Here is a 72,089-nt window from a genome sequence, read left to right as displayed (position 1 = left end):
CTTTCTTGCAAACCCATTACAAAGCCGGATTTTGCAGGCTGGTTTGTCTGTTAAAAGGTCATGAAATGTATAAAATTGTTTCCATTAGGGTCTATTAAAATTTTAAATTATCTAATACAATAATTGTAAAACTAGTTATTAGATTTAAAATTTTATTTTTTTATATGATTAATTCAATTTTGAAAAACGATCCAATTTAAGTGAGATTTTTTATTATAAAAAAAAATTAATTTAAAATTCTTGTCGGTATTGTGATGATAAGGTGTTGCCTAGACCCCTGGCTAACCCCACCCCTTCCTTTCTTTCTTGCAAACCCATTACAAAGCTGGATTTTGCAGGCTGGTTTGTTTGTTAAAAGGTCATGAAATGCATGGAATTGTTTACATTACACTATTGTTGTTATGCGACTCTTAAACCAATGAAAATATTCCATGTACAGATTGGAAAAGTGGTCACACGGAGACATTAACTTATCGACTCAAAATCATATTTTTCTCAATTTCTGGGGCTACAACGATAATGTTTCCACCTGCAAGGGATAGGAGTTTACCTCCAAGCCAAAACCTCTGTGCTGGATTTGTTCCTATCACCTGAAAATGACTCATTTTCAAATTCAACGGCCCTGATCTCTTTAGCTCAGATCAACTATTTCTCCAACCCATCACAGTGCCTACACGTGCACTTTCGTAGTTTTGTTGCATGAGATTGTTTTTGGGAACAGAGGCATTAATAACAGAATGCCGTTGAAGCAACCTCATTTTCCATAAAATTATATATATATGTATTTTTTGTGCATTGTTTATTTTTGTCTTTATATATGCAATTAATTATAGTTATTTCACTTTTCTTGAAGAAGAAAAAAATCCCACAAATATAAAAATTTCCGTGACCCATTGGTTTGTTTCCCTTAATTTTGCAACAAGTTGTCTACCATGTATATAATTTTTTATATAATATATAAAATATTTATTAATCATATAAATAACATGTGAAATCTTGAATTCAATAAATGATCTTATAAACACTAGATTAGATAACTTAAAAGTTTTATTTTAAAATATCGTTCGAATAGATTTAAATTTTTTCATACGTAAAACCCTTATTTTATGTCATTTAAACTATCTTTTAAAAACAAATGTAGCTAACTTGGTTGTTTGTGATTGAACGTTTGTTTGAAGATAGGCCTTTTAAGATAAATAAAACTATATATAAAAAAAAATTATATAATCTTTTGTGTATAACCCAAGTGACAAAGTGTGACTGAATAATGTAATTATTTATTTTTTCTTTTATTTCAAAATTATTTGAACATATATCACCATTTTTGGTTGTACAAAAAATGTTGTACAATTTATTTGTATGTGCAATATTACTATTGAGGAAAATAATCCCAACATTTTTTTACATGTGTTATGCGTGTAACCCCTCCACACGTGGGAGAGTGTACTTGAGAAATAATTCATAATTGAAAGTAAAAATAACCATCATTCCTCAAAAACATAGACAAAATTAAAGAGTGAATAAATACAAAGTAATTAATATTAAAATTGATTAAGATGATCAAGAAGCATCATCTTTTTGTTTAATCTCATCCTCCGCTTTTAATAATGAAGATAAACAAGGATTAGTAGGAGAATTATAACTATGAATCTCCTCCTCTTCCTCATCGGCTTCTAATAAAGAAACGGTACATGGAGTTGAAGAAGATTCTTCTGAAGAAAAGTTAAATGACAAGGGAGAAGAAGGAGAACGAGAACAAGAACAAGCTGAAGCTAATGAGAAGGAAGAACAAATACTTGTAGCTGTATTGATTTTACTTGAGGATGAAGTTGTTGTTGTTGAAGACGAAGAAGAAGAAGAAGAAGCAAAAGCGAGAGCAAGAAGCAAATCGACAAAAGCTCTTACTATATATCCATGGTTGCTCTTTCCATTGACTCTTAAATACCAGCTCAAAAGCTCTTCAAAATCTTCCCACTCTTTCAACCCATGAGCTTCCACCATTTCCTCCATGGTTTTTCTGAAGTCAATGTAAGGATCTCGAGACTCCATTGACAAAATTACACTCTTTTTAAAAGGAAACCCACCTGTCTTCGCTTCTTCCAGGATAGAACTCGTCTCACCCGGCTCAAAAAACAGTCTCTCCCTCTCTGATTTCAGCTTTTGGATGACACTCTCCACGTAGGAATCGAAGTCAGAAGTGGTGGTTAACAATGAAGAATCACCTTCAAGCAACTCAAACTTGCAGGCTGAATTGATGGTCTTCAACATTTCGGTAGTATTAGTGTTATTTTCTACAATATTACTGGTTCTAAAAGAGAGAGTTCTTGTTTGATGACAAGAAGGCCAAGGCCAAGACGATGATCGTGCCAATGTTGTGCTGCCATTATTTTTGGAGAGAAAATTAGGAAGCTTCATTTTCTTGCCCATGTGCGGTTTGATTGTATTGTATTTGAAAGAAGACTGGAAATGAAATGTTTTGAAATAAGGTTTTGGAGGGCAAATGCTTTTATTTATGAAGCATTAATTTGGGAGATGAAAGAGGAGCTGAGAGAGAAAGCAGGGAAGTTGGGAAATAATAACAACGAGAAGAAGAAGAGAAGAAGGAGGGCTTGCTAGGTTAGTTGGTGGGGTCTTCCAATTTATTCTTATAAGAGTAATAAATTTTGGGATTGGAAATTTAATGTAGTTTAGCGGTGCTCATTCAATACTGTGGATGCTACTTCTGTTTCTTCTTTCAGAGTTTTTCTAGCATAGCTTTGTTTGAAATATTATTTTAACCTGCATTTTATAATGACTGACATCATAATTATTTTATTATATAAATAAATTTTATAATAATTGATATTATAACCATTTTCTTTTTTCATCGTCTAAATTATCCCTTTTGAGAGTAAGAGTATACAAGAATTTTAATGGAAGATTGCAATATTACTCTTTTTAAATTTTATTTTAGGCAATAGCAATTTTTCCTTTTTCTTTAATTTATCATGTTGAATTGAGAAAAATGATGATATCTCTGTGGTATTCTAGAAAATTTCTCCACTAAACTGTTTAATCTGGTGGACAGATGTTTCTTTATGAAGATTCAAGTAGAAGGTTCCATATACACATACTATATCTTATACTTGTACCATTCGTTTTGGAAATTTACATTCTAAAATACCCTCAAATATTGGTTATATTTAGAATCATATTTTATATTTTCTTTTAAAAAGAAAAGTATAATATTCTTGATTCAATAATTTGTCTTATTATCAAAATATTATCTATTTTAAATATACAGACAGTCTATTATAATTTTACTTATGAGTTTTATAATTCAAAATACGTTTTGATAATTTAAAAAATTTACAGACTATTTAACTAATTTAATCTTTTTATTCTCAAATGATGTGAAATATACAAATAAATTTAATATCTTTTATATATTTTATCGATATAAGATTTGTTTAAAAGTGTCGCAAAAAATAATCAAAATGTGTATGATATTAGTAGGAGAAGAAAAAAGTTTTTCTTTTTTCAATTTATATGTTTAAAACACAATGAAACTTGTACTTTTCTTACAAAACTTGTGTTCTATAAACATAACATCAAAAGCACATTTCAGCTTTTTGTAATTAGAAAGGAAAAAAAAATTAGCCCACGTATCCAGCAGACTCATAAAGCATTTAGTGATAAAAAAAAATAATTAAAAAATTCATTGATAAAAAAAATAAAATTGAAATAATTTGAAAACACAATTTTTAAACAATATAAAACAAACATATGGAAGATGAAAGCTCACGTGCAATGCAACTCCTAAACAAATAAAATAAAATAATATCCAGAGAAGAGAAGAGCAGATAGATTGAGACTTTCATTAATAAATAAAAATTTTAAAAATTGTTGATGGAATTTGAGTTTCAGAAATCTGACTTCGATAATTTGTTCTGTTTCTCCCAAAATTCCAAGAAGATGAGACATCTCTGAATTCAAAATCTATCTTTAAATGTAAGACTAGTGGCCATGGCATGGCTGTCTGCCTGACTCCTCCAAGCTATAAGGAATCTTACTTGCAAACAATTTGGTGTTGTTTGTCTGATGTTAAAGACTGATTACCACTAACACTATTTTGTTTTGTTTGATTAATAAATAATAAAAAATTAAGATGATATTTTATTAATAATAATAATATGATTTAATTGATAAATAATAAAAAATTATGTAATTTTTTATTATTAATGATGATAGGATAATTATCATAATCCAAACTTTATCTATTAAGTGCATGAGACCTTAAACGAAATTAATCATAATATGCCCATAAATTTTAATTAACTGGATTATAAATTTACTTAGGTTTTGTTACATTAAAATAATATCAATGTTTTCCCCAGTGTGGGAAATTTTCTAACAAAAATTTCACTAACTCATATAAAAGAATCAAGTCTTGCGGGTAAGACTAAATTTAGAGTATAAGCTTGTAATATTATTAGATTAATTAAAATTATATGCAAAGGGGACCATATAATATTATTTGATGTAATGGGGCTGGTCCATTGTCTGTCAGGCAAATTTAGTCGGTATGACTGAGCAGAAGATTTAATTAGGAGTGACATGTAATGCCCAACATATCATCCAAGAGAGCTTTGTAAAATTCACTGCACAGTAAAAAAAAAAAGAAAAAGAAAAAAACTTGAACATTTTATTTTCTAATCTTGAAGGTAGTTCAAATGCATTTGATATGCAAATGTAAATACTACATTTAATTTCAACCCTTCAAATATTCAATCAAAAGTTGATAATAAGTTAAGCCAAACAATAAAATTATACGTATATATTTTTTATACATAATTTGAATATACATATAATGTATCATCATATGATTAAATAATTTCAAATTTGAGATAAAGTAATATCCAATCATATAATGACATATCATCTATATATTTAAATTATATACCAAAAAATAGATACAAATAATATTACTTTAAACCGAATTCTAAACTTGAAAGATCCATAATCCTCGTATGAATTTGGTGGTTTGTTATGGGTACAACAAACATTAAAACTTATTCACTTAATGTGACAAAGAGTCAAAACTTTCTTCTTCTTCACTTTCTGCTGGCATGGTTTCAGCAGGTCAACCCTACAAACCCACCAAACCTGTCCACAATTTTGCTACAACTTCTTGATTGAAAATTTTTATTTTCCAGGACTTGAATAAAAATCATCTAGTTTGGGGAAACTAACACTGAAATATAGGAGGCTTGATTGCTTTAATTCTTGAGAGTGGCAATGTAAATGGGTGGTTGGTTATTAGTCCAATAATGTTACTAGCACCATATTTTTTAATTACGAGTCAACGATTGCATATGGTTCAATCCAGAATCTCAACAAAATCTGAAGTTTCTTGTATGGCTTCAAAAAGGTTTTCTTTTTTTTTAAATGTCGAGGCACCCTACTTGAATTGAATAAGTAGATAAAATCAGGGTCTAATCTTGATATGATACTGTCGACACTTAATCTTAATCGTTCTATTTGAAATTCTAAACTATAACCATTCAAATTATCTTTCAGGGTTTCAAAAAAAGTTATAGATTAACGAAATTTATTTGTTCTATGATATTAAGATTAAATAGTATTATGTGTATAAATAATGATATGTTATAGTATGATTGAATGTTACTTTAATTTTAATTTAAAATTATTTAATTATATGATGATATATTATTATTTATATATATAAAGAGAATCAAACATAAAAAAAAATTAATTCAGACTGAGACTACTGTCTGAGAGGACCCATAGGTCTAAATTCTTGCATTAATTTTCTTGATAGGCCTTTCCCTCAACTCTTGCCTCGTGTTGAGTACAGAAAAATTAATAGAACTCATTAAATCAAAATCAGATCCAAAATAAGTGAAATGGGCCAGATGCCCAGAAACTTGACACCAAATCTTAAGAGTGAACTACTTTTTTTTTTTTTTTGTAGTAAATGTGTATATTAAAAGAAAAAGGAAAAATCTAACACAGAGAATTTAAAACAATCGAAGCTTGTCCTACCCTAAGTAAGGAAGAACAACCAAACAAGTAAAAACTTAGAAGGTCTACACCAAAAAACAACAAAGATAAAAACCTATTCTCTTCTTAAAGACTTATCTAAATACCTATAAAGATAGGGTTTAAGAAAAAAAAATAAAAGAAATTATCTATCTTTATTATTTATTATATTTACAAAATTTATCTTAACCATATTTTGCATTTAAATTAGTGCAATGACTTAAATAAAAGTTGATCAAAGTTAAAATTTTAAGATGGAATATAAATGTGATTCTCTTCAACAATAACATCAACGTCAACCCATGTTCCCTCTTCCGCCATTTGTTTTGCAGTGGTGAGCCACAATCCAACAATCTTCTCTTCCCCACCATTGCAATTTATACGTGGCAGTGGAGCCATAGTCAATCCCCACTCACCGAAAGCCCATAAAGCCTCCCTCCTTTCTTCCCAACCGCATCAACTTCACAATCCCTCTATATCTCAAATTCATTTACCAACACACACTTTTGCACATCTCTATTTTTTCATCACAACAAATACAATGACAATTACGGATTAAAAATTTTTTGTTAAAAACCCAGATACATTGTGATTTTATGTCTTCCTAGTTATGACACTTCTAGTATATTGAATAATACAATAACCGTGTTGTATATTATAACATCGTATATGAAGTGAATTGACCAATGCTCTTGTCATTCCTTTAACTTATAACAAACATGAAAAAATTTTGTTTGAGGTGAATAATTTAGTGGTTGATTGGTTGAATTGAGCTTGGTTTAATTGCTCGTCAAAAAGCACCTATTTTATAAGGTTTCCACAAAAGCATTGTTTTTCCCTAAAATGTCATTTTTTTTTGCAAGTGTTGATGAAAAAATGTTGGGCCTTTGAGTGTAATATAATTTGCCCCAAAACTCTTTTTGAACCCACTAAATAAATGCTTTCTAAAAAGCAAAAGGGCATCCAAGAATAGTGCGAGGTTCAATCTTTCTGTAGAGTAAATATATAAATTGTTCAAATCGATTAGCTTATAGCAGTGCTCCTACTACTAATGATCATGACTATATAGAGATTACTCTTGCCATTTGCAACGATTTGGTTGAAGTGCATATCGTGAACCATGTTGTAGGCGGAGGAACTTTGCATGAGAATCCAAAGCTCTTTTTTTTATTTTTTGTGACCGAGTTAATCCTGTTCAACTTTGCTAGATAGATAAACCCTCCAAAGTATAGTAATTGAATCCAAAACCATTACGTTAGATAAGTCAGAGTTTGACTTTGTTGTAGTCTATCACTATTTGGGTTCAAACTAGTCGATCCAAGATTTTTCATATAAGAGAGAGAACTCATATTATTCAAACTCTAGTCTTTCATAAGGGACCCTTTTAGTTCACCCAAAGCTTTTTTTGTTGGCGATGATTGAGATGACACAAACTAAGATCATCAAAAAATGTTTACAACATTTAGAACCCTGATTGAGACGGCAAAAGTGTTTATGGTGGACACTGCAAAACATTTAAAATAAGCCAAAAGGATTATGAGTCTTAAGGGAATTAAGATTAGAGTTAACTAATCAGTGAAAGAGGAGAAATGTGATAGGGAAAATAAGTGAAAAAAAAAAAGATAAGATGAAGGAATCATTTTGCCCTTTTATTATAAAATTTCTCCTAACGTAATTCACATTTGTTGCACCACAATGAAAGAGACCATCTCATTCTCAGTTGTGGTTCAACTTATTTACGGAATCGAATATAAATCCTACATTTTTTAATCAAAGTTTCGTAGTATTTTACAAATTAGAATTCATCTGACAAGAACTTAAAGTAAAATCAGGAAGGCGGTTAACATACCTTGAGTAGAAATTGCAGAAACTCCATTATCAGATAAAAACAGTGACAGTTGTGTTATCCACATGGGATGAGGGGTGACCACCTGCACCACAATTAACACAGACATGTGGAGGAAATGAACAAATGGCCATGGGACAATACCCAGCAGCTTTCTGCAAATTTAGTTGCAGGTAGTGGTCTATGTCTTGTGTAGTTTCTGAGAACTCCAATAGCAGTGGAAGCTGAGAGATGAATTATACCTATAAAATGGTTCCCTCCGGCCATCTTCTGAAACATGCTTTAATACGGTCCAATTTAGGAGACGCTTAGCCATTATTCGGAAAGTAGCAATGAAAATACAGTATTGTAAGATTTTCTGTTTGATTTAGATGAATCCAGACAGTAAATGCAACTGGAAAAATAAACCTTCTTCGAGTGAATATTCATTACCACATAATGACGCATTATCTGTATACTTATACTCGGAATCTTCTCTTTACCATTTAAGCTATCCTTGGGGCCAAACCTAACTTAACATATTTACAAGAAATGTAAAGCTCTAACTAAAATAGTAAAAAAGCCTGTTTTTTTACCATTATCAAACCAATAAAATGCTCTGGTTTCAAATTTAGAGAACAATACTATTTTGACAAAAGGGACCACCCCAACTGTTTTGATGAAGTTAATGGTCCAACCAACCCCACAAACCCATGTGTGCTACTCAAAATCAGACTGGTGAACCACACTTGAACCTGATACAAGGTGATTTCAGGACCACCTGCTCTTTTTTCTTTCAATGAGAATTTATATTTGTCAATATATATTTAGATGAAAATGACATTTGCAAAAGATCAAATCTAAATGACTTCAATTTTAGGACCTAGAGACATGCTACCTATGAAGGTGAAGCTTTTGACTGTTGATCTTTCCTTTTTTTTATCGTAACTTCTCTTCCTGAATCTATTTAATCAGGGAATAGTCAAGTTATGAAAGCATAAACTTTGGGTAATATGGTGACAAAAGAAAGAAGACAAGGCAAATCATTCACTATTCATGCTAGGATTCAGCAGTTTTTTTCCCCAAATAAACAAGGGGTCAGTTAAGCAAGCTAGAAAAACCCTTTCCAATTTCCACCCCATTTAGACAGAAGCCAGTCTGCTTAGCTCCTCTTTCCACTGGAAGATTGCTAAGGAAAGAATCCAAGTCATACAAGTTTATAAAACATCAAGCTTAGGTGACCCCAACCATAGTTATTAGTATCTTACAATATAATACGATACAAGTAGAAAATGATATATATCCTAAAGTGTATCGTATTAATACAATATAGTAGATATAACTTACGATACAATATATATTACCGATACACGAAAAATTAGAATTTTGATATATAATACAATATGCAATTTGACTATTATAACTTAACAAGTTAGAATAAAGATCAAACTGAGGATATCAACCACCAGACGTCATCAGAAAATAAGACTTTATATTGTTAGTAAAAATTACAATATTCATATCATATGATCATGCCTACCTCTGTAAAGGATGATGTTGGAAACCAGAATTTCAAATTAGCAATGGTATATTTTGTATTTATTTGATTATTTCTTTCCTACTTTATCTCTACATAGCCTAATTTTGGGTTTGTAAACTTTGTATATATATATATATATATATATATATATATATATATATATATATATATGATATATATATATATTGACCTCTTAAGATTTTATCAATTCCTTAGTTTTTGCTTTATGATATTGGAGCCTTAATCCCAACATCAGAACTATTTTCTGTTGCCGAATGATCATATGAGTTACCAGAAAAGACATAAATACCACAAAAAAAAAAAAAAAAAAAAATACAAACATCATTAAAGAAGGCATAAATACCCTATAAGCTTGACAATTTTTCTAGAAATTTATCGAAAAACATATAAATCTCATAAATTGATAATCTACTCTCAAAGAGTGTCGGTTTATAATCTTCAATAAAAAATCTTATCGGAAACCTACTAGTAAACATTTTTGTTCTTAGAAATTGCTAGAAAACCATTTGGTGGGCATTAATTGAGTTGAATAAAATTAGGTGTGGAACAAATTCAAACAAAATTTATATTCAATAAACACGACGGGATTGGGTTTGAAAAACCTTAATTCAAGCCCTAGGCTCGGTTAAGCTTGAAAATCTATTTGAGTTAATTCCATGCATATAAATTTTCATTGATTCATAGACTTGGCCTGACATTTAAAATAATAATAATTTACCTTCTATCACCATCATACATAACAACACTCATAATGAAAAAAAAGAATCTCTGTTTCTATAGAAGATCCATGGCAAAAAATTATGGAGATATACGTATATAAATATCAGGTAGCATGTCTACAAGCTGCAAAAAGTGAGAGCTGCATGTTGTAGGCTTCTTTGACTTGTGCTATTACTTGTGCAATGGTTGGCCTCCGTGGGGCATCTCTCTCTCTACGACTGCACATCTTATAGCTACTAAAGCTGCCTTCTTCATCCTCTCCACATCTAAACTTCCTTTTCAGCTCCCATCCACTATCTCAAATGCACCGGGCTTGGCCTGCATTTTCAATTCATGGCACTTAACAATCTACACTCTCTCATTTACTTGGGAATTCATTGTAGACAAGAGTGTATTTGTCAAGTTTTCAATTTGTAAAGGATTGTGAGGGTTTATTTGTAAAGTTTTTCAAAGTTGATGAGGTTGGCCCAAGTGTGAAAAATATTAACAAACCGGGCTTAAAAAAAGACCCCAGACCCGAATAGGCAAAGCCTGAAGCTTGGGCCTAAAACTTTTTTTCGGTTTGGGCTTGAACAGGTCAAACCTATTTAGTAGGCCCGATTCCTACCCCTAATTCCTCTACTGCCTTGTCACCTAGAGTTTGATACACATTTTCTTCAAATCACTCAACACTCTCTCAATCGAACCAACTTTCCTTAGTTGTTCCAATATATTCTTCTGCTTATTCACCGGAAAGGCAAAAGGGGTTATCTGAATAGTACTACTCTTCAACCCAATCCTACCGTTGGTGGATGCAATCAATGGATGACCGAGAATTTGATTTTTATGTCCTGGCTTATCAAAACAATAGAGCCCAAAATTGGCATGACTTGTTGAAGTCCGTAGAGAAGAACGAGTTAAGTTGAGCATCTGTGTAACGAATTCAGATCCACAAGCTTCTACTCTTACAACACAAAGTGCTTGCAATAAAAAATCAGCTTCCAAACAGTGGTTTGATCACTGTTCCCATGCTAGAAACTTCATGGTAAGCCCCTAGAGTGGAACTCACACAGTCAAAGAGATGGATAGCAGATAGATAAATATAGTGGCATTCGATCTGCCTATACAACAACTTTTGCATCCAAATTGTAATACCCATAAGTATGTTTAAGAGTATTTTGATCAAATGGTATTACATATGTATTGTTTAAGTCACAAAATTATGTTAAAGTGTTGAATGAGGAGGGTGGAACAGTCGTTCAAAGATTTGTTTGTAAATTTCACAGAGATAAAAAGATCTATACTTCTTCCAAGCAAGAGTTTTAATCTTCCAACAAAATCTATGTAAGACATCACGTCAGTCTAAGCTTTGAAGTTCAAAACTCAAATATTATGAAAGAAGCTTCCACCAAAAGAAGTGGTGTGCACATAAGATTTTTTCACTTGATATGCCATAGCCATTAGACACACACTATAGCAGCACTAAAAAACTTGTAATTGCTATCTGCCTCCCTCTACCTTCATTACAAATGATGCTTCAGATGAGTCAGGTCTAAAGAATGTAAATGCAGATTAATTCGGTATCTTAAATCCCCGATTCCATGGAATTCTATATTCAATCACAAAGCTAAGCTTAATCACTTTAAATGATGGGTCTGTAGTTGGACTAACTACAAAAATATAAGGATTCTGAATCAAAATGAAACAATATTATAATTGACAAACAAAAAGATAACACATAAAAGAATCAACAAGCTACTAACCAAAAATAGCAGAGTGAAAAACTTGATTTACATGTTTTTCCAAATGTACAACACCCAATGAATCCAGTCAAAACTTTTACCAATGAATAATACAGCATAAACTTTATTAAGAGCTCTACAATAATAAGGATTATGACAACAACAGCATATGATAATCCAGCCTTTACACAAACCAAGAGAAGGATGTTATAGAGAGCAGAATTATGAATTCTCATAACAAAATTTCCATTGAAGAATGAAAAGTTTCTCTAAATAAATAAATTTGAACAATCAATATCAATAATTTTCTTTCCCAAGCAATGTACTCTTCATAAATATGTGATGCAGAAACAGAAATCAAGCTCATTCTTCCACACGAGTCTTAGATTGTGTTTATGAAAGAATTCACCACTTGGACAAGAAAAAAGATCTCAGAACTGCAAACCTGTACACTGCAATCCAATATGAACTGGAAAGAAATTGCTGTGATGGCTAGAAGTTTTCGTCACAAAACTAGAGGAACTAAGAAAGATCACAATGTCCTTTTACCTATTAACTATTAGTACTATTAATGGCATCCAAGTCCACTTAATTAACATCAGTATAATACATATATCAGAAATATCACAATGAAGAATTCACAGTATTTGTAACTCAGAAAACAATGGTCACTGGCAGGCCCAAGAAAGCACAATGAGAGAGCAGTGGGTATCATAGACTCCCCTATTAAACTGCCATCACAGAATTCCACATCCTACTGCCTCACTTCTAATGCACACAAGTTCTCCACAAAGAATCAGATAGAAGACATCAGAACCATTCAAGAAAAATTAGAAGCCCTAAACAGATTATGCCACAATTTCAATGACAGACAATTAAAATAAAATATTACAGTTAATGTTGGTTACCAATAATATTCATCAATATCTTGATCACACCATTCAATGGTTACCAGTTGGTAACACAATGGCTGTTGAAGTTTGATTATTTTTTAGGTTTGTAACATATTTTTGAAATAAATTCCTTATTTTCAAACCTTACTTTATTTTATAAAATCTAAGCTTGAATTTTTCATCCACTCAAAAATTATTTTCCATTCTTTTATTTCCAAAATTTCACCAAACACTGAAAACCATTAAAAAAAAATCTGAGGAAAATGCAGAACTTTGATTTCATTTCCTATTACCATGTTGCCCAACACTGTCACTACCACTCCACTGCAATTCTCCTTGGCGTTACTGCCACATCCAGCCATTGTCACCACAACCACCATCACTATAGCCTTCACTATTGGCCATATCCTTGTAATAAGAATCACCAACCTACTATGTCACCAAACAGTTAAAAAAAAAAAAATTCTCTTTCAAAATTTTCAGTTGAAACAATCAATTCCCATTTTAATCCCTTCTGGAACTAAAATAAAATAAATTCCAGTCTTCTTGCCAACTACAAATCAACCCTATAGAATTTGTCATTTACAAATGTAAGATGACTGCAACTTAAATAATTCATACGTTTCAACAAATATAGAAAGGAAAATCTTGAATACAATGAAATATAAATTACAATTTTTAAACATCTTTTTTTTTTTCACTTTATCACATAGTATTGAGGTATGAAATTTAAATGACATGCAACCTAAATGATAAATAGATTTCATCAAACTTAGTAAGGAAAATCTTTAATACAATGAAATATGCATTATAGCGGTTTCAAAGTCAGTTTCATCACTTTATTACACAGTATTGAGGTATGCAATTTAAATGACATGTCAGAGGTGCTAAAAAAATAAGTGATATATTGAAGAGGTATCAGCAATTTTATGGAAAGACACTAGTTCACACAGGCTAAGGAATCTGAACTAAAAACCAACTTTCAACCTTGGAAAGGGCTAATTCACTATAATTTATCAGGATTGTGCAACAATTCAGATGTTTCTTCAAAGAAGTAATATCATTGATGAAATGCTTTTTTATATAACTAATATCAAGATCTACTACTGGTGTGCTTTCCACATAGTTCACACAACTGATAATGTTTAAGAATGACAAGTATTGTTTCTTAATATGTGAACTAATGTATTATAATGATGCAAAAGTCAGGTTTTAGAAGAATGTTGCTCTGGAAAACATTTCACATGTTATGAGTTTCATTTTCCCATTTGTAAATATCATGGCAAGATTATGGTAATATCAACTCTTTGTCTGAAGAAACACTTCAGCAATTGGCTTAAAAGGATATTGCTTGCAAATCAGAGAGAGGATAAACATACTGGTTAAAACCAAACTATTGTGTATGGTGTCAACAATGAATCACTTCATCTCATAAAATCTGACAGAAAACTGCTTTGCTCAACAGATTTACCCTTCTGATCCACAGAAATCATGAAATCTATACCAAGATAACTTTGCTGTGCACATTGTACTACATCAATTACTAAATTTTTCAGTCAGATCAAAGTTGTATTAGTTTATCCTATACAAACTGCAGTTTTACCACCTCACCTGATTTGTTTTGTTATATACCAACTTCTAATTCAAGAATAAGAAATACCAAGATTTGGTCCACTCTTCTTTTATCAACAAAATCCATTATAGATTCCTCTAGCCTCTTAAACAATCTAGAAAAGCACTAACTAAGTTTTCACCTCCCAAGTTCTAAAATTAAGAAACACTAACAACATTATCAACAGTAGTGATCAGAAAATTTCTCTTTTGATCGGCCACAAAGCTTGAAGAAGAAAAATTATGCATTCTGATTATGCAATACAACAAACACCCTTCATCCACAACCACAACCTGGCAACCAATTTCTAAGACATGCAAACCAATCCAGATCATGAAATCAAGCAAAAAGGATCCAGTTCACTTCATACCTATAAATTAAGCTTGAGCTCACCTTCTATCTTTCACAAAAAATGCACCAAAAGAGGATATCACATTCTTTCCGTGTGCTTTATAATTCCATATTTATAATTTGATCACACCAAAATACCTAAGGCCTCCAACTCTATGTGCAGAACATAAAAAAAAATAGAACTTTCTTAATCCACTAATCTCCAAATTGCCAAAAACATGATGATCCCATTTCCTCCTTTCCAAATAAAGTAGAATTCCAGTTCAAATCACTACACCCTACAATCTTATTACCACTTATTTGAGATGTATATGAATCTTTAAAAACAATTAATTATGTCAGAATTTTGAGCAGAGAACATACCATATGCAACTAAAAGAATTAAACTGAACTAATTTTTTTTTAATATTGAAATCACCCAATTGTGTACAGGGAACAACTTTGATCATATCATATCATTATTCAATTCATTCATTCATAAACTTCTAAACCATACAAAACATTTGCATACTTTTCAAGTCCATCATCATCTCCTCCAAAATACATCTCTCTAATCTTCGAAAACGCGTGCAGCGTAAACAGGCTATCTGACCCGGCTTGATGGCTCTTCCCAGTTAACCGCTCCAAATTCAATGCCTTCCCAACCCGATCCAACCCGCCGTGCAAATTCGAACAAAATCTCATCAAATGCTTCACATCATATACGCTTCCCCTGAAGAAAACACTCACGACATTCAAGAATTCTTTTAAGTTGTCAGGCAGAACTCGCTGCGTCAAACATTTGACCAAGTACCCAAAATCATACGCGCTGTGGAATGTAACCCACGTAACGGCATCGTTTAACACCAAACCCGATGACATCAACAATTCAGCGAATTGCACCGAGTCGATCCCGAGTTCAAGATTTTTCTCAAAATCAATCCCTTGGCGTTTTAACAGCTCGACCGAGTCGTGCGCATGTGCGTCGCACCTGATATTGAAGTCCTTGAAATTAAATTCCCATATGTAACACTTCGAACCCGACCCGAGATCCGGCAGATTCCCCTTATCGTCAGATAGGGTGAGCCCGATTTGGATCAGCTTCAACATATCGACATTAGCTTTCAAGCTGATATAGTTTTCAGTCGGATCTTGGAACCGGAAATCTTTTTCCGATCGGACAACAACGCCCGGAAACTCCGTATCCATCGAGATAATGGGATAACTATCGACTAACGATCCAATAATCTTGAGTTCAGCCTCCAAATTCTCGGCGAATACCGAACGGATCACGGTCTGACACGGCGGAGGCTTGACACTACACATATTTTTGAAATCGGGTCGGATTCTTGGATTTGAGATTCTGATACTTAGGGTTCGGTGGAATTGGGTATTTTTGATTGTAGAGAAAAGAATTTTAAATAAAGAGTTTCAGAGACGTGGAGGATCAAAGGCTAATAAAGCGGTTAGTTTTTTTTTTTTTGAGGTTTAAACGTAAATAAAAAATAAATAAAATTCCTCGTATATATTGTATTATAACAGATGCCGTAAAAACTCAAATGCCGATGCCATTTATTATTAATTAATATAAAATTTAATTTTCCGGTCACTTCCAAAGGTACAATGAACTTACAGCGTGAGGTACGAGTGAGAGAAGCGTGAAGAAGGTAGGGTGTGGAGTGGACAAATGAAATTACGATAATGCCGGTGGTTGCGTGGGCTGTTCGGCTTTCTTGGTTTTTAGTTTGAATTTAATGGTTTTAACTTTTTAGAATTTTAAAAATTAGAAAATAATAAATAAAATTATTAGTTAGTTGTTATAAAAAAAATTAGAAATAAATATATAGAGGAAGAAGATCATAAAAAAAATTAGATAATGCCGTTTTGTTTGGTACAATCTCTTGGAATCTAAATGATGAAATTAGAATTTATTGAAGTAAATTAAGGACACTTTTGACATTTCAATATTAGAAAAATGAAATTATTTTACAGTTTATTTTTATTTAATATTATTTTAGTTTTTATAGAGATACAAAATCAATAACAATGGTTGGGACTGTTTAAAGAGCACAATAGGCCAATATTGGAGGCATTGAAAGATGTAACATTATTAGAGATGTCAATGGGTTGTGTTTATCCGATAGGATTTGAAGACCGATAGCACGGTTCAATAGTTTTTTGATCATATTGTGTCGGATTTTTAATGGAGTTTTTCGTTGGCTTTTGACATATCAACCATTTAATTATATATATTTTATATTTTTTTGTTAATATCTTCTGGGATTTTTATATTAATATTTCTGTTTTTTTATAATATTAATAATAAATAATTAATAAATTTGGATTTATTATATTAATCTTTTAATTTTTTTTGTAACATTAATAAGAAATAATTAATAAGTTTGGTTTCCGGGTAATAATTTATTTATTTTTTATAGTCCGTAACATTAATAAATATGTTTGGATTTCCTATATTAGTTCCTTGGATTTCTCGTATATTAATAAATAATTAATAACTTTATAAAATATATTAAATAATATTATGTTGACCAATGAAATTGATATGAGCTGTTATAAAAATAACTTGTGTCCTAACAAATTGTATCAAAAAAAGAGAGTGTAAATCGTGTCATAGGTCAAACCGACCCATTGATATGTCTAAACCCAATCATATATAAACATGATAAATTGACTTTAATCATCAATTTGTAATTTTGTTAGTCCTCAAAGTTTGACCTTCATTTAAGTGAACTTCATGTTTAAAATCAACTACATGTTTTAAATAATTTATAAAAAGGTTAATTGTGAATTATAATTAATTTTTTAAATTATAAATTTTAAAATTTTCCCTCAAGAATTATATTTTTTAATATACATTATACATATTTTATAATTTCATCTAAGATGAAGCCCGAAAATTCTAAAAACCTAAAAAGGGTTAGTATTTAATCAACAATATAATTTATATTTTTTTTATATCAATTGTAAAGTCATTTTATATGTAATTTGGCTATTTTATCAATATTTTTGTATATAATTTAATTTTGTCAATAATTATATCTTTATGTAAAATATTTTTTAGAGAGAGATATCATCCTACCATTTTTTAAGGGGTAATATATGTATATATTTTAAGTATATAATTAGATATATAGATGTATGTCATTATATGATTAAGTGTTAAAATCTCTTTTAATAAATTATGCATATATACTTTTGATACACAAATTATATATCATCGTATGATTAGATAATTTTGAATTAAAAATAAAATAAAATTTATGTGATAATACATCATCTATATGTCTAATTATATATTTAAAAATATCTATATATAATTTTATTATTATCAAATATATTAAAAATGTATTAATAGTAAGCTACACTAAACATATTTAATCCATTATTCCTATAATCATAATTTATAATTATAATCAATAATTATAAGTTGTGTAAGAAAAAAAATATAATATTATATATATTTATTTTTAATTATATAATGATATATAAAAGTATATATATTTATATATTTAAAGTGGATAAATATTCTGTTATTGAAAAAAAAAAAACACATATTATATTTAAAAACATTAATATGTCGCATGTTTGCTGCCGAATTTTATGTTCATACGGCAGCCGCTGTTGTTGACTAGTCCAATTTTGAAGTCCTTTGCCGTCGCATCCCAGGGAGGAGAATGGGTTTCACATGCATAAAAAAATACACTTCTTCTTTTATTGGTTCATTGAACACAAGTTCTTTTCTTTCTCAGGAAGACCAAGTCAGCTCTCAGAATAAGACATGAAAGATGCTTAAACAAATGCACGAGAAAAATTTGCCAATTTTGCAGCCTCTTCATGCTTATCTTACTGAAGTTTCTCAAAATCAGTCAGTTAGTTTTAACCGTCCTTTGGTATTTATGGTATCTTGCCTAAAATCTAAGTATGATAATACAGTTAATATCACATACACTACAACCGCTGTTATGCCTCACTTGAAAGGTTACTTGAATTATTGGCTTAAAGAAGGCCAAAGCAATGATGTGCTAAAAGTAGATTTTAAATTTATGTTTTTACGATTTTTAATTGAAAATAATATAAATTAAAAATAAAAATTTATTTAATTTGTTTTTGAGACAAATTATTGTCTGGTTTGACGTCTTTTCTTCAAATATTTTATAAAAAATTATCAGATCTTTTCAACAATTTTTTTTATGTAGTTGAAAAAATAATTTTTTTCGAATCAATTTGGGTAGAAAATGGTCATTTGGGCTTAAAATTGTTATTAAGTCCACTTCGATAATGCAACCGTATCAAGGTTTTTAATGGAAAGAAAAAACAACGAGATTATCAAAACCGATAAAACATTAAAAAAAGTTTGAATTTAAGTCAATATTACTTTTGTAAAATCCTGAAAAAATTATTTACTAAAGAAAAAATCACAAAATAAATCTTCAAATTTGTTTCAGGTTAAGGTATCATATTGATACACTAACAGAGTGACATTAGTTAACAAAAGCATCACAATAGTTCAGTATGTGAAGAGCCAGGTAACTGTATTTACAAGTGTAGCCCGTAAGAGTTGATTTTTTCATACACAATTGTGAGGAATTTTTCATATCCAATGTATACAAGTTGGGCTATTGAAAGGGTAATGTTGCTCTTCATCATCTACATTACAATCTCACACCTGCACCCAATGTTAAACCTTAAAAAAATTGGTACAAATACTTCAAATTTTCAGATATCCATGAAAAGACTTGAATAAATTTGGCATGAACTAATTGGAACCTGTATATTGCATTTAACAGCACAGCAGCAGACAACTCGCATGGTGTTTTACAAAACATAGAAATAAGTCCTTAATGCTGCATTTCTGTGGGTTTATCATGACAATAAGGTTTCTGCTACCTTTCAGTTTCAAACAGCAGAAATTTGAATATGCTCAAACAGCATCCTTTCTTCTGATTGAAACTGAAAAAGGTTCAACGCCTGGCTTGCCACTATTTCTGTATAAATATCAGAAATAATAAAAATCTGAGATCAAGACTCGAAATCCAGGAAACAATTGCCTCATATCATAACAGAAAATTGCAAGGCCATGCTGACATGTTGCTTCTGACAAGGATAAGAGTGCTATGCGTGGAAAGTAATCCTTCCATAGACCAAGGAACTGTCAGACCAAATGTTTAAAATGACAATCACCACAGAGAGACCGTTTTCACAACTCCATTCGTCTTGTGATCCCAGCATGCTAGAAAATAAAGCAAGAATCCAAGGGGAAAAAATCCATCTCCAGACAATAACACAGATATAACTTGAATACTATTAAAATGGTTTTTTGGTATTTGGCACACAGAAAATCCCATTAATCAAACATCATCCTTTCAATACAGTTTGATAAAAGACAAAAAAATAGACAATGAGCCCATGTAGGGGTAGTCAGAGAAGCCATTTCAGGCATTCCCTGATATGTTCTTAACATCAAGAGGATCAACACAGCATTACAAACTATATATTGCACATTCCAATATGCCATAAGACCCTGTAATACCCACCATATAAGCTAGAAGTAGGTACCCTCAGGAGGTTGAACCAACTTCCTGTTGTGTGGAGCTGCCATCTCCTTTTTCAATTGTGTGAGTATATCTTCCATGGTGTACTCTCGCTGCCAATTTGCAAGAACTCCAAACTTCTTAGGTTCCACCTGCAGCAATTAAAAATCATCAAATTATTGCCACACAATCCAATTACCCAGAAATTGGAACCAAAACAAAACAAACACCCATAACAGAGCAATAATAATGTAGAGAAAAAAAAATTTGCAAAAACACCATCTAGAGTTCCATGAACTTGCAACTATACCACTCCAGTTTCATGGTTAACACAAGTCATGTTGATTCGTGAATGGAAACGAACACTTGGTGGCTTCTCTGGATAATCTTTATCACAGAACAGCTTCAATTGATAAATTCGACCCTCATGTACAGTCTGAAACCCAACCAAGAAAAGAAAAGTGATTAAACATGAAAGCCATCAAAACAAGTAACACTCAAAACACATTTATATGAGCAACAAAACTTCCCCTCTACCGTGTAGAATTCAGCTTCCATGAAAATCCACTTAAATAATTACTCTAAAAGTATTCTTCTTCCAATTTGAAAATAGAGAAACTACTTGATACTTTATCACAAGATCCAATCTCCAATAATTCAGCCATGCTGGAAAGGTAACACTATGGGAAAGTCCTAGAATGCAATATACTTCATCCAAAACCTATACAGTCAGACCTACATTATAAAACTTTCTACCTAGTAATCTTTTCACTAAGCATGCTGTGTTATGCCCAGGCTTGATCATATATAATGTCTCCAAGACAATGATGAAATGTCATCACAAACACCCATAACCGTACACATCAAGCAAAACATTTCATCATTCTTTCATTCATGTGTATTTTTTTGTGGGGTATAACTAACAGTCGATGCTGCCAGTTCTACTTCAATCCAAATTTATTGAAGACTTGAAACTTTGCCTCTAGATTTCCCACAAGAAAGATGAACAATGAATATGAGTAAACAAAAAGTGAGTTTTCAATCAAAAGTAAAATGAACTTCATTGATCACAATGCCTCACCCCAGAAAATCCCAAGGCCACAAGAAATGGCAAGCTTAAGGTTGATAATTAAAACATAACTTAGTCAGAAATTATATCCTTTGCCCGGTTGGGTCATAACCAGTAGTTAATGCTTGGTGCAGCAATCAGAGGCTCACTGCTTTTAATTTCTATGTGCATGTGCACACAACTGTAATGTTTCAATTGATGAAACAGTTGTATAACATACATAATTTATCAATCAAATGAAGAGGCAATTACATTGTGAGGACCAATGATAGTGCCAGTCCAAGAACGCATGTAAATGTCATCTCCATCATCCATCCCATAGCTGACGGTGCCATCTCCAATACCCTTTTCTCCACGTTCAAGTTCCTCTAACAATCTGAAGTTCCGAGGAACTGCACCAAACTCTAATAATTAGTAAACCCAATACTCTGCAATGTAATAACATAAGAAGAGCTAATAGCAAACTTAATCCACAAACCAATTCCCGCCATACAAAAATGTAAGATGCTCTCCATCAGTAAATATCTCTCACCATTGCTTCAAATTTCAAGAATATAGGTAACATATGATGAAAATATCGAATATATGTAAATAGATGCATATTAAAAAATATGCACAAATACAAACGAAGTTGAAATTACCAAGCAAGTCAATATAAAATCCCAAGCTTCAAATTTTATTAAGCATCAAAGTCATCATCAATAATCAGTGAGAAAATAATACATCAACTTACATCAATTATACATATCAAAAGTAAATATTTTCAAACTTCACTAAAGCATACCATAGAAAGTAAACATATATGTACATGCAAACACTCACATATGTCCCCACACACAATTGTATATAAAGAGTTCCCTATTCCCCATTGCGTTATATAATAAAACTTGACAAAACCACTGATGATCAGAACGTCGAGATTATATTATAGCTCATGCAAAGCCACTAATGATCAAAACAAGAAGATGCAGTTTTGTTCACAATTCAACTCCAATTCCCAAACTTTATACAATTGAAAAAGCCACAACGAGGTTGTATTCAGAAAACCGCATAACATGACCGCATAACCAGCTAATCTAACTGATTTTCATAAACCAGATATCCAAACTTGAGTTAAAACTGGGTTCCCCTCAAACACTGCCATCATTGAAAAGGGTAAACTCAAGTTCGAAACTTTGTCATAGTATTAATCAGATTAAAATATAAGTTTAATTCAAGTAACCTGCAATAAAAAGTAATGACATACCCTAAACTAAGAATTTAAAATTCCCCTACAAAATTCTGAAATACAACAATTCCTTTAAATTAAATCCAATTTATCACGAAATAAAGAAACCCAGAAAATTAATAGGCGAAAAAACAAGAGACAACAAACCCACATAAACCTCGTTATATAGAAACGAATCAACATTAAAACCACTAAAACAGTCACTTGATTACCAAAAGAAACGAAGCCCAGTATAGGATAATTACAAAACATGAAAATTTATGAAACCCACGAAAAGAAACGGCGAAAAAGAGAAGATCAGAGATGTAATTATAGAAAGTAACGGATTGAAGAAACTGACCCACGACACTAGATCCTCCTGAGCCAAGCGTCATGGGCGTTTACGGATGGATGAATTGCAGAGATCTGAAGGAGAGAAGTGGGTCAAGAGGGAGAGAATCTATGAGAAAAGAGAGAAAGAAAGAGATGCGAAGAGGAAAAATCGAAGGCAATCCGGACGAGAGAGAGAGGCTGAATAGTATAAACTATAAAAATATTTGATTTTGGATTAATTTAACAGAGAAATGTGGTGTGTATAAATAATGTGTATAATTTTAAATATAAATAATAATATATAATTATATTATTAAATAATTTTAAATTAAAAATAAAATATTATCTAACTATATAATAATATATTATTATTTATATATAAAATTATGTATATTATTTTTATACATAGTTTTATTAAATTTAATATATTTTTTAGATTTTATTTTAAATAATAATAAAATTATATGTATATATTTTTTTATAAAAATTAGGTATATAAATAATATATTTTTATATAATTAAATAATTTTAAATTAAATATAAAATAATAATCTATCATATGATAAGATATTATCTTTCTTCACAATTTTACATATATTATTATTCTTTAATTTCAAAAAAGTCCTCCTTTTTTAATTCCCCAATTCTCTCGAATTTGATTGGATTTGGATGTACAAAAATTAAAGTAAAAAAGTAACAAAAGGTGTTGGACATGGCATTGCATTCGTTTCCCCACCGAAAACTCTTCTCATGCTTCTAATCACAATCTTTCTAAAAATTGAAAGTAAAATAAATGTTTGAAAAAGACCAAGAATCATCTCTTGATGAAGATGATGTGTCAGTGCAACCAAAAGATTGAGAAAGATGGTGAAAGCCTTAGTGGTGGTTTTGGGGTAGGATGAGGGAGGGAAAAGGGGATCGAAGATTGTGGGAGTGACAAAACTTAATCGAAGTAAAACCTATTGGTTTGAGGGATATCCTAGTAAAGGTGTGGGCCTTCTAGGATGGGGGAAGACTTCTCTGTTAGGCTTGGGAAGGTGTGGTGGTGCAGAAAGTGGGGTTCCTATGATTGCAGGAAAATATCAAGGAAATTATGGCAATGGCAGTGATTCTGGCATAATTTTAAAGAGTGGGGTGAGCATGAAGTTTACTTAGTAAATATGGAGATAGAAAAAAATGGTATTAAAATTATATAGGTATAATATAGTAAATAGTAAAAAATATGTTTATAAAAAAAATAATTATAAAATTTGAATACGAAAAAAATATGGAATGTATCTTTACGAGTTTAATATAATACATTGTTAAAATATGTTTCTAAAAATACGATAATATCAATGCTAATTTTAGTATTTTTTACGAAACTCCTAATGAAAATCAATATAATAATTTACATGTAAAATATTTAATAAATTATTTTAATTAATATAATTAATATATAATGAAAATTCAAATTTTTGTCTCAAGACACAAACACAAGATACATGTCTGTAATATTAAAATTAATATAGAACTAACATAAATGAATTCCAAATTTATGTCAAACAAGCCTGTATGATAGACAAAATAGTCCAAAGAGTACAGTTTTATACACTTTAAAGAGTTTATTATCAAAACATGTAGATAAAAGCTCTTAACTAAACACATAAACAATCAAGAATAGCATTGAGATTTGTAAATATTCATGCACAAGTTGTTAGTGCATCCATAAAAACATTTAATTGAAGATACTTAAACAAAATAAAATTTGACGTCAGAAGTACTTTCATATATTAGAAATAGAACAAAAAAAATAATTAATAAAAAGTTCACAACTTTTATAAGACATAAAAAAGTTTATTAGTTTTGAGAAATAAATATGACTATACAGTAAAATTAGGGGTGATTTTCATCAATTATACCAAAAGATAATATTATGCTATAATCAAAATCTTCCACATATAAAGCCTTCAAAATGAAACAAAGGAATATATCAACCAAATTAATACTAAATAACAGGAGGCAATACCAACTTCTTTTTTCTAAAATTGTATATGGGCCCAAAGGAAAATAATGAGTAGTATGTAAATGCATAACAAGGTTGGTATATCAGTTTGATTATTAATTGCAGGACCTTCATATAAGGGAGGGAGAATAAGAAATTAGAGATTAAGATGATGGTTTAAGTGTTTGAGTATTTTAGTGGAATGTGAATATTCATACATGGGAGAGAGAATGAGAAATTAGATATTATGAAGAAACAAATTGGGGGTTTTTCTTTTCAAAAGATTGTGACATTATTATAAATAATTGAAAATAGAAGAGACAATTTTGTACTCTAAGTTTAGCAAAAAATTAAAAAAAGGCCAAAAATACGGTCGAATAATTCATGTTTAATACGAAAATGGTGTAAAATACGTGTTTAATACGTTTTGGGTTTAAAAATTCTTTTCAACATGTTTAATATGTGAAATAAATGAGAACGCGAATTAAATGCAAATAATATGTGTTTTTACTAACTAGGGTTTAGAGGAGTAAGAGATTTCAAATATTGAGATTTCATCGAGGTGGACATTAGGGTCAACATATAAAGAGATATACTCATTGAGACCATCAATGACACAATTGAGGAAGTTGAAGTTGAGACCAAGGTTAGCAAATGTAGCTAAGGCAAAAGTCTTGATGAAAAAGGAGAGAGAAACCAAGAATAGAGAAAAAGGAAAAAAAGAGAAAATTAAGTAGGCAAAAAGGAGGGTGGTTTGATAATTTAATAATAAATAAAATATTTAGGGATAATTTAGTAATTTATTTATATGAAGTTATAACAAAACATTTTCTAGTATTGACATAAAATTTCATGTGAAAAAGTATAATTCATGCATTTAAAGATATTAATCACACAACCTTAGAATACTCTAATAAAGGTGACAAATGTGATCGACATTAACAAATGTTTGTCACATTTGTCAACAAATTGAAGAGATTGAGGGAAAAAAGGTAGAGGGCAACAACGAAGAGAGAAGATTGTAAAAGAAAATAGATAGATGAGGATTTAAGGTTTTGCCTTGTTCTATGTCTTCTTTTGTTATTATTTTCATCTTCATATGTAACATCTTTCCCCAGAAGTGCTACATTCTAGAGGAAAAATATTATGAATTAATATCTGGAGTGTTTATTTTAAAATAAATTTTTAAATGAACTCATTGCTAAAAATATTATGAAATTATTCTAAGAAAATTGAAAATCTGAAAACAAACAAAAGATATATATATCTCATATAAAAACTCATATAGAAACATATGAGATCATGAAGTAATCATATACAAGCCTCTAGATACAACTATGCAACTATCTACATAGGACCAAAAATCAACAATATTATTGTATGTAACAAAAACCATAGGAAACCAAACCCAGCTTGAATCTATCTTTGCTAACCTGACCTTATCTCACAACTACCTCGATCATTTGTAACTGCAATCATGAAAGAAAAGAAAGTGAGAGATAAGAACACTCAGTAAAGGAAAAAAATTAATAAATTATCTCTTTTCCTGTTCTAAATCACTCTCGAGATTTAATCTCACATCATAGCCTCTTCAAAGAATTGAGGGAATAATCTAATTCATCATTTACTATTTGGATCACACTTTGCTTATCTGGTGTCTATTTGATATTTTATGGAAACTGACTACATGTATTTGACACTTTTCTAAGCTCGAGCTCTCTTCCTTTCTCTCACTCACCATTTTTGAATCTAAATTGTGCTCTACAATGAGCATGCTCTACTACGAGCAGACCTTACTACCGGTCTGTGTTCTACTACAGATATGTCTTACTATGGATGTGCTCTATTGCAGACGATGTAGCCTAAAGTGCCCCTTTATAGTTGATAACATGCATGCATGCATTATCTTTTTACTAATCTTGCTTTCATCTAAAACTATCCATAACCCACTAGACTATACTTTTGAGACGACCCTTGAATCTTGAGCTATAAATTTCTTTTTTTTTTCTCTCATTTCTTTTCTTTCCTTTATTCCTTTTCTTTTTCTTCTCCTTTTTTTTCTTTCTTTCCAAAAACTGTAAATTACTGTTCATTGAACTGTTCACTTGGTAGGAAAATCTTTTAGTTTATGTGATTTAATAGTCCAAACGATCTCTAATTCATACAAGTTATATATCATTGAAAAGAGGATTCAAAGAGCTTTCCAACAAGCTATAATAGCACTCATAATTCATCAGATAAAGTAGTCAAAATGTGGGACAAAATCAATGGTAAAACTGTAAATATTATCAAACTTTCTGTCATGAACAAAATCACACACATAGATACCCCAAATGGCACAATAACATTTTTCAACTTTAAAATCATCATTTATAATATAAAGTCAAAGAACCAAAAACATAAAACATGAAATAGAACAAGAATGATTCCACTTACCTTGTTTTAAGCCAATCATTATCAAGTTGGCTCTTTTCTTTTTGTCTTTCTTCTTTTATCATCAAAATTACCTTAAATCAACACCAAAACACACTAACATATTTATACAACATGCATCCAGTATATATAAATATAGGTAAAGGAAAAATAAATAGATCTTTTGGTTATCAAGGCTTCTAAAGTATTTTCTCTTCTTTTCCTTACTTATCTTCCAAAACCTTTTCAAATCATCCACTTTTCTTCAAAAACAAAGGAAAAACATGAAGAAAGCTGCTTTCTTCTGTAAGAGACAAGAGAAGATGATGAAAAAAGGCTTAAAGTTTTCTTTTTTTGTCTTTTCTCTCTTTATATATATATATATATATATATATATATATATATATATATATATATATATATATATATATATATATATATATATATATATATATATATATATATATGTACACATATATATCTGTACATATATATACATATATATATATGTATATGTACCTTTATCTTTTTGTAATTGTTTTATATATATATACACACCACACACACATACATCTGAACATATATATTTAAAACTAGAAATGTCTCAAAATGAGATCAAAAAACATAAATATCTTTGTAACGCACCTGAGGGTATTACATCATATGTTTTTAAAAATTGTGGGGTTTAGTAAAATAGCCATTCTCTTGAAGGTAAACTTAAGGTAGAGTAATAAAAGTATGTTTAATAATTTATTCAACCACCATATTTTAAACAAAATCTTGATTTCAAACAAGACTCAAACATAACAAGCATAAATCTTTACTACTAGAAGAGTGTATAACACTGACAATGAGAAGAGAAGTCAAGATTTTTTACTTTTGAACTAAATTGCACTTCCACCACTTACCTCGACTTCATATCAAATTAAATTGAATTTCAATAGAAGTTGAGTTTTGCAACATGTAAAAACAAAAGGTATATCTATACTTATCTTTTTTACCCTCATGAATTCTGCGATATCTGAAATTGCAACCCACCATTGACTATCCATTAGTGAGATTAAATAAGGGTTATTACGAGATTTTCATCGTTGCAGTAATATTCAATTTGTTTGCTGATGTTATTGTAATACCCTCTGGTGCGTTTCAGGGGCATTCATGTATTTTACCCTATTTCAAGATATTTCCAGTTTTAAATATATGTGTTCACATGCATGTGTGTATGTGTTTATATATATATATACATAAAGAAATTAAAAAAAAAGAGAAAGAAAAAGAAAATGAGATAAAGATTATATAAAGAGAGAGAAAAGTCAAAAAGACAACTTTTACCTTTTTTTTATTATCTTCTCCGCTTCATCCAACAGCCAGCCTTCTTCATGCTTTTTCTTTGTTTTTTTGAAGAAAAATGAAGGATTTGAAGGAGTTTTGGAAGACAAGTAAGGAAAAAAAAGAAAAGAAAGCATTTTGGAAGCTTTGGTAACCAAAAGATCTCTTCCTTTTCCTTTTACCTATATTTATATATGTATTGGATGCATGTTATATGAATATGTTAGTATGTTTTGGTGTTTATTTAAGGTGATTTTGGTGATAAAGGAAGCAAGACAAGGAAAAGAAAGCCAACTTGCAAAAAATTGGCTTGAAATACGGTAAAGGGTGTTATCTTTGATATGTTGCATGTTTTAGGCTTTTAGTTCCTTGTATCTATGTTATAAATGATACTTTTGAAGTGGAGAAATGTTGTTTTGCCATTTGGGGTGTCTATGTGTGTGACTTTGTTGATGGTAGAAAGTTGGATAATATTTACAGTTTTACCATTGAGTTCGTCCCATGTTTTGGCTATCTTATCTTATTAATCATGGGTGCTATTATAGCTTGTTGGAAAGCTCTTTGAATCCTCTTTTTAATGATATATATCTTGTATGAATTAGAAATCATTTGGACTGATAAATATTGTATGAACCACAAGGACTACTTTACCAAATAAACAGAGGAGACAATTTTTACCATTGATTTCATCTCACATTTTAACCATCTTATCTAATGAGTTATGAGTGCTATTATATCTTTTTGGAAACTCTTTGAATACTCTTTTTAGGGATATATAGCTTGTATGAATTGTGGATCATTTGGACTGTTAAATATTGTATGAACCATAAGGACTGTTTTACCAAATAAACAGTGAAGACAATTTTGCCACTGATTTTATCCCACGTTTTGACTGCCTTATCTATTGAATTATGAGTGTTATTATAGCTTGTTGGAAATATCCTTAAATCCTCTTTTCAACGATATATAACTTGTATGAATTAAAAACTGTTTGGACTGTTAAATTGTATGAAAAAGAAGGCTGCCCTGCTAAATGATTGTTCTATGAACAATATTTCGCAGTTTTTGGAAAGAAAGAAAGAAAGAAAGAAAAGGAGGAGAAAAAGAAAAGGAAGAAAGAAAGAAAAGAAAGGAAAGGAAAGGAAAGGAAAGAAAAGAGAGAAAAAGAAAAGCAAGAAAAGCAAGAAAAGGAATTTGGGGCTTAAGATTCAGGGGTTGTCCCAAGAGTATGGTCTGGTGAGTTATGAATAGATTTAGATAGAGACAAGATTAGAAAGATATAAAACACACATACATGCTATGAACTATGAGGGGGCACTTTACACTACACCGCCTGCAGTAAGACACGTCCGTAGTGGGACATAGACCCATAGTAGGGTCCGCTCGCAGTAGAGCATGCTCATAGTAGAGCTTAAATTAGATTCATAAATGGTGTAGTGAGAGAAAGGAATAGAGCTCAAGCTTAGAAAAGTGTCAAATCTCTATAGTTAGCTTCCATAAAGTATCAAATAGACATCAAATGGGACAAAGTATGACCCAAATAGTAAAACATGAACTAGATTATCCTCTCGAGTTCTTATGGGGGGTTATGAGTGAGATTGAGTCCCGAGAGTGAGTTAGAACAGGAAATGAGATAGTTTACTTAATTCTTTCTCCTTATTGAGTGTTCTTATCTCGCACTTCCTTTTCTTTCATGATTGTAGGTACAGGTAATCGAGGTAGCTGTGAGGCAGGGTCAAGTCAGCAAAGATAGATCCGGCTGGAGCAGGTTATCTCTGGTTTATATTACATGCATACAATAACATGTTCTTGTCGACTTTTGACCTTTTTGAGATGATTGTATAGCTGTATATGATTACTCCCTGTTTTCAAATGCTTTCAGATGAGTTTTTATATGAGTATATACATCTTTTGTTCTCTTCCAGATTTTCAGTTTTCTTGGAATACTTTCTAAAAACTTTTAGTGATGCGTTTATTTTAAAGTATTTTAAAAGAAAAAAATAGACGCTCCGGATATTGATTCATAACATTTCTCCTTCGGTGGGTAGTACTTCTAGGAATGGGTGTTACAGTTATCCTTCAAAGTTATAGGTGTCTTGGGAGGTAGCATAATGACACTTAGATTCATTGGATATTGAGCAAAGTATGGAGACACATAGTTGTTAGTCTGTGTAGGAAAGCTTGGAACAAATGTATATCTATAACCTAAATCTCCAACATGATATCCTTGAGCAATCTTGCTGATAGTAACAACCGCATCAATGAGGAGAACATGAACAAAAGGTTATACAAGTGTAGGATATGTATAGTAAGGTTGTCGATATACAAAATGAATTAAAATTTGAAAGAGAAAAGGAACATGAAAATTAAATTATGTTGAGCTACTAGGGCTGCAATACAATGTAATACTAAAAGGAAAACTAGAGGAATTGTTTATCGAATTTGAAAGTTGAAAAGTGTGATGATTTTATAATTTTTCTTTCTTAATTCTTCATGGACTAAATTTCATATAACTGCTTTTAAATGATATCCTTTTCTTAAATATACACTAATTTGAATATTCTAATTATCATTCATATGAAAAAATGCTAAAAAAATATATATGTTTGTCAATAACATAAGACATAACATATAACACTCTCGTCACTTCCTTTCGACTAAGGACATTAGCAACCTGAATATGCCAACCTTATGCTCCCATACAAAGTCATATTCAATAAGAAATTCTTGCCATCTTGCTTGCTTAGATGATAGTTTATTCTGTGTTTTAAAGTATGTATATGTTATATTATCTGTTTCAACCATCTCTTTTTCATAAGTAGAGTACCTTTGCTCAGTAAGATTTAATTTCTTACTTTCAAATGCAACAAAATGATTGTTATATGAGGCATCAGTATACACCTCAAATGACTTCTTAAATTCAAGCAACTTAAACACTAGTTTGGATAAAATGACCTTTTTCAAACCTTGGAAGGTTTCCTTACAACTCACTATCTAATTTCAACACTATTTTTTCTTAGATAAATTAGTCAAGGGTGCAACAATCTTAGCATAACCAATAATGAACTTTCTATACTAGTTAGCTAGACTAAAAAATGAGCTTAATTCAGATACTTTAGCATAGGAAGGCCACTCAACAATGACCTCGATTTTCTTAGAATCGATCATAATATGTTTTTTCCTTATAACATACCCAAGAAACTTAACATGCTTTGTATAATCTTCCATGAGGTCTTGGACAAGGGATGACAATTGGTATCACACTCTTAACAATAAAGTCTCGAAGACAAGACCAACTCAGCGATAGGCTTGTGCCAAGATAGATTATTCTATATAATAATAATTATACAAAATATTCGTGCTAATTGATTGGACATTTAAATATATCAAGTTACTTGATGGTAGAGTACACTGGGATGATAGATCGACTTCCTATCTACCTAAAATAAGGTTGGTTGGCTTATGAAGATGGCTGATAAGATAATAATATGCAAAGTGTGTAGACTACTCGCTAAAAAAAATGTTTGGGTAGGTTTGCCTGATTTACATAAGTTGCATAAGAGTGGTTAAACAGTTGGTGTGCTTGCATTGTAAGGAGTTGTTAAAGCATGTAAGCATTTCTACTTGTCATAATTATGACAGTTTTTTGGATAAGACCCTACAAATGTGCAAGGGGTAGTTAAGATGCAATTGCCTTGTCTAAATTCAAACAATTGTAACTTTTATGTAATTGTTTTATATGTATGTCTTATAAATATGGGCATGTTCCTTTATGCATGTATGAGAGTAAGAGTGTCTTTCAAATGTATGTGATCCTTTGTAATCACTTAAGAAACATTAATAAAAGGTTGTAAGAGTTTGTCAATATATGCTTATGCCATGTTTATTTACTTGATACTTTTTTTATGCTTTGTTGATTTATTATTGAATGCATATGATTTCTCCATTGTTGGATTGCCAAACTTTCTTTATATTGACCATAACATGTTAGAGCATTGTTGAACCAAGTTTTGTAGGTACTTGGTTGTATCATAAGTGCTAATTTGAAGCAAGACATGTTTGAAGCATTGGCCTTTGGCAACTGGTATTTGAGCCAAAAGAAAACTCAAACATGTTAGTATAATGGCCCAAGGAACTTCTTTTTTAAGTGAGTGAATATCTAAACTTGAATTTATGTTGGGTTCTCCATTTGAAACTTTTGAGGGGGGTGAATCTTCTTATGTCTTGAAAAGGATATCAACCTTGAAGGCTGAAGTGTTTGAGATCATACGCTCAATTGTCGAAAAACTAGACAGCCTACATTAGGAACTTTATGATACACACTTAGAGATGGCTATAATGAGAAAAGCTATTAGTAGCATTGAAGAAAGGTACAAAGGAAATAAGGGCATAACAACACTTGAACCGAAACCCTTTAATGGCACCAGGAGTGCCAAGGAACTTGAAAGTGTTTTATGGGATATTGAACAAAACTTTGCAACCACTCATTTACCTGATACATATAATATGGTTAGAATTATTATTGTGTTGAATGATTTCACTGAAAGGTGTTGATAGGTCTTACGTATCAAAATCATTTATGAACAACTTGGTATAATACTCGGGTGCATGTTGTGTAGACAGTTACTTTAATGTTTATGGAACATAAATCTAACAAATGGTGGTACATATGATATTTCAACTTGAGATAACTAAACTGTTTTGCACAAGGATCAATATGGTTTGACACCAACCCAACGTAGTCTTTAAGCATGAGTTTCTAAAACGGTGATGATTAGCTATACTAAAAGATGTTCGGAGGATTTGGTGAGTCAATTGAAGGTTTATCACTCTTAAGTATAGGATCTAATATCTTTGAAAAACCTATTAATGGACATCAACAACCATATAAATTTATGGCCATAGTAGAATTGAGTTGTTGTTTAGCCTAATCTCATATGATTGTTGATACAAATGTCATTCAATGTATGTTGAAAGTTCCTTGAGGTAGACACTAAATTTGTCTTAACTTCAAAAAGATATCGTTTGATGAAATGATTGAATTGTAACACTTACATGTATGTCCCAAGAGCATTCTAGTTATTTTGATTTATTTGAGTTTATTTAAATTTGAAAATTTGAGAAGATCAATAGGTGTGCATGATCTATGAATGCTTGTTCATTAGTTGGGTATTGTTCATGCATGATGAATAATCATGAAATAGGTAGTTTGGTAATTTGACATGACAAATACCATGCATAAGAAATGTACATTCATTTATCAGTTATTGGATACTTGTGTCTTTGGAGATGAAGAAAAAAAATTCCAAGTGGATAAACTACTATTAACCATTGTGCATGAAGTGTGTAGACCCATTCATGATGATTTTTATTCAATATTATATAAGAGACTTATATGTTATCAAGAATAGTTTTAAGAAGTTTATATTATATAGACTCTAAATCACCAAAAGAAGAGAAAGATTACTGAGACTAGGAAATCTAAATGTTTTTTGGAGATTGTTCGTTAGTCACTGGAAAAAAGAATGTTGTCAAAATAAAGTCTTAAGACATAAAGAATTTAGTTTAGTCATTGGAGGAAAAGATAAGTAGGCATGCCTATTTCTTTCAATTGGTTATATGTTCCATAAACAAATATGTGAATCTACTGTATTGATTAGTATTTGGAATTGATGCTTAATGTCATATGGTTATGCTAGAACAATTAAGTCAGGCAAGAAAAGATAGAAAATATATTAAAATTCATGAACATGTAATATGTGGTTTTATTATGTGATATAAGAAGCATGCTATGAATGAGTTTGAAATGTCATGAATCATAAAAGGGTATATACTCTTAATTTCCATTTATTATGACATGGAAACAAATGCTAGTTAGCCAAAAATATCTGATGTGATAGACTGAAAATGATAAATAGTGGATTGTTCAAAGGATGAATGATTGTGATGAAATATAAAGACGCACAGTTATTATAAGGATAATGACGCCTATGCATGAGAGTTGAGTAATGTATGGTCGTGCATCGACCATGAACACTTGTTCTTAAGACTGAAATAATGAAAATATCTCTAAGTTGTGTGCGTTAAATTGGATTAAATAGATATAGTCTTATAAGTTGGAATTAAGGTGAAATAAAAAGATTAATTGCTTTTTGTTGTGTATTATAAAACACATATCTTAAAATATACATATTTATATTGAATGAGTTGTAACTATGTGTTTGAGGTGTATATTGTGAACTAGAGATGTATGGAAGTTTCTATACAAATCTTAATATATTATGTACCAAATATGTAAGAAAACCCAAGCACCAAATGTGTTTGAGTCTTGATTTGGGATATTGGTAAGAGAAATAACAAGTTTTTAAGAGTATGGATGACTTGTCATTTTAATTGAAAATAAAGACATTTTTTTTTCTTGAAAATTGAATAAATAAAGGTAAAATAGTTGCAATAAGAGTTGGTGGCTCAATATTTTAATTGGAAATAATGATATACTATATAACAATTAAATGAAGCAAAATAGTCTCAAAATTAATATTTCATTGAAAATAATTTTATATCTATGAGAAAGAGAAATTACATTGGTAATAAAATATTGCTAGTAACCAAATGCATCTTAAGTTAAAATTCTACAATCACTTAAAACTTATTGATTTTACATTCATCAAGATAATTTTACAAAAATTCTCAATTACCCAATAACTTTATAAACATTTTCATTCAACCCTTGAATGAATATCATCTAAACTTTATAATTGGTGACCAAATCATTGAGTCACAACCAACCATGCTGGTGAGAGTGACGAAGAAATAAAACAGAGAGAGAAAGAAAAGAAAGAATAAAAAAAAGATAACATGAAAGTGGTCTCAATATTATATGAGAGTGATTGTATTTTGATTTATAATTATTGAAGTTGCGAGAATTGCTTCAAGATAAAATGAAATTGTTATTTAATATTGAGTAGACGATGAAAGTTGTTGTTTACATTTTGTCTCGACTTACAGACTAGCATAATATCTATTTGCTAAATGCTAATTAGTTCTTTAAGTATCATATTTGTAAGTTTGATAGAAAGATAAATTTTTATTGTATAATAATATTAATTAACTTAGACTAACATTAAAATTAAAATAGATATGAGTTAAAATTATAAATTAAGGGTTTGATGAATTAAATGTCGAAATAATATGAATGTATTAGATATAATAAACAAAATCATAGGTATATTTCATTATTTAATTGGGGAACAAAATAATTAATTACTCATATAGTATTTATATATATATATATATATATTTTAATTAGAATTATAATATATATTATGACACATTATTTATGAAACATTTGGTCGAAAATATTTAAATATTATTTTAATAATTTATCTTTTATTAATAAATTATTTTGTTTGATTTGTTCGTTAATAAAAAATTATATTAATATTTTATTACTAATAGTAATATGACTTCTAATTATTAAAGTAATAATACTATTTATGTATTAAAAATTTATTAAAATAATCTTGATTTTATTACAAGTCTATATTTAGTTATTATTTTTAATAAAATATCTTTATTTTCAATTAATATAACAAATAATATAAAAATTATTATAAAATAATTATACATAAAGATAGTATAATAATATCTTTGTATTATTTTATTACATATAATTTATAATCAATAATCTCTACCATGAGAATATTTCATTTTATTAATAAAAGATTAAAAAATCGAACAAATCTTCAGAACCCATTGATCATCCAAAATCTAATCCCTCACCTCCACTGCTATTTGGTTGATATTTTAATTTTTGTTATTAAAAATATAAAACTAAAAAAAATATAAATATTTCAAAACCTTTACATGTTAAAATGAAAAAAAAAAAATTTTAAGAATTTTTTGAACTCGTTAGGCTTTTGATTATTTTTTCTAAAATGTTTTATGATTTTTTTCTCTACATTTTTTAATTAAACATAATTTTAAGATATTTTGTTATTATTTAAGATTCTCGTGAAATTTTAGGCTCTTCGCTTAATTACGTTGAAAAAAAATATTTTTTGAGGGTAATACTTTCATTTAGTGGTCAATTTTGTTCAAAGGTTGAAATTAATTGGAAAAGAAATAATTTGGGGAGACAGTGTTTTGTTTCGATACAAGGGAGACCACGTTGTAATTTTAAACAAACATAGGGGCTAAAATAGGTTAGAAACTGTTTATTATAATACGGCATTGCGTGTCTTTGGCGCTTCAAAGGTCCCAAGGTTTGGTCACATGACAACTCACACTCATAAAATTTCAAAAACTTTAATATCTGTTATTATATTAAGGGTAAAAGTAAAACTTTTGTTTAATAACAATATTTAAAAACTAAAATTTTTAATTTAAAAAATTAACAATTTTTCTTTATTCAAATTTTTGAAAAGTTTATTTTCCCTTAAAGATTTTTTCTTCTTTCTTTAAGACAGGAATCTATTTTCACTGTCAACTAACTTTGTTATCATCTTATTTTTATCAGACAAAGATGAATCATTTTTGTATAACAAAGAAACGAAGACTATTTGTCATCTTTATCCCTTTGGTTCGATAACGATGATTAAAATTTTTTTTTTTGGATACAACGGAGACTAGATTAACGATTTTGAATAAACCTAGGGGCTAAAGTTCAGCTTAGAAACCTGTTTATTCAAAGTGTTATTGCGTATCTTTGGGGGTACAAAACGACACCAAGTCTTTATGCTAATGATACGTTACTATCTCCTTTGTCATTGAAAAAAATATCTTTGGACCTATTTTAAAACATTAAATGACCAGATTAGCCTTACAGAAAGTTTCTGCAAAATTAAAAAAAGTGTGTAGCAAAATTTTTTAAAATATAAATTGACATAAAAAATCTATAAAATAACATAAAACAAAAAAGAAAGCCAAAAAATTATAAAATTTAGAAATCCTTTAGAATTGGTAGATTTCTTAATTCTTTAAATTAGTTTTTGCTTATTTAAATTCGTAAATAATTTTTTTGTATTTTCAAGATTTTTATTTAAACATTTTAGGATTTTCTTTTAAAATTAAAAAGACTATCATTTAAAGTCATAGAAAAGTTAGGTTTAACGGAAAAAGTAACGGCAGGGAGGTGGTTGGATAATTCGGATAATGTAGGGATTGCCTTCAATTTCGTAAACCACAAGGGTACTCGTTAATTTTCGAGGCAATCACAGCCACTGAACGCTTCCAGCGTCAACATGAGTACGTGACCCGCTGAAAAATTGACTTGACTTGACTTAGGGGCAGTTGCTGTAAAAAATGCAGAACTAGAGGATCACTACTACCAAAATTTGTTCTTTGATTGAGCTACACTGCTTCAACTTGAGCTTTTCACTCCTCTGTATTGGGATTGATTGTCAGAATTTTCTTAGAAGGTAAGTTTTTTCTGCTTACTTATGTTGAGCATGTTAGGCGTTCGATGATTGTTCTGAGAGAACTAGGTGAATATGGAAGCTTTCTTTGTAAGTTTGCACTATTCTAAACCAACGGAGAACTAGCGAGTAAGGCTTAGTGGGTTTTTGTTTGTGGGTCTTTTTTTCATTGAGCTTTAGCTATTTTTTGGTGTTCAGATGGCTAAAATCTTTTTCAAAGAGTTTTTGATGCTTTTGGCTGTGATTATAAACCTTTTTTTTTTTCCCCTTAAAATGTGCTGTTCTGTTTTTTTTTTTTTTTAATTTAATATATTTATATTTTTTAAAATTTGGATTGATAGAAATAGAAACATTTTTAGAGTTGATAGGGAGATCTCTGTATTGGGTAGTGTTGGGACTTTTTGGACAAAAGAATTGAGAGATGCCCTTGTGTTTTTCATTTACTTAAATCGATAGGGTTTTATGGGTTACTTTGTGTACACGCTGACATGGGTAATGTTTGATTGCTATCTATTAGTTTAATCTATTGATTTTTAAAGGCAAATGGATTTAGATTGAATGTTGAAAATCATAAATACTTTGTATTTTTTCCAATTGAAAAGTACATTCAAGCAATGAGCTTAGTAAGGAAAGAAACCATTTTACTTCATTTGAGCTTAGTTTGGCTTCTAAGCAGTGAAGTTTAATTTTTCTTTGCTGTAACACAGGCTTGGCTTCTAGATTTATACTCTCATAAAAAACTTCAATTTTAAAATTATTTGGTGGTTTACAACTGGGTAAATTAATTTTTTCTTTGTAAAATTTTGGTTGCAGATGTCCTTGCATATTGGCAATCTAGCATCTCACACTCGCAAATCTGAGCTTGAACATGTCTTCCAAAAGTTTGGACCATGTGATGTGCGATTGAAAGAAGGATATGGTTTTGTTGTATTTGGTTTCCCTCCAAATGCTGAAAAAGCATTAAGAGCACTAAGAGGAAAGAGTATCTGTGGGCAGCATTTGACTCTTACATGGTCCAATAAACAGCCCACATCACTTAAAAAATTTACAAAGGCTTCCAGATCCTTTGAGGCACAATATGTGAGTTCTGCTAGAGGAAGAGATTATAGTAACAGGAAATTCCATTCAAATGGTCCACAAAATTACAGGTCTGGTATTAAGCCATCTGCTAGACATGGTAGAAACTTTAATGCAGTTGGTTTGCTTCATGAAGATAGAAACTACCATCATGGTCGTATTAAAGACTACATTCAGCAAGAGCATTTTGATTATAGGGAAGATATACTAGATGAAGGTAGGAATGTTGAACCTGATGTGTTTGACAATGATAGATGGCGTGCACACTTATATGACCAACCAAATGACAATAGTGTTGAGTATGACATGAAGGATCAGTTTGAACGTTACCAAGGTTATGACCAAACGGGTGAAGATGAAAACCATCACATGTCCTATTATGGTGTTTCACCTGCTACGCGAAGCTCTGAAGAGATCATGGGGGGAGAGAATCTTTCTGAAGCAGATTTGGAACATCAAAATGATTTGAAATCGCTGCAAGCTAGCTACTATTGTGGAGATTTAGGCCATAAAATGCGTAGTTGTTCCATGGAAAATTTTTCAAAAAGAAAGCCCAAGACAATTATTGGTTGTAGGCATGGTGATAACATTAAAAGAACGGCTAAAGGTAAAAGCAAGCTGGAGAGACATGAATCTGGTTCTTATGCAAAGGTGCAATCCAATGAGGACCCCTTGTCATTGAATCCACTTCGTAATGTTAGGAATGCCCCTGCTACTGGAAGGCATCAGAATTTGAAGAGAAACAGTGGCTCCCCGGAGGCAGAGGAAACTGACAGGGTTTGGAGAAAGAACCAAGGAAAGAGGCAAAGGAGGGATGTTGGAACTCTGAAGAATCACGGTGAAAAGAAAGCGAAAAGGTCAGTTTCATTTCCCCTCAATTCTGATTTTACAGAATCCAGATCACACCCATCTCAATCTTCTAAACCTGTGTCAAGGTCTTGTTTGCACTCTGGATTAAGATCAGGATCTTCTGGAGTACATTCTGCATCTTCTGATTCAAGGTCTACTTCAGCGTCATGCTATTCTAGATCCACCTATTCGAAATCTATGTCCAAGTCGAGCCCTCATACATCCTTTTCTGCATCTGTATCCTGTGGTCAGTCTTTACCAATGTCTCCAAACAAGGTGCAGCTGCATTCAAAAGGCCATGTTGATAATGCTGCCATCACTGAACTGAAAGAAAATCTAGTGGAGCAAGGGTTGCTGATTGGTGATGTTGCGTTGGAGGATGCTAAACTTGAAAACAACACATTGGCAATGAGAAATGAAAATGTGGTTTCATCCTCTGAACTGAAAGATGAAATGGATCAAGTGCAGCCTATGAAGGAGGATGATGAGGATAACCATGTGGTGTCCTTGTCATTTTGTGAAATAAGAGATCCTAGCACACCATCACAGGCAAAAGTGCTGCTTTCATCTGGAAGCTTGAGTTTAGAGCCCTTGAAAGAAATGAAGGAGTCTCAAAATTCTGAAGCATCATTGATGGTGCATGTTCCAGTACCTATTGAGAATCCACATTCAGAAGCTCTTGGTGGTTCCCACTTTGGCCGTTCAATTAGCATATCTTCGGAGGAGATGTGCATGGTTTTGAAGCACTACGGCATGAAACTTCCTGATGAAAATGAAAGGCATTTACCTGTAGAGGATTATTTTGGTTCTTCTCGCTCATGGCCGTGGGAAATCATCTATTATAGGAGGTTGAAGAAGGGACCTATTTCAACAGAGAACTATTCTCGGCGACTTGCTCAGAATCAGGAATTTGGTATTGTTGACAAGTATATACGAGGCAGTAGTGGATGGGGGGAAATCAGTTAAAGATTACCCTTGAAAAATTTTATGTGTGATGTGTCAAGTTACCATACGCTCTTAGAATTTGAGCACAATTGGACTATCTGGCTTTTTTGGAGTTCACATCCAAGATTTATGGTGGACTTTTCGTATAGAAACTTTTGACTGGTACTTTTGCAGGGTATGCTCCATACAATAATAGTACTCTACAAGCTGTCAGTTTCTGGTGATTGTTGTGCACTTGTTTGAATCAGGTGAATAAAGCTTTGCTTGTATAGCTTAATGTTGGGTTGTGGGATGATTTTTGAATGACATGACTTTGGAAAAAGAAATTGGTTTTGAAGAGTTAAAATTCTATTATGCCCTAAGAGTTTTGCTGCAAATGGATATAATTGTTTATTTTTATGCTAGTGATTTATGCACTCTATTCAGTTCAAATCTCCTCAAAACATTCCAAGTTGTAAGATCATTTGTTTTCTGAAAATATTTTTCTAGAAAAAGTGCGGCCACAAAAAGTTTTTGATTTTCATTTATGAAAACTTCCTAAACCTAATTGTAATTTGTTCAAAAACCACGACAGAACTATTGATTTTAATAACTAGAATTGAGATTTAATTAAGCATCATATATATATATTTTTTCATTTAGAAACAAACTTTTGACATATTATGATCTTCACTTCAAAGACAAGCTTTCCTTATAAAAGAAATAAAAGTTTAAAAAGAGCTGCATAGGCCTTTTTAAAGATTTTTAGACATGATTCTTATACTGTAGTAATCTAATAAGTTTTGATATCAAAATTTTTTGACGATGCAGTTGTAACAATGAAGTTTTACTTAATTTGTATACCAGTGGATGTTATAATGTAAAATTTCTTTCAACAACATACGTAAGTTATTCTATGTATAAAATGCTAAAAACAGCAGTAGATTTGCTGAGATCATTCAGAAAATTGAAATACTCCTCTTTTGCCCACTACTCATTGAATGATACTTAAAAGAATAGGTGAAAGCTAGCAGATATTTGGGTTCCATATCTATTGGTTTGGAAATTCCTGGATAGGCCTAGCTAACTATTTACTGGTTTAGTTGAAATGGATGCGGTGGGAAGATGGTTGCCAAAACGATATTAAGTTAGATTTTGATTAGGTGTGATGTTACCTGAAGGAATTCAGCTCATCTCATCGAAAATTCTCTGAACAGTCAGTTTTGGTTTCTTTCAATTTGTTGTGCACCTGTAGAACATATATATATATATATATATATATCCTTGCTTACTTTCATAGCAGCAATGGAATATTCAGGCCAAATATTCTGATAAAATACTGGTAAAGTTGAGAATTTTTATATTAGGCTTGAGTTGAGCCTTTTAGAGTGCAAGATGCAAACTAAATTTTTGGAGAGATGCATTTTTTATTTTCTACCATAGGACTTTTTACCTTTCAAAACCCAATGAGGAGGTTAGCAATTGAATTAGATAAAATCTACTGTTATTGCAAATTTCCATATGGTTCAAGAATCTTCCTTTTTGTGACACTCATGGTACTTTACTCTCCTTTTTCTTCTGTGCCCTTAACCAAGAAAAGAACTTAACATACTCGGACAGCTGACCCACTTTGGTGCTATGTCTTGTCCTTCACCTGCGGTTATCCATATCCTTTATGCTAAAAACAGGTTAGGTTTTGAGATATTGAAATAATGAGCTCGATCGAAAACATCTGGAAGCAGGCTGTTACATGCACGACTTGTGCAGGGATGTGCACAAGAGGAGAAGGAGACCAACTGGTGGAAGGGTGAGGTAGAGCAATTGTATTAAAGGTAGTATTGGGTATTTTGTTGTACAGAGGCTCTCGGGGGTGAGAGTAACATGCAGTGGTGATTGTGAGGGGATATTAAGGAGGTTCAAAAACACTGTAATATTGGGAAAATTGCAGGTTTTCATCAGACTTTAGCTTGAAGTGAGTTATTAGGATGTTGTAACACTAGCAATACTCGTCTTGCCTTGCCTCTTTTTTTTTTTAACTTTAATTTTAATAAATGGGAGTATTTACAGTTGCCTTTTTTTGTGGGCTGCTTTCATGTCTAGAAGCAAAGCATGCTTTGGTAGCCTTTTTCATATGATCCATGGGCCTCGTTTGGCAAATATTTTTTTATCTGCATTTTGTTTTTTCTTGTACATCTGTATTTTATTTTTCTTACCACTCCCCTTCTCTGATGGTTGCTAGGTTCTCCTTGGTATTTTTTGGCTCGTTAACTTTAGATGCAGCCATATGCATTCAAACTAGCATGGCTATGGTGTTTTACCGTTTTTGGGATTATACGAATATTGCTAAAAAACCAAAATAATACCTATTTTACACTCATCTCTAACTTTAAAAACTCGTCGTAATCTAAATATGTATTTTATTACGTTGTTTCTTATATTTTTCCAAAATTCAGTTCGAAATTTGAAAAAATTGTTGGGTAAACATGATTTGCTCCTAGTATGAATAACTCTAATTTTAATTTTGTGCTTTTATCATTATTGTGAATTTGAGTTATAAATATAATGTCATGTCTGGTTTATTAAAATTTTGTTTGAAATTTGTTTAAATATTATAAAAATCGTGGGTAGGAGCTATCACTTCTACTATCGCTCATACTTTGATTTTTCATTAATTCTCAATTGTTATTGTTAATATGAGTTATAAATATGATTGTTAACTTTATTTATAAGATTTAGAGTTAGAATTTTTGTAAAATATGAATAAACCTTGAGCAGGCTTAAAGTATGAGTAAATGCTCCAACTTTAATAAAATTGCAGTATTTATTTTTATCTTTTTGTTTTTCATTATTTTCCCCTTTTTATAGTGAATCTTAGTTATACAAGTGGTATTTAACTTTTTATTTACTTTATTTCTATGTTTGTATGAAAGATTATTGTAATTTTGAGTTATAATTTGTGTGAAAAGTGGAAGAAACTGTAGGTAAGAGTAATCTAGATGGGTAGTCAGGGTAGGTGTGAATGATCATGCCTTAAAGGGTTAACATGCAAGTTTTCAAACCTTTGAGGATGAAACAATAATTTCACATTTTTTAAGTTTGAAAAATTCATTTTCTCACCCACCCTTAGCGAAATCCATTATATCTTATAATAAAATCAATAAGGGTGGCAGAAAAAAAAAAGAAACAAAAATTCTGGAGTTTGTGTGAAAGTAAATAATTTGAACTAGTAAGAAATGCGATGGTGAGATTATTAATGAGAATAATGTTATTAGAATAAATAGTATTATAGATTGAATTAATAGTAACACTAACAAGATAACTAATATTATTGAAAGGATTAAAAATATCATTTATGAAAATGAATAACATCGTCGAATGAGAATTTGAACCAAACTCTGATCGAACTGTCAAACCAAAATGTTAACCCAAATTGTTAAAATCAAATAAAAGACTAATTTAAATCGAAATATCTCGATTCTAGGCCCTAATAATATATAAATTATTATAGAAGAAACTAATAATAAAAAAAATAGTGTTTTAATAATTTAAATATAAATATAATTAGAATATAAGAATATATTAACATAATTTTATATTGAAAACCTAATAATCAAGCATATATTAATGGTTCAATACTAATAACAAATATTCTTTTAATTTTCTTCTCGAAAATTTATTTACAACTAAAATTTTAATTATTAAAATAGAAATTTAATTTCACATTTCCCAACTAATGTTATTGTTATTAAACAAAAAAAATTACAAGTAACCTAAATGATAAAATTGTTATTTATTTACAACTAAAAAATTAATTGCAAAATATTAAGATAAAATTAATTTTAGTTACACATTTTACGACTAATGTTATAGTTGTCGAAACAAAGCATCTACAACTAAAAATTTAGTTACTAAAATAACCAAAATGATGAAATTATTTTGCAATTAAACATTTAGTTACCAAAACAAAATTATTTACAACTAAAAAATTAGTTATGTAATACTAATTTTGCATTTTTTGCAATTAACCAACGGTTGAACTACGAACTGGCACAATCCGAATCTCTAACCGTGGTTCAAAGTAATCCGAATGCTAAATCTATTGTTTCCTTAACTCGAATTGTCAAAGCCCTTAAGTTCTTATTAGACTAATTAAACCAGTCAATCCGATTTAAGAACTATGATTATCAGTGAGTGCAATAAAATTCCTTAAACATGAGCGTCAAACAGTTGACAAATAAGTATATGTCACTGGGCTTGGGCAATTAGCTATTTATAAACACTGTGCAAATCGAAAGCTGCTAAAATTTGCTCAAGTTAATCCTAATGGGAACTATGTAGTATGTAAATCATTAATGGTGCTCCTAAATCCAAACCAGACCCCCATGAACCCCACTTGCCTGCTTGCCCCCCTTCCCCAATAAAAAAACCAGTTAACTAACATAGCATTTGCGCATATAATTTCACATGCAATATATATTAGGCCGAAAGAGTTTCTCCCACCCAAGGTACAGAAAAAGCTCAAAGTGACCCCTTCCAACTTTTAAAAACTAAAATACCCACCTATATACAAAATTCCATTAAAAAATTCAGGTAAAGTTAAGGGTAAAATTGTCTTTTTAATAATATTATTAAAAAACTATATAGTTAATTTCATTTCCTCTCTAGGTTTTAAAAACTAACATTTCACTATTACATAAAGTTTTTCAATTTTAAAAAATCACATTCCACCCCCCTCCAAAACCCTCTCCGACCACTATCTCCTTCTCCAACGACCATCGAATCCACCCTAAATTGTTGTCGTCGAAGTCTTCTCACTGTCTGACCATCGAAAGTTGAATTTTCAGACAAAAATTATTTAAAAATCCAAAAGGCTTTTATTTGAAAATCCAGACGATTTTCATCTAGTGATGATGTCCAGATGAATTGTTTGACATCGTTTGGATGATAACATCCAGACAAAAATCATTTAGATTTTCAAGCGATTTTTATCTAGATTTCCATACGACGTGGGTTAGGGAGAGATGACCAGACTCTTTTCTAAGGATTAGGGCTAAAAGTGCCATTGTCGGTAGCCAGAGTTGAGAGGAAGAAAACTCTAAGTTTTTTTTTTTTTGGGGGCGGGGGATGGGGGGTGGAGGGAATTATACTTTTCAAAGTTTGAAAACTTTAGGTAGAGATGAAGTTGTTAATTTTTAAGACTTAGGGGGGAAAAATAATAAATTTTATATTTTAAAATTTTTTTTGTTAAATAACAGTTTTATCCTTAACTTTAACTGAGTTTTTTAACAGAATTTTGTTTGTACGTAGGTGTTTATGTTTTTGAAAATTGGAGAAGGTCACTTTGGGAGTTCATTATACCTTGGGAGGGACCAAGTCATTCGGCCTATATATGATGTGATTGACAAAGGCCATTTTTATATTCCCAAAACCTTTCAAGTGTGAAATTGCAGAAGTAAAGATTTGTGTGCGTTTTTCTGAGAGACAGAAGGTGTCCATGTGGTGTGAGTTAAGAAAAGAGGCTGAGAAGGAAGGAACAGATAAGTTAGACAGAATTGAATGGGGAGAATATGGACAAAGGTTGATGGTAAGATGGTTACCAAAATAAGGATGGCACCAGAGAGGTAAGTGATAAGAAGAGAGTTAAAAGGAAGGCAAAGAAAAAATTGGAGAATTGAGGGGTGAGGGTGGAATTAAATTTGTATTTATCATTTGACGTAATGCCCGCATTATTCTCAACTGTCTCAATTACTCTTTCATTTATGTGTTATTAATGGTCTTTCATTCTAAGGTAGTCCTCTTATTCTCAATCAATACACGAACTACCCAACTCCCCTCTTCTGTTATATACCTCCTTACCCCTTTCCTTTTCCAAAACCAGTATTTTCAACCTATGCATAAACATATATACATCACATTGTTATAACTTTATGTTAATGCATGCTACAATACCTCTTCTTTGAGATTTTCTGCTTTTTCTGGCATTTGGATTGGACATCTTCCATAAGAAACTATCTTTAGTTCTTGTCTAATGCATAATCATATCCATTGTTTGGTTAATTTAGTTGACATTTAAACAGAAAATCTATAATGTTGTTTATCTGGCCTTGCATATATTTGTTTAGTTGCATATCTACACCCCCGCCCATTTTCGGCCGAAAATGGTTGGTTTTTGGGAAACGTAGATTCGAAGGTTATGGACAAAGTTTTCGGAACGGTCAATGAGATCATCTACTTGACCCGTGAAGAGTGGATGGTGCCAGGGAACATTTTTCCTCGTCGTTGAAGGAAATTGCATAGCCGTTTGATTTGGACAACTCATGGATTTGGGTGGTGTACAAAGTGAAAATGGTTTGGCTCCGGGGTGTCATATCTCTTGTTGTTCATATGCCAACTCTTCGTGAGCCAACTGCTTCAATGTGGGCCAAAGCCATACTATTGCTATCGTCTATAACAGCCTTTTTGAGTATTTTTGAGTTGAGACAAATTAACCCATGTTTTGGGATCAGGTAAATTCACTGATCATTCACTTTTTTGTACTTCATCTGCAGTTCAAACTGAACTCTGTAGTGCCGCATTCGTATTTTATCAAGGTACATACTGACCCAGAAATAAATATTAAATATTGAATCCATAAATCGCCTAAAATGCTTAACAGAAAATTTGGGCAGTTGGCCATTATTAATTCTGTTTAATGTAGTTCCTGCCACAGAGAGAAAAAAGCTTAAACCTAGAGAGAAAACATAAACGTTATATGATTTGAAGAAATATTTCAAAAAAGACAACTGCTGTTGGTGCTCCTTTTTTTGTTTCACTTTTTTATTCTTTCTTTTTTTCTTTTCTGAGCATTTGGAACAAGGAAAAATGGAGCACTAATAGCACTACCTAAAAGTTAAAGGAAAACTAGAAAAGGCTTTTACATAAGTCCTAGGAGGAACATCAGAATTAGCAAAAGATACAAAGACCTACAACTCTAGCTTTTCCTTGTGTTGACCGTGGTGTTGTTGTTGTTGTTGTTGTTGTTTTTGTCATGAAGGAAATCAAGCAAAACGGTGCTCTTGCATTTGGGGCATTTAGGATCGTCCTCAGACAGCATCACATACATCAGGCACCGGGGACACCCCACCAACACCATGGACGTGGCCTCAGGGCTTTCATCTTGGTTCTCCGACGACACACATGAGCTCGGTGGAGACGTTGGCGACACCGTGGCTGATCGGCCTGGCGAATCTATTCTCCGGTTAGCTCTCGGTGGCGAAAGGTTCAGCTTCAGCTCTAGTTTCGATGGGTTTCCATTACTTTGACTCATTTTTTCACCTTCTATTATATGTCACAACAAAGATAACTTAGAAACAGTAAAAACACAAAACTTACAATTATTATAATAAAAGCATAACAGAATGACACAAACATGTACCTTAGAGATGAGAGGTGTTGATTTGAGATTGAAAATGGAAGCTAAAGGCTTGGTGGGTGTAAGTTTAGGAGGCTAGAAGGGCATTATATATAAGAGAAATCAAAGGAGAGAGATGGGGAGGGGGGGATTCTTTAAAGCTTAATTAAATTATGGGGAAGAGGTGGAGGGAGACAGAATTGAATTGAAAATATTGGTAGAAGAAGAGTGTAAATTGAGGGCAGGAAATGTATTAATGGTTGGAAAATTCCCAAGTATGCATAACTGGGGAAATTGGAGTAAATATTGCCATTACAAAGTGCAGCAAAAGCAAGAGCATTCATTCACTGCTTTTATGGCTAAAACCCAGTTTTAAGAAAACACCAATACTAGCATTGATTTTTTTTTTTTTAATTTTTAAATATCAAACATCAATAAATTAAATAGCAATCAATCAGAAAGTTGCATTGCAATTAAACTTTATTTAAAATATCCATCTACAAATTTTGTATTTCCACTATCAAACCAAATACACACATTAATATAAATAATATTAAATAACAAATAAATTATACAAACTGATTTATATAATCTGATATAATAGATTTTGACGGAATAATTTTGAAATAAGAGAAAAAATAAACAATCATATAGCCTACTATCACCTCAATTTACACACACATACATATACAGAGGTTAGTAAGATTTATTTGTATGTATAATTTATTTATTACTATATTTTGGATAATGTTAATCAATAGAAAAATGTTCATGCTTGTTTTGTCCTAATTCTAATTCAATATTTTATCAAGAAGATCAATCTTAAAATTCTTTTAAAAGGCTTTTGGAAGCAAAAACATAAGAATATATAACTAAAGAATAAAATAAGATGGATAAATAAATTGTGCATATTTATTTATATAAATTAAAATGATAATATGTAGTTAAAATATAAAATTATTTATTTATTTTTAATTTAAAATTATTTAATAAAATTTATTCTTATAAATTTATATAATTTATTTGAAAATATATATTCTTATAAATTTATTCTTATAAATTCAGATCGCCTTAATTTAGTAGAAACCACCCCACTAGAAGATGATGTGTTATGAATTTAATTATGGTAATTGACCTTCACATATAGATGATAAGACCAGCATCACTTATCCCCATGTATTTGATGAGCGGTTCATTTATTGTTTGGCACTCATTTAATCTAGGCCGGAGAACTATTTTCCAACCAAGTTTTAATATCAAAATGAATTCGTAGTTATAGGATTTATAAAATTTAAAATTTTATTTATAAACTAATTTTTATTAAAATTTTATATTAAAAGTAAAATAAAAATTATTATTTTATTAGTAATATTAAAAAATATATAAATTTTATTAAGTTTTATCCTCAAAGTTTTAAAAGTTAACAACTTTAACTTTAGCTAAAATTTTCTAATTTTAAAAAATAATATTTTTTTTCTTTCAAAACATAGGGTTTATTTCTTACCTTTTTCGGCCATCGGCAACATTGCTTTTGCTTGAAGACACACAATCACCATCTCTCACCTCTCAAACATGCAATAAAAACATGTGTTCGTCGATTCCAAACAAATTAACAAAAATGTATTGACTTAGACTAATCGATGAAGCCTCGTCGCTTCATCGATTCATCTAATTCGATGAAGTCTCATCGATTTAGATGAATTGATGAAGTCTCGTTGCTTTATCGATTCATCTGATTCAATAAAGTCTCGTCGATTTAGATGAATTGATGAAGTCTCATCACTTAGTTGATTTGTCTAGAATTGACAAAGATGATATCTTCTTCGATTTCAAACACTCTTTCTCACATTGGAAAGATAGTGGTTGGTGTGTGGATTCAAGTATTGTCATTAGTAGTCGGAGATGGTAAGAAAATAAACCTTAAGTTTTTGGGGAGGAGAAAATATTACTTTTTAAAATTAGAAAACTTTAGGTAGAGGTAAAGTTGTTAGTTTTTAAAACCTAGAGAATAAAACTTAATGAAATTTATATTTTTTTAATATTATTGATAAAATAATGATTTTACTCTTGTCTCTAAGAAAAAATTTTAACAGAAGTTAGCTTATTAATGAGATTTTAGTTTTTCAAACCCTATGGGTGTATATTTGTATTGACATTAAAAAATGGGTGGAAAATAGTCCTCTAGCCTTTAATTAATTATTAATATTTTATATTATTTTTTTTAAAGGTGAAAAGACTTCTTTCCACCCAAGATTTAGTTTATTTTCAAATTCTCTTTTGTGAGATTTTAAAAATTCAAATATTCATTTGTTCCTAAATTTTTGTTAGAAATCTTAGTTAAATAAAAAGGTAAAACTATTATTTTCTTAATAATATTAAAAATATATATAATTTTATCTCATTTCTCCATAGATTTTAAAAATTGACAATTTTCCCTTCAAGCTCATATTTTTCAAGTTTTGTTGCATTTTCTGCATATTTTTATCCTTGCAACCGCTCCCAAAGTTTTGAATTGTATAGTTTCAGCCCTTGTCCTTCATGTTTTACAGAGCCCATACCAACCTTCTTTTTCGTCTCTGGCCGATCGACCTTCTACTTTGTCTTTGGTTGAGCATTTAGCCTAAGACTGAGCTGACACCAGTGAAGGCTTTCGGTCGAGAGATGGGTGGCACATGATTAGGGTTTTGGTTTGCATGATTCATCTTCAATTCTACGAATCAGTGCTCCCTCCCACTTTCATTTAATGAATCAAAGGGAGGAGATGGTTGTGCCATTGTCAAAAATTGAAGGAGAGGTCAATGACAGTGCAAAATTGATCGAATTTCTTGCTTGATTTTAGCCAATTTCAGAGTGGTTTTTGCACTGGGAAACCATTGGAGAGGGAAGGGCTGACAACGGTTTAGATCTTGGAGAGAAAGATGGTCAAAGATGAAGGGATAAGACATAGAAGAAAGGACAACAAACCGAAAATGTATGGGAGGTTAGACAAAATTTCTTAAAACTTAGAGGAGGTGAAGAATGAGATTTTGAAGTGTTGAAATCCCAGACTTAGGGGGAAATATCATTTTTCAAACCTGAAAAATATGAGTTTAAGGAGGAAATTGTCAATTTTCAAAACCTAAGGGAAAAATAGGATAAAGTTATATTATATATATATTATTATTAAAATGACCTTTTACTCTTATATTTAACTAAAAATTCTAATAGAAGTTTAGGGATAGATAGGTATTTGAGTTTTTGAAACTCTGCATGTAGGAATTTGGGAATGGAGTAAACCTTGGGTGGGAATAAGTTCTTTGGCCTTTATTCAATGGTATATTAGGAATTTCTCATCACTCTAGGTCTTGCATAAGAGAAAGGGAAATGACAATGCATTTAGTTTACTTTGACAAAAATGGCTTGACAACTCTTTTTCTAAAAGTAAAGAAATTAAATAGAAAACAATTCATTTTACGTTTTGAAATTGAAAACATTTTCTCTTGTCTTTTTCATTTGCTTTATTTATTTTATGGTATAGTTTCTATGGATAAGAGTAATTCAAGAAACCCTTTTGGATAAATATTTATTTATTTTTATTTTTATTTTTTGTGGTTTCAACCGTATCATTAGATTGAAATCAAAATATCCAAGATTTTGATCTGATGGCTGAGTTTAATACTGACTCTTGGCTATTTTTATTTTGTAAAGATAATAATAGTGCATTTATTTAAGTAATTAATTTAATTTTGGACCTTTAGTTGAAAATTTAAATAGAAAAATGAATTTTTATAAAAATAATTATGCAATTATATGTGTATATATTTTTTGTATATAATTTAAATACATAAATGATGTGTCGTCGTGTAATTAGATATTATTTTGTCATTAATTTAAAATTATCTAATCATTTAATAATATATTATCTATATATTCAAATTATATACAAAAAATTCGTACGTATAATTTTATTGAAAAGAATTAGTTGCTTTGAATTAATTCATTTTTTAACAACTAATCATCCTATTAATTTAAAATTAATTGGAGGTAGATGGGTTGATTGAATTAGTTATGAATTAATTTAATTCTCCCCTTTGATAAGTATGCATGAGTTAATGAAGAAATGGTGACTTGGTTAAAAAGTAATAAATAATAAGGTGCTTTGATTTAATGGCTTTTATGAGAGGCTATCAGCTCTGGATAACTATGTATTTATTTATGTTTGCATGATGACAATTTTTTGAATTTCAAATAAATTAATTAAAGGTTGGCAGACTAATAAAGAAAATGTAGCTAACAATTTTAATTGCTTATTAATTTGAACATTTTAGAGTAAGAAAGAAATATTGGTTTTGTCAAAACTCAAGTTAATTATTTTTTGGTCAATCAGTCATTTAATTCAATTAATTTGAAATAAATCTACACCATAAATTATTAGAATTTAGTTTTATAATTTAATAATAACAATAGATGTTATATGCAAAAAGTATTAATGATAATGTATTATAGTTTTAAATTAAAAATAATTATCAGTTTAAATTAATAAGTAATGTTATGTATGTATATTTTTGGTATATAATTTAAATATATAGATAAATGTATGTATGGTTCGGTTTGAGAGTTTTTTCAAATCAGACTGAAAAAGATTATTTAAAAAATTTTTAAACCAAATCAAACCATTTTAGGTTTCAAACCCAACCAAACGAAACTGAAAAAATACAGTTTGGTTTGATTTGGATTATGATTTAACCCCATTAAAGTCATGCATTTAGAAATATATATTACTTAATAAAATTAATAAAGTTATAGTTTTTTAGAACATAATATAAATATGTAAAATAAATATAAAAAATATATACAATATACATGTTTAAAAAATGACAAAATAAATATAAAAAATAAGTTGTATACCTAATTGTTTATTAAAAAATTTTGTCAATTATAATTATATATATTTTTAAAAAATATGATTTACGGTTTAATTTAGTTTGAAAATCGCTCAAACTAAAAAAATAGTCTACAAATTTTCTAACTCAAATCAAACTATTTTACAATCTAAACCAAATTAAATCATAATCTTTAAGCAATTCGATTTAGTTTATAGTTTAAACTGAATTATGTACACTCTTATTATAGATGATGTATCATCATATAATTGAATATTACTTTACTTTTAATTTAAAATTATTTAATCATATAATGATATATTATTTATATATTTAAATTACATATTAAAATTATATATGTATAGATTTATTGTAAATTAATATTTATTATGAATACATGTATTATTAGAGTGTATGAAAAAGATTTTGCTAATTTTTCAATGAAGATAGTTGACCCTCCAATTCTGGATCTCTTAATTAAGAGTTAAATGCATTTTAAAAAATAATAATTAATTAACTTTCAAACTCGAAGTCATTAAATCCAGACCATTGTTTTAAACCCTCTTGCACTTGGATAATGTTAATTTAAGTACAAATCAAAATTAATATATTAAATAAATGATTATTTATCATTCAAACTATATCAAAACGGAAAGTTCTCACCCTTAAAATTAAAAAAAAAAAATTTTTTTGCGTTTGTCCAATTTTCATGTCAACTTTAACTATAAATGAGTATTCAAGAAATTATATCTATCTAATATTAAATTTTAATTTTAATTATGTTATTTTATATTTTTCTTACTCTTTATATATATATATATATATATATATATATATATATATATATATATAAAATCAGTTTCTTCTCGCCACTTCCCTCGTACAATCACACTACCAAAACCTATGTTTTATTCTTCTTACTTTTCTTACACTTTCTCAATAACCAAACAATTGAAAACAGAAAATTAGCAAAATTGTAGTACCTTGTAGATCAAGATGGTTACATGGTTATTGGCAAGATTGGATATCAAATCTTTCCTTATGGATGAGATTCACATAAATTAGATAGTTAATGATTGGTCTGTATAGATAAGTTAGAGGGTTGTCAAGGGTTTTGAAACAGATTATAGTATAATTGATGACATCTTGAGATTAAGAGGTTGGGTAGGTGTTCCCTGAGATAAGAGTTCGAGGGGCAAGATTCTTATAAGGGCATATAGTTTCATTTATACTATCCACCTTAGGTGTAGAGATGTATTAGGATTTGAGAAGACTATTTTGACGGTTTTTTATGAAAAAAGATATGTCGGACTTTATGGTTTAATGTTTGGTATGTCAGCATGTTAAGATTGAACATCAATGACTATCAGGTCTGTTGTAACCTTTGAGTATAAGAACACATCTCGATAGACTTCGTGATTAGTTTGACGAGAGTTATAGGTGGTCATAATACTTTATGGGTGATTGTGAATCGGTTGACCAAATTTGTTCATTTTATTTCAGTTAAAGATACCACAAGTACAGATCAACTAAATCAGTTTGTGATTGATTTACTGAGAGTCAGAGGTGGTCATAATATTTTGTGGGTGATTGTGGATCAGTTAACCAACTCAACTCATTTTATTTTGATTAAGGATACCGCAAGCATGGATCAATTGGATAAGGAATCGAAGGACAAGATGTTCATGATTGAAATCAATATGGGGAAGATCAATGACAAGATTCTTGATCTATGCCTTGCTTAACTTTGATTCCCTTATTTGGAGATTACTTCCACAGGAAAGAACTGTCTGTTGCATGGCTGATAACTGAAAAGCTATTTGTTATCTCAGGTTTCAGGTTGAGGTTTGTTATGGCATAGGTTCATGAACTTAATGAGGAAGTAAGCTACTTGTCTTTAGTTTGTAAAGGAATAATATCAGGTTGAGTGTGTGTACTTGTAACCATGTTTTCACTCCTGAATGAGTGTGTCATAACTTGTAATTGTAATGTCAATGCAATTAAAAAGATTATGATTTTAAGTACTTTTTACTGCAACTCAAATTATTGTTGCCATCCTTGTAAAAGAATCTTAACATCCACCTTTTTCATGATTACAAACAAATTCAATAAAAAGTAAGTACTTACTAATGTAAGACCTAAATATCTGAGTGTATTTGAATTTATACAAGTTAGAAGAGATTATAATGCCTCTCGGCTATCTAAGTATGTCACTACAATACATTAAGTATATATTTATCAATTTCTCCAAGTTAGAATACCTCTTATAGTTTATAGTTATAACTATAGCCGTTAAGACAATAACAAGGCTTAATAGAAGCTATTTATGAAACTTCTCGATGTCATTTTATTTTATTTATTTTTTCAAAATAAGCTATTTAATATAATTTATTTTTTTAATTTATTGTAGATAATTAAATAATAGTTTTAACTATTAGTTAAAAATAAAATTGAAGATGATAAATTAATCCATGTTGATAATTTTCAAAATCCTTAAGTGTGTTGGTTTTTTAATTAGACCTTGAGGAGGATGTTGATTATCATCATTTTAGTAATTAATTCGAAAGCTAGCCTATCAGAATTCATTTTTTGAAAAAAAAAAATATATAGCCCATGTTGAAGTTAAGTGTCAAGAATATGTACTATATATTAATGCAAGTTTTAGTCTAAGAAATTTCGTTGAAAATCATATGGCAAACAGGGATATTTTCGTTGGCTTTTAGTTTTATCGATAGATAGAATAAATAAATATTTGTTTTGGTAATTGAAGATCTTGTCTATATTGATTAGATGAATAAATCTGAGACACAAAAACTAACCCGTAACTATTACATTAGATAAATTAAAGTTTTACAAACGTAACAAAAATTCAACCCTAAATGTTTTCTCCAAAAATTTTAATGTGCTACCATATTTGCTAACTCTTGTCTGGAATAAATAAATATTGTGACAGTGGAATTGATTGAATGTGCATGATAAAGTGAAGAAATGAATTAATAGGAGATGCCAAGAAATTGTAACAACAATCTGCAAAACTTTAAATATTTTATTAATTGTAAGTATCTGATCCCTTTTGGGGGGACAATTAAAAATTACATAAAATAAATGTGAGAACAATAATTTCTTCATACTTCATTTGCTTTTATGAACTTGCATGCATGCATGCATATTACTAATATATAAACACTACCCTTTTTTAAAAAAAAAAAAAAAAATTATATAGAAATGGTGGTTGTGAAATGTATGAAACTTTTGAAGGACAACTCAACAAGAAATTTAATTCGATTTTGATTGAGTTGTTATGGTATAATTTATTGTGAGCTCAACAATATAGACTGAGGGGAAGTTGGTGTAAATAAATTACAGTTCAAATGTTTACAGAAGTTTTGGTTATGTTGGTAGATATACTGCATGCACTCAATACACAAAAATGGAAGCTCTTGTAAAACTTAATTAGGGACATGAATTATGGAGCATTTATGTGATAGAGAAGAGAAGAGTCAGATTATGATATATAATAATCTAGTTAACGATATTTCCCACCATTTTTAAAACAGATAATCGTTGGAATGGTTGTTCGTCTTAGTGAATAGTTATCAATCACTTTTAACTCAATAGACATAATGCATTATCTGTTTTATCTGTCTAATACATATAAATAAGCAATCAACTTCATGAACAATCATTCATAAGCTCATTTTTTATTATTTTTATCACTTAGCCACGTTTAACTTAAATAGACATTGTTAATAACCTAAAATTGAAAGAAACTATAGAAATGTTACAGTTATGCACTTATGGGTATTACAATAATGGTTACCTAAATGATGACGGATCAACGATCGATCAAAACTTGACAACGTTATAATTCCATTATTATTTGATCATTTTATTAATCGATATTTCATCAAAGATAAGACATAAAAGTAGTGTCTATCTTATATTACCTTTGATTTCTATTATTTGATTTCTATAGAAATCATCGGATAGTGTTGGATTGAGAGACAACCTAATCTTATTGTGGCTGCAAATTTAAGTGTACATGACATCCATCAAAGGCCCCTTAGATATCTATTCTTGTACATGAGAGCAATATAATCCTCTATAGCCTTTATGTATTTCTCAATATAGCTAGTTACTATCATTCTAATAATCTTATCACAATGACTATATTAGACTTATGTCAAACTATACTGATTTGTGAATATGATAGTTTAATGATCTCAAATCAAAGGTCACATGCACTACCATACGGTATAGGGTGTATTCTATAGAAATTGAGATTATCATTTATATGGAATCCTCTTAATGGTTTAGCCCAGTGAATATGTCTATTTAATATTCACCCATGTGTTACATCCGTTTGTTAGTAAATAATCTTGACACATGAGATCTGTCACTACTTTACAGTAAAATTGTTTAATATCAAGCGAGTCTTACTATATTATTGGTGTTTTAAGTCTATATAATACTAGAGCTATGGATGGTTATAAAATAACCATCATATGTGTGCATAATGTTCTCACAATTAATGATATATATTGATCCTTTTCTTAGGGTTTTACTATCATGAGAACATTCATCTTATTACAAACATAAAATAGTGATAAAAAATTGTCATTTTATTGCCATAATTATGAAACACAACATACAAACATTGTATATATAAGGGAGAAGGACTATTTCCCACCCAACTTTTGATGCATTCTCAAATTGGCACCCATGGCAGATGAAAATCCAGTTTTTTCACCCATGAGCTGTTAAAATGGATGATTTCTGTTTGTATAAGTGTAAAATGTCCATTTTACCCTTGTTAGATGAAATGACCAAAATACCCCTTAATTTAATTTCCCAAAATTGATGTGAGGGTTTTACCATTCACCCCCCTTAGGTTTTAGAAACTAACATTTTCACCTTACCTAAAGTTTTTAAACTTTAAAAACTAACATTTTCACCCCCAAACCTAGGGTTTCCATATTTTTCAAAATACAGCCGCCCCCCATAACTTTCAAAACTAGCATTTCACCCCCATTCTTCAACCTCATCTCTCGACGTCTTCTCCGGCGTCGTCACCGACCTCCTCCTTCTCCTGGTGCGACGACGGTGGTGTGACGGCGGTGGTGCGACGAAGAGACCTCCCTTCGTCGCTCGTCGTCCAGATCTGTGAGATCGCTCGACGAAGGTCTCCCTTCTTCTCTCTTCGTGGCTCATCGCATCTGGACGACGCTTCGTCATCCAGATATAGGCGACGAAGGGTCGTCCTTCATCGTCCTTTGTAGTCGGAGATGGGAGATCGGTCGAATGCGTCAGCCGTCGATGGTGGCCGGAGAAGGAGCAAACCCCAGGGGTGAAATCTAAACTTTTCAAACTTTAAGGATGGGTTAGTTATTAGTTTTTAAAACCTGGAGGGGGGAAATGTAAAATTTAAAAGTTTTAAGGTTTTAAATAGCAAATGACGATTTTGCCCCTGTCCCTAACTGAAAAATTAGATGGCAGTTTGGTCACGGATGGGAAAACTGGATTTTCATCTGCCGTGGGTGTCAATCTGAGAATGCATCAAAAGTTGGGTGGGAAATAGTCCTTCTCCCTATATATAATACAGATACATCGACAAGAATATTGGCTTTGGAGCACCTAATTTGATAAAAAGATCATATTTGGCATAAGTTTTTCCTTGTATATTATTCGTAATTTATCTCATAAGCATTTAGTCATACAAAATTTTGGTCTCAGCATGGACCGATCATAAATAAGAATAAACTCCACATTGTAATAGGTTATAACCTTTTTAGCTTGCGTCTTAAGAAAACTTGCTTCCACATAGTAATAATTATACATATATATATATAATATATCTTATGTTACATTAAAGGTTTAAGATGAAATAAATATATATCTAAAGTTGCTTGACATAATCATTTATTATGTATAGTCTTTGCCACATCTTTAAATATGTGGGTACGTAATAACTTGGTATCATGGATACCTTCTTGTTGAAGCCAAATTGTTTCTAGCCTTTCAAGTTATGTGCAGAGATTCTTGGTGCAAAACTTATTGTATTTCCATACTATCCTCCCCAAGATTATCTCCTTCCTCCTCTTGTGTAATTGTAACAATGATTTCTTATTCAATTAAAGCATGTACATGACTTGGTGCTCATTGAATGATTAAGGAAGACATTAATATCCCATTTGATTAGTATAGTGTGAAGTCGTTGAATTTGTTCACTCAATTCTGTAATGACTCTTTGATTTTCCTCATTCATTTCATTTGTAACTCCCAATTTACCAGCATAAAGGGTCCTAATTTTGTAGTGCCTTAAAACCATTGGCAATTGTCTATGGCTTTACATCAACAATTTTGTAGTGCTTCACTATCTTTGAACATTTTATATTTAAGTTTAACAATACTTCTTCTTAAAAGAGATCAATTAAATGTTTTAGTGCCTTACATGTTATTGCAGACAATACTTTTTCTTAAGAAAGGTCGATTAAACATTTTAGTTTCTTAGTTATTGTTGCCTGTAAGAAGCTATAACTTTAAATTTAAAAATTTAATAATTTTTTTCAACCTAAAATTTGAAAAATAACTATTTTTCCTTAAGTTTTTTTTTCCATTACCACTTTTAGTGATTGTTGCTATCTCTGGATGTATTCTCTCTCCTTTGATCCTTAGCCATCTTTGTCAGAGACAAAGTTTTACTATTTAATTATATATCATTTTTCTTAATATATGTACTTTGAAATTGACATGCTTTAGTAATTAATTAATTATATCAATATATTGCATATTTTACCTTTATATCACTTGTAATAAAATAATTAAATCAAAAAAAAAATGTTTATGATTTAACTTCTACTAAATTATAATCTCGTGATAATAATAAGCCTTGTTTGATCCAACAACATTTCTATACAGAAGCTCTACATGTTTTGTGGAGTATAAAATATGAAATTACTAATTCAAGCAAGGCATTCGACTTAGCGAGCCAGTGGGTATAAGGGTAAATTAAAATTAATTAATGATCGTCATATTAATTAGTTGGATAATGATGGATTCCAACTATATGATCAAAGAAATAACATTATTTATAAATGGCCAAATTTCTATTTCCAACCCAAGGTTCATGCAAATCATTGATCACCTGTTAATTATTGAAAATTTAAATATTTATCTGTTTATTAAATTTTGTTGTTATTGTCAGGGGTAAAATTATTATTTATTAAAATATTTAAAAATAAAAATTTATCATATTTTCACTCCTAAATTTAAAAATCTAACAAATTTCTCTTTACCCAAAGTTTGAAAATTCAATATTTTCCTCTATGATTTTCCCAACCATGCTGTCGACTGGGGCTGAATTCGAAACCAGTTAGAACCGAGTTTACTTTAAATGAGCCTAAGTACGAATGTGGGCCTAGATTTTAAGCAAAAAATGAATACAAGTCTGAACCCGAACACGAGTTGAGAGAGTCGAGCTTGGCTTGCGAGCTACTCACTTAAATGAAAAAAAATTTAACTTGGAACAAACGACACCATTTGTTCCCTAAAATATCATCCTGAAGTCGAGTTGTAAGGCTTGAAATACGAGCCCAAAGTGAACTCAAGCCAGAACACATGAATCCAAGTTAAGTGCGAGCCGATCCCGAACACTAAAATGATGAAATGAGCCGAACACGAAAATGTGTTTAGCAAGCTTGACGAGCTTGAACTTGAACCTGACCTTGGGCTCACTGAAAATGAGTCTGGCCCTATTCGGGCTCGGCTCGGCTCGGCTTGGCTTATATCCAGCCTTACTGTTGACGGTCGGAGATGATGACTACCTTCTCCTCTTTCCCTCCTAGCTTTTTTGTCACGGAAGACCTCTAATACGAACTAGAACAATGGCCCAAAGATTGGCATTTCTTGGAATCTCCATCATCTCTTCGTGATAAAGATTGGTTTGGTGTATTTCATCTTTATGAAACGTCAATTAGACTAATAGACGTTTCCCGAGGATGAGATTCCAAGAAACGCCAGTCTTCGGACCACCGTTTCAAACGACATTAATAGTCTTTCATGGCAGTGAAGCTAAGAGGGAGAGAGGAGAAGCTCGTTGTTGTCTCCAGTCACTAATAGTGTGATTGGGAAAACTCTAGGAGGAAATGTTGATTTTTTAAACTTTTGGTGAGGAAAAATTTGTTAAATTTTAAACTTAAGAGAGAAAATGTGATAAATTTTTAGTTTTTTAAATATTTTGATAAATGACAATTTTAACTCTCATAGTAACAACAAAATTTAATAGACAGATAAATATTTAAATTTTTATAGTTAGTAAATGAAAAGTTGAATTTGCATCATACTTTGGGTGGACAATAGAGATTTGACCTTTATAAATTAATAAACTTTTCATTAATTGGTTGATTTGGTTGAAAATATAATAATAACTACATCTACATTTATGTTCGATCAAATCAGTTAAACAGATAAATCTTAAAATATATTAATCAAATTTATAATTATGAGCTAAAGTCTTTCCTTTTAATACTCTATTAATTTTATTAATTTAAAATCTCTTAAGTTTTGATTTGTGAAGAGACTTTTAACAACTTGTTTCTATTCGCGGTCATATGGTGTGATTTTTTTTTAAAAATAGGTTATGTCTATATCACAATTTTATGATAAGATGTAGACAAGGCTTTAACATTAAATTTATTAAACCAGGTCCAATAAGGAATTTTACCCTTAATTGGGCCAAAATAATAATTAAACATATATTATTGGTAATTTAAAAGGTACACGGAAAACTATACAATAAATTTTTCATAAGTGGAGATTTTACAAAAATAAAAAAATTATTATTTATTTGGCCCTGAAAAAATAAAAAATAGTTTTCTGGGGGTTCATTTGTTAATTTAAAAGTTTTTATTTTATAAGTTCAGTATAATTATTTGAAAATGAACCGATACATATCACATTGTGATTATTAATTTGGATTATAAATATATACCAATTAAGATTATTAGGGTTTTAATAGAAAAGTCCAATTAACAACATTTTTTAATTGAAATATAAAGAAAGGGTCAGGTATCCTCTCTTCAGTTAACACATAAAAGTTTTTGACACCTTATTCTGTAATGTACTCGGTATACTGAAAAAGCAAAATTTTGCTTAGGATTGACAATAAATCATTTCTGCATCAATTCTCTATAATAAAATAGTACAAATAGGTTTGTCTATATTCCTGATCTTCAAATTATAGTGTTTTATAGTCTAATATGATTAAATCAAAATTGAACAGAATTGTTTTGGTTTGTAATTGGCAAGTGAGTGTGTAATTTTGATTTTGCTTTCATTTTGGTTATAAATGAAGTTTTGTCTACTTTCGACAATAATAGAGTAAAATAAATTAGACGATTTGGTGAGTAAGAAAATGGTACAAAATGAATGAAGAAGAACAAACTAATGCAACATTAAACTTGAATGGAATGAGGTAGATTGAGTTAAATTAATGAAAAAAATTTCAATCTCTTTAAACTTGGAAGAGGAATGTTGAATTTGTTTGGAGGGATTTATTAGTAGGAATATTAATGTATAGAGGCTAACTAATAAGTCATTAATATTGTCGTACCAAATTGAATGATGACTTAAATATAGGAGTCCAACAGAAATGTTGGTTAGCCTATCATACATTAATGTTAAGTACTTAAAACTATAACGACCGTTTAATTTTAGGGAGTTAAAGATTACCTTGGTAATCTATTTTTTATTATTTATATTATCTTGTTTAGTTTGTCAGCAATAAAATATTATGGTAATCTTCTATTATTAATAGTGACATGACATGTAATATATGTGAGAATCTGATTATCACCTTTACCTTATGTATTAAAGAATTATCAAGGTAATTTTGATTTTATTATAATTATATTATTATTTATTAATTATTTGAGATAAAAATAAATTTATTTTTAATTAATATAGCAAATAATATAAAAATATTTAAAAATAATTATATTTAAGGGCATTTAAGTAAAATAATTTAATAGCATTCTTTTATTATCTTTAACCAAACACAATAATTATTTATACCTATCAAATTTTATCAAATATAGTAATTATTTATACCCAGTAATCTTTTAAATACTCTATCTTCAAGGTAATATCTCTATTTTAGCAATAAAACATTATCCAAACCAAACACCCTCTAAAAAAATATATACATACAAGAAGAAACAAACTTTTAACTATGAGATTACGGTAGTTAAATTGTGTATCATGTATTAAGTATCGTATCGTATTGTATGATATATTTTTTAAGAAATAAAATAATAAAAAATATAATTAAGACATCATTATTTTGAAAAATATTATAAATACCTTTGAAAATTTAAAATTTTTCACATGCATCCCTACTACATCGTTTTTTTTTTTTTAAGTATATCAATCCGTATTGATAATATATATTTTATCGTACGATACGTTTATTGTATTGTATTAATTACGATATACCTCATGATACGTATTATTTTTCATTTGTATCGTATATTATGATCCGTATTGTATATCCTAAGATATTAATAACTATGTGTGAGATATGAGGGGAGTTAATGCTTACCATAAATGGGTCAAATACTATATAAGGGTATACATAATTCAATTTAAATTATAAAATCAAATTAAATTATTTAAAATTACAATTTTGTTTTGTTTAGTTTGTAAAATGGTTTGATTTTTGTTGATAAGTTTTTGAAAAAAAGTTTTCAGTTTAAGTTGCAGTTTAGACATTTTTAAATTGAACAAAACCGTAAATTTTATTTTTTTAAAATACATATATATAACTATATTTGATAGAATTTTTTAATAAATAATTAGGTATAGAACTTATTTTTTCATATTTATTTTTCCATTTTTTTTACATTTATATTGTATATATATTTCATATTTATTTTATATATTTATATTATGTTATAAAAAACTACAATTCAATTAATTTTATATATATATATATATATATATATATATATATATATATATATATATATATATATAAAAGTTAATAGCTTTAATAGGTTAAAACCATAATTCAAATATTTTTTCAATTTGGTTCGAAACTTAAATAGTTTGATTTGGTTTAAAAAAATTTTAAATCATATCTTTTAATTTAATTTAAAAAAACTCTCAAATTAAATCAAACTGACTATAAATTAAATTACATTTTTTTCTTTATTCCCTTCTCTACCGTTTGTTTTACGTATAAGATAGGGTAGTAGAGCCATAAATAATCACTTTTTTTATTCTTTCAAAAGTCAAATAAAGAGAAAGAAAATGAGGAAAAGGGTGAAAAAGAAAATATCCTTTTCATACCTCGTTTTAAATTTTTTTTTCTAAAAGGTATCACTTACTTCTTAAGCAACAAAATAATAATTTGAACAATATTATACTTATCCATATTTTGATATATAAATATATACACATATAATATATTATCATATGGTTAAATATTATTTTATCTTTAATTAAAAATAATCAAATTACTTGATGATAAATATTAAATACATATTTATTTATATATACAAAATAGATATAAATAATTTTACTTTAATAAGTTTTTCTGTTGTTAGTATTTCGTTAGAGTTTTACTTTTCACTTTAAGAGAATAAATGGAAACGAGTTAATTAGATTAAATTTTTATAAAATAGTAATATTATTATCATTAAATTATTATTTGAAAAACTTGAATTAATTAATGTGAGATCGAATAATGACGCATTATAAAAAGCAAAATTTTGACATATTAAATACAATAATTATAAATGTGATTACTGTAACTCGAGTTTACTTGTCCTATAAAGTCGGACCGGTCCGATAAAAAAAACTATTTTTTTAGATACGCAAGGCCCATTATCTTGGAAGTCCTATGGGCCGAAGCAAATGCAAAAAAGGGTAAATGAGTGGCCCAGTATCAAGTCATATGTTGTTTTCAAAAACACCCCTCAAATAATTCTTTCCAATATTTTATATTTAGTACAAAAGGGTCCCTGTAGAACTATTAACGAATAATTATAAGACTTTACCAGTAGATTCATACTTAAAAACAATCCAATTTTTTGATAAAGCAAAGTAAGCAAATTCAATGGGAAACGCTCAATCACCTCCTGCAGATCTTCGCTTCGTTTCTGCTTCCAGGTTCCTCTCTTTTTATTGATTTCTCTCAATTAATCTTTCTTTATATATAAAACTTAAGTAATTGTATGTTTTCAGAGCATTTACTCAGAATGATCTTCAACAACTCAAATCACTCGTCATGTCGCTGGCTGCCCAGTCACAAAGCAATGCCAAACACATATCTCCCTCTGTTTTTAAGGTTCTACTCCTTAACCCTATTTTGTTCTCTGGTGTTTTTGTTTTTTTGGTATTTAATTATGTAGGTTCTACATGATTGTGGTTTAGATGTATTTTGGATTGGATGGTCCTCTTGGAGAAAGATTGTTCAATATAATTACCCAGAAACGCAAGGATCAGAAACTTACTTTCGAAGACCTTGTGGTTGCTAAAGTAAGTATTGCTATTCAACTCTAAGCAGTAGTTCTTATGCATATTATTATGAGTTGAAGTACTTGTATTGCATAGTGTGAATGCAGGTGTGATTGTGATCATTTGGTTGAAAATTTAGCCCTTAGGATATAAAGTATGTGTTTAAATGGAAAAACACGGTATCTGGGGAACCGTTTTCTTTTTATCCAGCAAAAATACAAGACAATAGTAGGTCGGGGAGGCACCACCATGGTGTCTGGCTAAAATCCTGTGACACTTAAGTGTTCAAGGGAATTGGATCCTTCAACACTCAAGTCCAAAAAGAAAAATTAATACAAGGTCCAAAATCCCTTTTATTGTGTTATATTTGTTGATGAATTGTTTGTAATGTATTTTATGGACAGAAAGTCCTTATCAGATATGCATACAGATGATTGGTAACTAAATAAGGATATTAGCTGTGATTGGCCTAGGAAACCATAATTGATAATATATGATCAAGTGGTTCAATGACCTATTACTATTCCCATTATATTAGGAAATTCAAAATGTGAAGAGGGGAAGATATATTGATTCGTGCTTATTATAATGATCTACTTAGAATTTCTCTCTAAGTAGAGAACTTTACAAATACATTAAAAAAAAAAAAAACACTTCAAAGGGTATTTAGGCCAATATAATCGTAACCATTGCTAACTTAAGTGTTGATGAATTTTGTTGGCTCCTCGTCCTGTGTGTGCCCTCAATTGTTTTCCAATTTATCTGGTGATACTGGTACCTATAATGAGCCCTAGACACCCCAACATCTTGAGAATGCTATTATGATTTGTTGAAATGACTCACAAAGATATCTGCACTTCTAACCAATTTTCGTAGGATCACAAAATATTGTCATTATACCATTACTTTTCCACAAAAACTCTCCTTTACTTGTTCACTATAAGAACTAACCACCAATATCAAAAAAACTGTGCATCTATTTAGTTCACAATTATGGATCAAGGGAAAACTCCTCAACTCTCAAAACCTCTATATTAGGGTAAAGAAATAATAGCTTTTTGTTTCATTTAAGTCAACGTCTGGTCTTAAGTGTGTGATTCATATTTGTATATCTCTGTATTTTTGGACTGTTTCTTAACATTTTACACATCTCAGGCTACTTATGAGAAAGGAACAAAAGATGAAATTGAAGATTTTCTTTATCGATTAGTGGACATTAATGATAATGGCTCTTTGGGAAGGTAAAAAATAAAGAAATTACTATTTCTACCTTTTTTTTCTTTTTCTTTGTAATAGTTTTATTTTTTCATTGTAAGATATGTTATACTGTGCATTGAGGTATATTTTGTAACTACACAATGGTTAAAGGTGTAATCAGCCATTTTTAGTGAAAATTTCCCACATAGGATAAGGCCCAAAAAAATTATAACACATCAAGACTAAGAAATGAATGATGGAAAGTATTTTTCATGCTATTTGTTGCTGTTGCTGCCAAGTTCATTGAAGAGTTCATTGATTTAATTCTTCTTTTCTGCTATAAAATATAATGTGCTCATTTATCTAAATGTCTGTCCTTATTTTCTTGTATTTGATGGTTGTGAAATTTTGGAATCTGGTGTCAGGTCAGATCTAGAATCTGTTCTAATTGCAATGCTGGAAAGTATATTTGCCACAAAGATTTTTGGAAATGGTTCAAGTTTTCATCAGGACACTGTGAATGTATTTCTTAATGCTGGAACTTTTTCAAATAACGAAGGATGTAATGAGGAAAGTATGTCTTTTGAAGATTTCAAAGGTTGGTGCGCACTTATTCCATCAGCCAGGAAGTTTCTTGGAAGCTTATTGATGCCCCCAGATCCAGGTCCATTGCTCTTCTTCAGTTATCTGTGCCCACTTACTGGCTGCCCTGTTTAGTTTATAATTACTGATTAGTATTATTTTCAGAGTTGGTTATAATGAAGTAAAATTCAAGTGTATAAATTCTGCTTTAAATATAGCATGCTTAATTAAAATAATTATGATCAATATGATGTGGATTGGTGATCTCTTTAAATTTGTCTTTTTCCATTGGCCATGATGTGTGTAGTCACAGGTTTTGCGAATTTCCTTTATAATGAATACCATAGTTGTTTCTTAGTTGAAAATGAGACAATTAACATTTTCTATATGTCGTTACCACACCACCCCCCCCCCCCAAAAAAAAAAAAAACATTTTCTATATATTGTGAAGTGGCCAGAAGCTGTGATATTAATATGTAAGCTTATTAGTATATTCACATGTCTGAGACATCTAATTTCAAATCTGAATTGTTCTTGTTTAGGAAGACCAGGATGCCAAGTTCCTCGATTGCTGCATTTGGAGAATATTGATTCTAGTATTTTATTATTGAGGAAGGAATATGCATGGCACATAGGGGGAGCTCTTTCCCAGCAAGAACTGGAGGAGTGGAAACTCTTGTATCATAGTGCTTTGAATGGTTTAAGTTTCAACACATTCTTGGGCAGCATATCGTGAGTAACTATTCTGTTTCTGTAGTTATCGGATAGCCATGAAAATCTAATACTTGTATATCTTGATTTTTAGCAATGTTGATGTATTATTTTGTGGTCAATGGCAACATTCTGTCTATTTCTGAATGTTCATGTGTGCATGTAATGTTCTGAGCAATTTTAAAATGGACATGCTTTTGCTGTCCTAATATGCATGGATACTGTTGGATATATGTGTTGTTTAATGACTTAAATTGAAATTTCTCTATCAATAATAGACCATTTAGATCCTGTTGTCAGAGATTTTGTTGGATATGATTTGTAATTGGTAGTAAATGTTTCACTCTGGCATTAATGGTTAGGTTCTTTAGTTGACTTCTTTAACTAGTATAATAAGAAGCCATTTGAGGGAAAACTTTGTAGAAAACATTATCTATTCATATGCATGACTTTGATAATTTGTATAGTACAGGTTTTCTCATGTGTTGAAATAATGATAATATCCCATGATGTCTTTATCTTTGTGTCAGAATCTTTTTCTCTTGATCTTCTGAGAAATGTAAATGTCAAATATATTCTGATTTTATTTCAGAATTTCGGTTGCTGGAACTATATTTTAAGTAGAAGTGGATGGGTAATTGTTCACTTGGTCTGCAGAAATGATGAAGGACCTACTTTGTTGATTATTAAGGACAAAGAAGGATACATATATGGAGGTTATGCGTCTCAGCCTTGGGAGAAGCATGGTGATTTCTATGGAGATTTGAAATCTTTTCTTTTTCAGCTATACCCGAAGGCAGCTATTTTCAGGCCTACTGGAGCAAACAATAATCTTCAATGGGTAATATATCTACCCTCTTTTTCATATTTTCTGGAAAAGAAAAAAAGACATAAATTTAAAGTTTTGATTTCAAGGATTGCCTGGTTATCCTGCTTGCCTCTTGTTACTGCTAATAGATTTCGCTGTATTTTCTTATTTTTCATAAGGAACAAGAGAATTCTATTTCTCATGTACCCTCGGCACCTATTTGAATCCTATTATATTTATATTCTTATTATTTTAATAATGGCATCCCCCTACTTTACGTCGACTTGGAGAGATTGATCTCATTTGTTTTTACTGGCACAAAACTTGCTACATTGATATTTTGTTTTGTTGGATTTAAATGCATATACTAACGAAACAGAAAGATATTTGATTTTGGTAAAACTGAATTTAGTTAGCCTGCAGACTGAGTGAATCTTTGTTGGAAAAAACTTGGGATCCATTTAATGAAACAAAAACTTTAGCCCTAAAAAACTGCTGATTGTTTATTGTAATTCCATCCAAAATTTATGTACTTGTGCAGATGTTTAGGCTTTCAGGACTTCTCTCATGAACCAATTAGCGAATTTTGGTTAAATTTTATTTCAAGTGGTGAATTAGTTCCATCCCTAAAGCCACCTTGCAGTAAATAGTGATAAAACTTTCATTTCAAACCTTAAATGGTCATCAAACATGCATGAATCTGGTGGCAGTTTGTGTGCAAATAAATGATGTTGCTACCTTGTATGGCAGTGTGCAGTGAATTTCAGTTCAGACAGCATCCCCAATGGAATTGGTTTTGGAGGACGTGTTAATCACTTTGGTCTTTTCCTCTCGGCGGGCTTTGACCAAGGGCATACCTTCAGTTGTACCACATTTGGAAGCCCTTCTCTTTCGAAGACCAACCAAATAGATCCCGATGTAATAGAATGCTGGGGAGTTATCAGAGGAGCTCAGAAAGAGAAACAGGATGCTGGCAAAGGTACTGTATTAGATAGATTTAAAGAGGACCGCCATATGCTTAACATGGTTGGGCTTGCGAATTCAAGTGAGTAATGCCATGAAATTTCCAACACTATCAATATAACCCTGTACCTGGACACCATGTGGCTTGATACCTGTCAAATAACCAAGCATGATTGTTACTCAGGCATGTTTGTATGTTTGTATATTTAGAAAGAATTATTGGTACTGCACTATTGCTAGTCTCTTGTTCTTCTTCAGAGCTCAATTTTTCATATTTTGCATCAAAAACTGCATTTCTATTAAAATTTGATTGACTGGTTTCTTTCACAAGAGCTGAAGTTAATTGCCAGTTGCGAGCAATTTTCACTAACATTGCATAGAATATAAAAAGGAAACACGAGGAAGTGGTAAATCATATTTAGGTAAAAGGGGAAATGCTAAGTTTTTTGAAGAAGCGAGAAGTGATTACATTTTTGTGTTTTTCTAAAACAATTTTAAATGGATAAACTATGAAGTTTAAAATTTATTGCAAGGATGTATCAAAAACAATAAAGATTTTTAACGTTATTTGATTTGTAATTTTTGAAATATACATTCATGGTTATATTATTAAGTAATTTTAGTAAGGTAATAGCTAGAAAATTGTACATGATTTTAGATACCTCTATATCTCCGTACAATATTATGATCATAAGAGACGAGCCTTGGGGTTATATATATAATTGAATATGTAAAAATATAAAATCATGAATCATAATAAATGTTATTATTATTAGACAATTATGTCTTTTTGATATAATAGAAAAATAATTATATTTCAAATGTAATTATTAGTATCATAAAAAGTGATTTCATGATAATAAATTACTATTAATGTTGATGAAATTATAGAAATCACAATAATTGTCAACTCTTACCCTTTTTATTTGTTCAAGAAGTGGAGGTCTTTTATTTGCATTTTGAGTCAACCTACATATTGGTGATGCTAATCATTGATTGTGAAGTTTATCGATATTTAAAGATTAATTATATCTTGAGTATCGTATTTATGAGTTTGACCAAAAATGAGGTTTACATATATAACAAAAATAAAATAAAGTGAAAATTCTGTTAAAACCTTATAATGTCCTTTATAATAATTGTTTTAAAGTTAACCTAGTAAAAAATTAAAAAAATTAAAATTTTTAGTTAAAAAACAATAAAACTATGTCTATTAATAATAAAAATTAATTTATTAATTAATAATAACATATTAATATATAATTTAATAATTTTAAATTAAAAATAAAATAATATCTATTCTTATTATAATTTATTATTATTAATATATAAATTAATGTTCAGGAACATAGTTTTATTCTAAAATATAAGTGGGTTAAGAATTAAAACCCATGGTTAAATTACCGAAGTTTCAACTTTACGGGACAACCAGGGAATCGCCCTTTATGCTAACATTGGCAAAGTGCCCAAATTTGACGCAGTACTTTATTTCTGGGCAAACTTCCAAATTATTCCCAGAAAAATTACTTTGTCAGGTTCTATTGCCAAGATGTAAGCTAGCGAATCATTCAATTATATGCAGGTTATTGCAGATGAAACTTCCATTGATGAGAGCAGAGTGAAAGTTAATTGCCAGAAATGGTGCCAAGGTTGTTATTGCAGATGTCCTAGATAATCTCGGTCACTCTGTATGCAAACCATATTGGCTGCAAAACTTCCATTTCTTAGGTCCATTGTGATGTTTCTAGTGAATCTGATGTGCAGAATGCCGTTGACACTGCCATCTCAAAGTAGAGTAGGCTTGCCATAGCGTTTAGCAATGCAGGAATGATAGGGGGAGAAAAGAATTTTAGGTGTTGATTATTAAAAACTTGAGAATGGTTTTTAATATAAATGTTTATGGTGCACTCTTGATGGGAAAATATACTTCAAGAGTGATGATTCCACTGACGAAAGACAGCATCATATACACAGAAAGCGTATATACTTTCCTCATGTATGCTTTTGTGGGATTAACCAATAACTTGTGTGATGAATTAGGGCAATACGGGATTAGAGTTAACTGCATTTCCCCATCTGGTGTCAATACTGCCGAATGCCTCGTGCACGAATAATGACACGTGATTAGATGTTAATTTAAAAAGCCAATGGACTATTTCTTATCTAACTTTTACCTGAATCTCACAAATATACATATGAAAACA

The 72,089-nt window shown here is 30.3% G+C and overlaps 6 protein-coding genes and 1 pseudogene across 9 annotated transcripts; 3 read left to right on the top strand and 4 right to left on the bottom strand.

The window, feature by feature from the left end:
* Window positions 1-1,517: 1,517 nt before the first annotated feature.
* Window positions 1,518-2,719, bottom strand: LOC123228213 (transcription repressor OFP15-like). The gene has a single exon (XM_044653524.1). The coding sequence runs from the start codon at window positions 2,425-2,427 to the stop codon at window positions 1,561-1,563; it is 867 nt and encodes a 288-aa protein (XP_044509459.1). The 5' UTR covers window positions 2,428-2,719; the 3' UTR covers window positions 1,518-1,560.
* A 12,387-nt stretch (window positions 2,720-15,106) lies between these two features.
* On the bottom strand, window positions 15,107-16,179 carry LOC123226945 (probable CCR4-associated factor 1 homolog 9). Its single transcript, XM_044651528.1, has one exon. It carries the CDS (start codon window positions 16,028-16,030, stop codon window positions 15,197-15,199), a length of 834 nt encoding a protein of 277 aa, XP_044507463.1. The 5' UTR covers window positions 16,031-16,179; the 3' UTR covers window positions 15,107-15,196.
* A 3,816-nt stretch (window positions 16,180-19,995) lies between these two features.
* LOC123228094 (ubiquitin-conjugating enzyme E2 variant 1C) lies at window positions 19,996-23,129 on the bottom strand. Its single transcript, XM_044653310.1, has 4 exons — window positions 22,894-23,129; window positions 21,578-21,717; window positions 20,567-20,692; window positions 19,996-20,408 (listed from the first exon to the last, which is right to left on the bottom strand). The coding sequence occupies exons 1-4, from the start codon at window positions 22,925-22,927 to the stop codon at window positions 20,268-20,270; spliced, it is 441 nt and encodes a 146-aa protein (XP_044509245.1). The 5' UTR covers window positions 22,928-23,129; the 3' UTR covers window positions 19,996-20,267.
* Window positions 23,130-37,802: 14,673 nt separating this feature from the next.
* On the top strand, window positions 37,803-41,276 carry LOC123228143. Of its 4 annotated transcripts, XM_044653399.1 has the most exons (3): window positions 37,803-38,096; window positions 38,820-39,940; window positions 40,019-41,276. In XM_044653399.1, exons 1-3 carry the CDS (start codon window positions 38,082-38,084, stop codon window positions 40,896-40,898), a joined length of 2,016 nt encoding a protein of 671 aa, XP_044509334.1. In that variant the 5' UTR covers window positions 37,803-38,081; the 3' UTR covers window positions 40,899-41,276. The 4 variants fall into 4 exon arrangements, with proteins under 4 accessions (XP_044509334.1, XP_044509332.1, XP_044509331.1 ...); XM_044653397.1 differs by having other exon boundaries at window positions 37,803-38,009; window positions 38,820-41,276; XM_044653396.1 differs by having other exon boundaries at window positions 38,820-41,276.
* Window positions 41,277-47,584: 6,308 nt separating this feature from the next.
* On the bottom strand, window positions 47,585-48,537 carry LOC123228221 (protein GL2-INTERACTING REPRESSOR 1-like). Its single transcript, XM_044653535.1, has 2 exons — window positions 48,271-48,537; window positions 47,585-48,173 (listed from the first exon to the last, which is right to left on the bottom strand). The coding sequence occupies exon 2, from the start codon at window positions 48,160-48,162 to the stop codon at window positions 47,827-47,829; it is 336 nt and encodes a 111-aa protein (XP_044509470.1). The 5' UTR covers window positions 48,163-48,173; window positions 48,271-48,537; the 3' UTR covers window positions 47,585-47,826.
* A 16,597-nt stretch (window positions 48,538-65,134) lies between these two features.
* On the top strand, window positions 65,135-70,127 carry LOC123226960 (MTOR-associated protein MEAK7). Its single transcript, XM_044651546.1, has 8 exons — window positions 65,135-65,276; window positions 65,352-65,454; window positions 65,541-65,645; window positions 66,780-66,865; window positions 67,247-67,485; window positions 67,946-68,135; window positions 68,772-68,955; window positions 69,673-70,127. The coding sequence occupies exons 1-8, from the start codon at window positions 65,224-65,226 to the stop codon at window positions 69,973-69,975; spliced, it is 1,263 nt and encodes a 420-aa protein (XP_044507481.1). The 5' UTR covers window positions 65,135-65,223; the 3' UTR covers window positions 69,976-70,127.
* Window positions 70,128-71,276: 1,149 nt separating this feature from the next.
* LOC123227857 lies at window positions 71,277-71,999 on the top strand (annotated as a pseudogene).
* Window positions 72,000-72,089: the final 90 nt, after the last annotated feature.

The sequence above is a fragment of the Mangifera indica genome, chromosome 10 (assembly GCF_011075055.1).
Source record: "Mangifera indica cultivar Alphonso chromosome 10, CATAS_Mindica_2.1, whole genome shotgun sequence".
Taxonomy (NCBI): Eukaryota; Viridiplantae; Streptophyta; class Magnoliopsida; order Sapindales; family Anacardiaceae; genus Mangifera; species Mangifera indica.
Note: the sequence above shows the minus strand (reverse complement) of the source record. Positions and strands in the feature narration are given on the sequence as shown.

Bases quoted from the DNA above. Each gene is read 5' to 3' on its own strand.
- LOC123226960 (XM_044651546.1), top strand. From the start codon at position 65,224: ATGGGAAACGCTCAATCACCTCCTGCAGATCTTCGCTTCGTTTCTGCT. The intron at 65,646-66,779 runs GTAAGTATTGCT...TACACATCTCAG, and splicing joins AAGACCTTGTGGTTGCTAAA to GCTACTTATGAGAAAGGAAC. The intron at 66,866-67,246 runs GTAAAAAATAAA...ATCTGGTGTCAG, and splicing joins GATAATGGCTCTTTGGGAAG to GTCAGATCTAGAATCTGTTC.
- LOC123228221 (XM_044653535.1), bottom strand. From the start codon at position 48,162: ATGAGTCAAAGTAATGGAAACCCATCGAAACTAGAGCTGAAGCTGAAC.
- LOC123228094 (XM_044653310.1), bottom strand. From the start codon at position 22,927: ATGACGCTTGGCTCAGGAGGATCTAGTGTCGTGG. The intron at 21,718-22,893 runs GTCAGTTTCTTC...AGTTTGGTGCAG, and splicing joins AGGAGGATCTAGTGTCGTGG to TTCCTCGGAACTTCAGATTG. The intron at 20,693-21,577 runs GTAATTGCCTCT...GTTGGGTTTCAG, and splicing joins CTATCATTGGTCCTCACAAT to ACTGTACATGAGGGTCGAAT.
- LOC123228213 (XM_044653524.1), bottom strand. From the start codon at position 2,427: ATGGGCAAGAAAATGAAGCTTCCTAATTTTCTCTCCAAAAATAATGGC.
- LOC123226945 (XM_044651528.1), bottom strand. From the start codon at position 16,030: ATGTGTAGTGTCAAGCCTCCGCCGTGTCAGACCGTGATCCGTTCGGTA.